This window comes from Lactuca sativa, chromosome 4 (genome assembly GCF_002870075.4).
Source record: "Lactuca sativa cultivar Salinas chromosome 4, Lsat_Salinas_v11, whole genome shotgun sequence".
Classification (NCBI taxonomy): Eukaryota; Viridiplantae; Streptophyta; class Magnoliopsida; order Asterales; family Asteraceae; genus Lactuca; species Lactuca sativa.
Genome location: NC_056626.2, coordinates 107,132,697 through 107,204,785, shown reverse-complemented (window position 1 = coordinate 107,204,785; position 72,089 = coordinate 107,132,697). Strand labels below are relative to the sequence as shown.

Below are 72,089 nucleotides of genomic sequence, written 5' to 3'. Positions count from 1 at the left end.
AAAGAGTCAAAATGCCCAGACAAACAGCTTTTCTTAACGCTTAAAGATTGGCAAGTCTAGATTCGTCCACTTAACATGTCAAGGGTAGATTATATAATGGTAGTGCTCGGTGCAATACTTAGCATGTTAAAAAGCAAGCTATCCAGGCTTAAATACTCAATGTCTTAAGCGCATGCTCAATATATCAATGCTTAAATACTTAGTGTATTGATGATTAAATACTTAGTGTATTAAGCACAAACTCTCATACTTAGTGTATTGATGATTAAATACTTAGTGTATTAAGCGCATACTCTCATACTCAGTGTATTGATGATTAAATACTTAGTGTATTAAGAGCAACAACCCTCATACTCATCATATTGAGGTTGAATACTTAGAGTATTAAACGCAAAATTCTCATACTTAGTGCAGTGGTGATTAATACTCAGTGTATTAAAACACGAAAACTTCCATACTCGATGTACTAATGCTTAGTATGTTAAGTGCGAAACTTCCGTACTCAGTGTACAAACCTTAAATCAACATGCAAACACTAAGGGGATAGTTCCATTCACAAAATTGGCATACTAAACTAAGGGCGCTTAGAGCAATACAAAAACAAAACCAACAAAACCAATGTATATCAAACAAGCATGTCCAGTGCAACACGGCCTAAGGGCCACAACAGTAATACAAAAACAAAAAAGGGCACACCAAGCCAAACCCACGAAGTGTCTAGTCAAACAACAAGAAACAAGTAAATAAAAGATTTCCACGCCCCAGAGGGGGTAGCACACGATGCAGGAGCACCTTTTCCACCAACATGTTCACCATCCTCCTCAACTCCACCAGCAGGCCCACCACCACCACCATTGCCATCTCCACCAGCAGGCTCACCACCACCACCGCAACCAACCTCACCAACAGGCTCACCACCAATATCTTCACTGCCAACATCACAACCAACCCCCTTAATAATGTTACAAATACCTCCGCCACAACCAGCGCCTCCATCATCATCATCACCAACCAACTCGTCAACATTACCTTCAGCACCAAGGTCATCTACAGCATCAACGGCCATACCCTCGGGAGTATCTTCAGAACCTGTGAAAGCACAAAGCTCTCGGACCCCTTGGATATCTAAATCGCCGAACCCTAATAAAGATGCATGATGCATACTAGCAAACGCAAGTAAGGCCTCGTTTACACTGACAACAGGACTAGAATGGGGGATACCAGCACAAGGATTAACAGATTCAGAACCCACTCCAGTAACCAAGGCAATGCGACCAGATTCCACCACAGCAACGAAAGCGGAATGACGGCTGAGACTCATAGCACTTGTAAAGTCTGGGTATTCAATCAACTTGTCCACAATTCGCACCAGATCCACACGCAATAGCCAGTCCAAATCACGCTGGGTAGCTTCATCACCTGCTTGAACAGCGGCAATCAACCTGTCGCGGTCAACCAGATCGCGCTCCAAACTCTCAACCTGAGTCATCAATCCTTCATTCACTTGAGTCAGGGGATCCACCTTTGCCTCCAGGACAGACCTGATTTTCTTCCATAGCAGCCATCTCAGCAGCAAGCAGCTGACACTTCTGCTCCATAACCTGCATGTCACTACCAAGCTCAAATATTTGGCGCTTTAACCCAGCTTCAAAACAATCACACCCTGCATGAGCAACCTCTATTTCACTGAGAAGTTGAATATGCCGAGCACCTACAACAAGGTAAGACATTGCATGTGTGGCGGAATAAGACACGTTATGAGAAAGAGTGGAACTGCCCATGGCCTCCATGTCAGCAACTGCAGTGGGAGGAAATAAGTGTCGGGCAAACCCCATTACGTTAGTATGAACTATAAGGCGGGATTCGTTGTTGAGATTCCAAGCAGGGACAAAAGTAAGAGGCCCAAAAGAACCCCCGTTAGTACCCCCAAGAGGAGTTGAGGCCCGCTCCACATTACCATAATCTTTGAGTGAGGAAGAGTCAGAAAGAACTTGAGGAATAGCTTGAACAGGAACATTGGGCTGCTCAGACGCCCCTTGGATCCCCTTGGACTATTGAACGTCGTCATGGGGGAGCACGATAATCGTCACCGGTGTTGAGGATATCGAACGCAGAAGGCGGGCAAAGCCACGCCTCATCTGAACCCGTTTAGTAGCTTTCGGTGCACCGGTAACCGCCTCACCCATAGCTAAGACGACTTTCCTCTTGGCCTGCATACAGAGAACTTCATATATATAATACCGTCTTTTCTGTCCTCTGCCACCTTAGCCGAACTGGAGTGAGTGCCACTCAAGGGTACGACGGTTGAAATTGAGCAAGCGGCCAAAACGTTCCTCCCAACCGATGACAACGTCCCGCTGACCACAGGAGGAGTAGAGGCAGCAGTAGTCAGGGAAAGTTGGTCTAGGCGTCGCGGCGGAGGAAGACGATAGACCAAGTCCACCTCTTGGTGCTCCAGCTTCCCCCGGTAGCGCTTTCTTGGCACCTCATCCATGGACAGGGAGGATTCAACACCTGTAAATGGCAAAACACGGAAAACCCATAACCAACATGTAAGGATAAAGCAGACTAAAACCCTAACCTTAAAAAGAGGAAGGTGGTGGAGATGATAAGAAGAATGAGGGGAAATAATACAAGCACTTACCATCGACAATGGTGTAGAAGACCGCCATCTTCCCATGTCGCCTCAAGGAGGGACTCATTCCCATGCCGGCCAACAGCACCTCAAAGTAGTCCTCAGGGGTGACCTGGATGTTCTTCAGGAGGTCAGCAACACCTTGGTTGTGCGGGAACAGTTTGGGAGTAGTGTCGGCAAAGGAGTTAGCACGATACAGGCTACTACCCGCCAAACTGCGATTCACCCATAGCCACTTATCTTGTCAGTTCTTCGGGATCCTCCCATCAGGAACCAGGGTGTGCCCTCCTCGCCGGACGGAGGAAGTGCACTTGTCACCAATGCAGCAGAACCTGAAGAACTGCTTAAAGACGAAGTAGTCGGGGAGAACGCCATTGGCGTGGAAGATCATCGCAAACACCACTACCTTATTCACAGGGTTGGGAGTCAGCATTTGGATGCTACAACCGTCCTTCTGCATGACCTCCTCCTGGAAATCGGTGAGGGGGAGGCATATTCCGGCATCAAGGGTCTTCAGATAGACCCCCACCTTGCCAGGAGGAGGAGACATAATGGATGAACCAGGTGATGGGAACTCGACCCCATCCGCTGAAGAGAGACCATATGTCTCCACCGGGAACTTGTATTCAGATTCATTAGGAAAGGTTCCAGAGGGATCAGTCATGGAAGAGAAGAGGGAAAAGAACCCTATAAGAAAGAAGAACAGAAGAGAGAAAGCATGAAGAAAAAGGAAAAGAACAACGATAAGTGTTCTTATATTAGAAAGGAAAATGTGGGATATTCAAAATCCCTGACAAATGACGTAACCGCTAGCCATGATGAGCGGTCACGTCATCATTAAAAATCAGAACGGCGGACGAACAAAAAACAGACACATATAGAGAAATTAAGTCCAGAACACCATAACTAGCACAACAACGCTACGTCTACCGGACTAGGGGACTTGATAACGTGCCCTAGCCAACGTGAAAGATTCGCGCCCAGCTCAGAAGGCTGGCACGCCCGGCAGACTAGGCTCGGTGGCCTTAGTGCCCGCCAGCGCCCCTAAGGGCAGGGTGCTCGGGCAAACGAATAAGCGCCCACCAAAGGTGTCCTCGTGAGAGGCTCGCACCTGCCAAGGGCGCCCTCAGCTCCAAGACAAATGATACAGTCAGGAGACAAAGCAAGGGATCATAGCATTACCGGCAGGACCAATGGCAGCGCTCTGACAGACAGAGGAGCACGACCCTCCAATCAGTGCCCCGGATCCTGTCGGCCCAGGCGATCCTGTCTCGTACGGACGAGCAGGATCGCTGAGTATAAAAGGGAAATGCTCACAACCCTGGCAGGTAAGTCATCTTCCCCAAGCAACACCCAAATACACTCACATAACTCTACTGACTTGACCGTCGGAGCATCTTTCTAGGAGCCTCCTCTCGGGAAACGGCTGACGTCCTTCTTTCTCTATGATCTTGTAAGAGCAGCTCAGGAACTGTTGCCAAAATCTAGTGAGAATCAGAGCAAGGTCGCATCAGGGCTCATGCCCTAAAAATTAGGGTTTGGTCTTGGCTTTCGTACGCCCTATGTACACCACATACGCCCAGTGTATATGGTTAAGTTCTCCGACTCCAAGCACGCATTTACACTAAGCGTATAAAAACATATGCCAGCGTACGAGGGACCATTTTTCAAAAAGAATTCAAACTTAAAGGACCCAACAAGAACATGCATAGAAACAAATGTTACAAATATCCCCCATTTGAATTAGAATTCGTCCACGAAGTCTGCAAATGCAAACAAGTCAGGGTAGTGCTCCCTCATGTCACCCTCTAGCTCCAACGTCCACTCAGAGCCCTTTTTGGTGCTACCATTGCACATTTACCAGATTCACCACCGTATTGCGCATAGTCTTACTCTTCCTGTTGAGAATCGCAATTGGCCTCTCCACGTAATTCAGGCACTCATCCACCTGAATATCATCCAACGAAATCACTATTGATTTATCAGCTACACATTTCCGCAACTGAGACACATGGAAAGTGTTATGGATCCGACTGAGCTTATCAGGCAAATCTAGTTGGTATGCAACCTTGCCCGCCCACGCAGTAATCCTAAAAGGGACAATGAACTGGGGGCCCAACTTTCCCCACTTCCGAAACCGAATGACACTTTTCCAAGGTGACACCTTTAGCAGTACTCAGTCCCCTACCTAAAACTCGAGGTCCAAACGATGTCGATCATCATAACTCTTTTGTTAGCTCTATGCGACCCACAACCTGTCGCGCACCTGTTGAATGAACTATATGGTCTTAAGCACCACCTCGGTGCTTCCCATGACCCGATGACCGACCTCGACCCAACAAACCAAGGTCCTGCACCTCTTCCCATACAACATCTTAAATGGTGGTCGATCAATACTAGCATGATAATTTTTGTTGTAAGAGAACTTGGCTAGTTGAAGGTAAGTATCCTAACTCCCTCCAAAATCCAACACATAAGCTCAAAGCATATCCTCGAGCATTTGGATCGTCTGGTCGCTCTGGCCATCGGTCTGAAGATGGTATGCTGATCGCAAATCAATCTTGGAAAACCATGATGCACCATGAAGTTGGCCGAACAAATAATCAATCATCGGGAGTGTGTAACTGTTCTTCACTGTTAGCTTATTCAACTCCTGGTAGTCAATGCACATCATGTGTGAACCATTCTTCTTATTGACAAATAGGATTAGTTCTCCCCACATAGAACTGCTCAGACAATTAAAACCTTTGTCTAGCAGCTTCTGTAGCTGCGTAGTCAACTCCTGCATCTCAGGCGGTGCCAGGCGACACGGCGCCTTGGATATAGGAGTCGCACCAAGTACCAAATCAATTTGAAACTTGACCCGCCTCTAGGGAGGCACTCCGAGAAACTCCTTAGGAAAGACATCAGGAAAATTCCACATAATGGGTACCCTGCTCAACTTCTTCGTGGCCTCAACCCGCGTGTCAGAAACATAAGCTAGAAACCCAAAACAACCCTACTATAGATATCTAGGAGACCTCAGAGCTGAACATAGAGCTAGCCCATGTGAAGCTCTCCCACCAGTAATAACCAGTTCTCCCTCACTTAGATTTCAAACCGTCACCAGCTTTTGCTCGCAATCAATCACAACCCATTGGGGCACAACCAATCCATCCCGATGATAACCTTCGATCCTCTTAAGGGAATCGACACCAAATCAATTGTAACGCCTGTGTTTTCGGGCTTGCCATTTTTAGCAATGTAATAGTCTAGGTTAACCTTTGTAACCCATTTTGAAGTAATAAGATTGTATTATTTGAGTATTTTGTGTTTTGTGCTTAATTGCTTAATTATGTGGTTTGATTAATTAAGAATAAAAATAAGCGTCAAAATTTAAGTGTAAAATAAACTTAATGTCTTTGGTTAATGTTGTAGTAATTGAAACGAGGTTTCCGAATATATATAGAACGCCCAAATCTGACTTCGTATGAGGAAGTTATGATTTATCGAAGTTCCGACTGAGCGATATACAGCCTGTTTTACTCGATTTGAGATCGAGCGGTTGTTAGCCGAAGCAATCTAAATGAGAATCAAAGATCTCATTGTTGGTATTGAAACGATAAAAAGTTAGGCGAGAACGGACGTCAAACGAAGAAGTTATGAATTTATAACGAAAGTTTCTGTCCCGGCCTATTAAAAATAAATAATAAAAATAAAGTCAAAATTAGCCGACGGAGTCTAAACGAAAGTCGTAGAGCGTAGTCTCACCTTCGCGTGGATATAAAGAACGTCGAAAACGGAGTTCGTATGAAGAAGTTATGAATTTCCGAAGTTTATTAATCATTTTATATTTGTTTTTAATTCAAAATTCGGAAGCATTATCCGAACGAGTCATTAATCTGATCCGAGGTACGCGCCGCATACTCGAGTACGCCCCGCGTACTCCGAGGGTGTCGACATTGCAGCAAGTGGCTTCGGATGATGCATGCGCTTACGATCATTGGAGCAGTACGCACTGCGTACTGCTGTACGCCCCGCGTAATTGAGGCTTCCAGCCTCTATATAAAGGATCCGAAGACAGCCTTATTTGTTGTTCATTTTCTTCTCTTCTCTCTAGTCTTTTGCATCGTTTTTCGTGCCGAAGCTATCCCGAAGCCCCGGTATCATACTCTAGCCCCGAGGCAAGTCCCGAGATCCCGAAGATCCCGAGAAGTGCGGTTCCCGAGTCGAAGCTCTGCCCGCGAGAAGTTCGATTTTCGAGGAGATCTTCTAGATCTGCTGAGGAATACTACTTTTATAAGCCGTAGTGTTGTCCGATCATCTTCTGATCAAGTGAGTGTATACTACCTTTCATAAACACAATAATAATACGAGTTTGGTTCGAGTGTATTAAGAGTATTGTTGTTTATAAGTGTGAGTGTGTAGTTATTTTCTTCCAAATACAATGATACGAAGTATTATATATAAAATACATGCTATGTGTATATATTTGGTTGTGTTATGTGTGAATGAGTATTCACTCTCTTCTATCTTATAGATCTGCTTATTTCTTTATGAGATATGTGTTATGTGTGTGTGCCTCATCTGTTATGTGATATATGTGTTGATTAAAGCATGCTATACAGGTTTTCTTTAAACTATGTATACAAATGTATATTTTTACCTACTAATGTGTTGGGTAGAACATGGGTAGACAGTTGGTGTGTAATAAACAGATGAGAGGCCTCGTTGTTGTTTGATTGAGTCATCTAGCGGAGTTTAGATGACGACCACTGGCTATTCTAGACAGTCTTGTGGAAACATTAGCAGGTTCGCCACCTGTAGGTGTTAATGAACTTGGGTGTTCATTCGCTGTACTCCATCCCCCTCATGGTTGCCTTATTTGACTTATATTGTTGAGGTACCCCCGAAGCATGTGTTGTCGCCCCGATGAAATATTCTTAGACTAGGTCCCTTATGTTAGTTGTTTTAGGGACATTAAAGTGAGAATAACGGGAATGGGTAATTGGGTTATTGTTGGTTGGTGAAAATTAAATATGATATTTATTGTGGGTTGAAAACCCTATATGCTCACCAGGCTCCCAAGCCTGACCCACTCAGTTTTAAATTGTATTACAGGTAGTGGCGGAAGGGCATGAGATGGATGAACCATCAAGTTGTTTTGTTTACAAGTCTGCATATGTTTATATTTGTTATATGACTTGTAATGTATTCGTTTATGCTTATTGGTCTGTATCGGAACATGACACCCCGAGTTTTGATTAGAATGAAAATACATTTCTTTTATGAAATGCTTCGGTAAAAATTGTTTTATCATGTTTTGTTTTTGGGAACAAATTCCGCAACTCTTTCAAATCAAAAGGATTTACTCTGAATATATTTAAAAGCATAAATGAAAAATCGGTCTTTTCTGGCCGAGATTTTGGGGATGTCACATCAATAGACAAACCTCTCGCTAAACATGTTCAAGACACAACCACAGAAAACCCTCGAAGCACCCATGATACGGTCATCTGCAGTATCCACCTCCAGAGGGGAATCCAAAGTCTCCAGAGCGTCTCGAAACTTCCAGTTGAACGCAAGAGATAAAAGGATCGGGTAGCCCCCGAATCGAACAGAACATGAGCAGGCAAACCATTGACTAGAAAGTTCCCTAAACAAGATCACAATAAACAGAAGCATAAACAAAGAAAGAAATAAAAGATAGGGTTAAAACGCATACCAGTAACCACATCTAGTGTTGTACGTGCCTCATCGGTGGTCAACTGAAAAGCCCTGCTCTTCACCACAAGAGCCTCCACCTTGCCCTGGCGGCCATCGGTAATCCTCAAGGTGGCGGGCACAAGCGTCACCACTGCTCCCCTAGAAAACCTCGGACAATCATCCTTTTATGGTCGATATGATTGCAATGAAAGCAAATTAGATCCCTCTTAGGGTAATCCATGCTCACGTGGCCCGACTAGCCGCAGCTGAAGCATCCTAAGCCTGCTGATCGGCAAGATCCACTATGCGGCTTACCGCACTTGGTGAAAAGGCCCCGACCCTGCTGTCCCCTGGAGTTGGTATCGGAGGTCTTGGGTTTCTTAGCCTGACCCACGGATGTCTGAACCTACTCCATCTTTCGCTTCGTCCGGAGCTCCAACTCTATCTCCCACTTGCGGACCTTCTCGACCATATCATTCAGGTTCTTGCACCCCAAGAAGCTTACAAACTCCCTGATATCATCCCTCGGCATATCATTATATCTCATCTTCTCATCCTCAGCATACTGTGGGACCAATGCTCTCTCCCTAAATTTGGCGATAATCTTCGTCACAGTCCCTATAGTCTGGCGAATGTCCTGGAACTCCCTAGCCAGCCGATGCACCTCGATAGCTGGTGCAAACTCCCTCTGAAACATATGAAAAAAGTCCTTCCATGTCATCATAACCATTGTTGTCATCCCTATCGCTCGGGTAACCTCCTCCCGCTAATCCCGAGCTCTCCCCCTCAGCAGGCAGGACGCAAATCCCACATTTTCCTCCCTCAAGGAAAAAGCTCGTACGCTGAGCATTCTCCATGTCAGTGATCCACTAACGGCTAGAGATGGGGTCCTTAAAACCAAATAACTCAGGCACTCCACACGCCTTGAACTCCCGGAAAAAGGGAGCTCGAGCCCCAATCTGACCCGCAACAATCTTGGCTCGAAAAGACCTGAGCCGCTCCTTCATGAGCTCCAAAATCCCCTCCCTGACGGTACCGAAAATAACGAGGGTAGCGTCAAGAATGCCACAAGTAACCTCAGCTGCAATAAGCCCATGCAGCCTCTCATCAATCGGTTCTGAGCCAGAGCCAAAACTAGTGCCTTCTGATCCCAAAAGAGTAACCACCATCCTCAAACTGAAACAAAAGATAGAAACAATCATTAAACACTCAAGGGAAACTCGCAACACACAGGCACCCTTAGAGTCCCTAGGTATGTTCTTGTCTTAGGTACAGGTCCTATTATTCCAGTAGTACGGACCCAATACTACCTTCCACACCTACATGTACCTTCCTCAAGTTCAGTCTTGATTCCTCTAAGTTACCGTACCACAACCATAAACAATGATTATGTTATACAACATACATATCCTAGACTCTTCTAGGAACTCTCAACTTTCACCCCTCTTAGTACCAAGAACCTCAATCCACCCTGTTGGTTACCTTATGCATGCAAATTTTACACAAAATAGGATCACATAGATTGTTGAATGAAGATTCTACTCTAATTCCACAACCAAACAAGGAACATGAAATGAGGCTAAATCGATCATTCTAAGGCTATACAATCCTAATCATATACAACTTTGAAATCATACACTTAGCAAATAACTGAGACGATATCAACTCCATGTAATACATGTCATCAAATTCTATTAAGCTATAAGGCATCACACAAATCAGGCTATTCTATCACATGATTCCTGAAGGTATCCTTAGCCCTAATCTAGCATGCAGTTCACATATCAAGCATACTAATCACAATACATAAGTATGGGTAACTTGGGAAACACTTACTTGATCTCGTCTGATTACACACATTGCACTCCCCTTTTTACTTAAAAGAATCTTTCTCAAAAATACACTTCTTTTTCTTTTAAAAAGATTATCATTTCCTCAGATTGAGTTCTAACATACCCAAGAGTGTGCCCAAATCCCTCAAAACAAGGCTCTAATACCAACTTGTAACAGTCCAAAAAACAGGATAAACTTTTTCATTTTTAAATAAGAGTTACAGTCATCAAATTTTTCCAAAAACCATTATATAGTAACAATGTCAAATCATCAGACTAACAATATCTATAAGTGCGGAAAATGGTGAGGGTGTACCTGAAACCATAAATATAAACTGTAAGCAAAAGCCTAGTGAGCTTCCCCAAGTACCACATACCAAACATAAATAAGTTAGTGTTATGAGACAAACCATAGTCTTGCAAGTAATTTCCTACCGAGGGCCAAATACTGGTCTTCCATATAGTTGCCACGGTTGGATCCTGGTCTTTCATACAAATGCCAGGGGCCACATCCTGGTCTTTCATACACATATCACAAACATAGCTGACATCCTATATTACAAATAATGGACTGGCCTTGGTGCCTTTGACCCATTGATACAGTGAGAAAACTTACCTCAGTCTACTAATAAATAACTAGAGGCTCGGTTGTAGAACTGGAAGATCCCACACTATCATAAACAAATAAACCTAATCAAAATTAGGTTATAAGCCATATCCGTGGGTCTAAAACCCAAACCTAACTCCTAGGATAGAAGTCTATTTTACCCTTCCCATAATGGGCCTACCCAAACTTGGCCCAACAACAAAATAATGATCTCAAGGCCTATAAAGGCCCAACTCATGCAACTTAAGGTCCTCCAAATATTTTTGAGGCCCACCTACTTTAAACAAGCCAAGGCCCAACACCTAACTAAGGCCCAAATGTCCAAAGCCCAACCGATAATCAAAAACCCACTGTAAGGCATACGCACCGCGTACATAGTGTACGCTTGGCGTACTTCGACCACCAGTACGCGCAACATACCCCTTGATACGCCCACGTTCTTTTCACGTCTCAAAAGGGGGAGAAATAGGTTTTGGTTCTTCAAAACGTTCAGTCAAATAAAAATGAGTTGTTGTGGGAAGGGTTTTATCGAAACAAATCCCTACATTCATTCCAATGAAGCCAGTTGTATCAACTTCAACAATAACCACTTCAAAAACAAATCTTTGTCAAGAGAATATTGATCAATTGGAATTTCAAAAGAAAGGTATTTTGATAAACAGATGAGTTGGAGGTTCTAGTTATACTTTTGTCAAAACAACTTTAAAAGGAAAAACATTCTAGTGGAAAAATTTGTAGAAGAGAATAAGAGATTGCAAGAGAAAGAAATAGAAAGACAAACAAAAATAAACATTATTCTTTGTCAAAGAGTGAATGATCCACCAGGCTTGAACAAGGGTGATCCTAATAAACATTGGTGTTATGAAATAATCGAGATTGCAGTACTCAGTAAGCCAGATGAGTTTATGAAAAGCCCAAGAAAAGCTATGAAATTGAAGACTCTAACTTTAATCAACTTGATTTCCTAATTAATCATCTGTTGTTCACAATTACTCAATTCAAATTAGCTGAGAATTTCAAAGACAAAGATGAATACAAGAGCTTGAAGATTCGCTTTCATGCAGCCTTCGGAAAAAGCGAAGATGAGTTTTGGTCGTTGGTAAAGATCATTAGAGTGATATCAATTAAACCTGATGTGTTGTTTGAAGGACTGTTGCAGAACTTTCATAATTCAGTTATGAGGGCGAATAATGTAGCATTCCAGTTCACTATTGCAGACTTTCTTTTGATGAGTCAAAATGATCTCATCACTGTGTCGAGAATTTTATGCAATGTTGATGCTTCAAAAGTGGCAAAGGAGAATAGAAATGTGTTTGTTCTTGGATATGCTCACATAAAGGCATTTCTTGATTGCTATTGTGAATATTTGGCAATTACTGACATAGATCTTGCCATTGCAATCAATAAGTCTTCAAAGGTGCCTTAATCATTGTTAAAAGGGAAGCTGAATATTGATAAGTTTGAAGATGGTAAAATTATTCACAAACCGTTTGGAGTGGTTTTTCAAGGAAAGAACAAGAAGGGGAAGTTGACTAAATTTCTTTTCCAAGTAAATAACATTGAGAAATACTCAAGCTCTCATTTTTTGAATATTTTGATCCGTATAAATAACTGCAAGAGGAATGACAACAAAAATAAATCAGAGATTCGAAAAATCATTCTTTGGTACATCGAGATAAGAAGGGTGTTGTTACAGACAATGAAGACTATAGCTTGAAGTTTCGACTATTCTTACTAAGGGGGGATTATAGAGCCGAAAGTTGTAATGAGTAGTCGAAAGCTATGTCGTTAGGTTTCGTGTTTGTGAATAGCAAAAGTTTTAGGACTTTCGTTATCTTCTCTATTTACAAGGCATTATCAAGTTTCGTATTGTATAGACTAATCCTTGTATTTTTTTGGTCTGGGACATACCCTATAAATAGGGTAAGTACTTAGGTGTTAGGGAAATGAACACTCTCAGAATATTTGTGTACCCGAATACCTTTGTACTCTTTTAGACAATATACTAAGCTAAACAAATCTTATTTAGATCTCGATGTTCTTTTCTGTTTTCTTTCATTCGATTGTTTTAACACATTTTCCAACACTCTTCATATATTTTACGATTAATATATTAATTAGAAATAAATATTTGATTTGTTAATTTATTATGTGATTAGTAAATTAATGTGAGATCAGTAACTAATTTTTTAATTTATATGGTTCATAAATTAATATGAAATCAATAAGAACTAATTTAGAATTAATTAGATTTAATTGGAATTAAATTATGGATTAATTAGAATTAAATAAAGGTCCAAGAGTTGAATTGTAATTGTTCTTAATTGAGCAAGGAAAGAAAATTCTAGAACCCTAATAGGGTTGGATGGTTTGGCAAGGCATTTGGATGATTTTGGAATCTTGCTTAACTAACAGGGATAATCATATTTGAATACATAAAATGGTATTATTTTATTATTCAAATCTAGGGTTTTCCTTATGTCATCCACAATATAAATAGGAGTCCAAGGCTTGTAATTTCGTTCATAACTTCCCCAAGGAGTTATATTGTTCGAAAAGGCTTTGCTCCTCTCTCCTCTTCATTCTAGGCTTTCTAGGGTTGTGGGTGTGCGCCATTAGCGGCATCATATTTTTTGCGCTTGATTTTTGAAGTTCAAGGAAGGATGCAAAAGTATTGTTTGCTATAAAAATACAAAGGTATGTAACCATGATTTTAGCAATTTTGATTATATCTATGGTTCTTGTAGTTCATTGTATGTTGCTTTCAATGTGTGAAGACATAGATCTTTATAAGTTGCATGTACCCTTAAATGTTAAGTGTTTTTCCTCAAGTATCTGATTTCTGTAACCTATAAATTCCATCATAAACATGATGTTGTTCCCTATTCTATCAATCCCTAAGTCCTTAGCCTGGAAGAGGAGATTATTTCTATAATTCAAAACCTCCAATAAATACGTCACGGACACTAAATTGACCAAACCTTCAAGATTTTTATGAAAACATGCATTGAAACCTATGTTACAAAAGCTATCAATCGAGTTAGGTGCACTAGGAACCCTAGATACGCTAATTAATATTTACCTCTCAAAACTACCCCTCAAAATCAGCACAATACGCTTGTATTTCTCTTAATTTTTGCATTGTAAACATTATATTCACTAGTCGATCGTTCAGTAATCTTCCATGACTGTGGTTTTTTTTATTTGGGTATCCTTGTAGTTCTTGGTGTGCATATCTCTAATCTTGATTGGTTTACTTATTATTAAGGATTCTTATTATATATTAGTGATCACTTTGACTTGAGGTGTTATTCAACAATTATCAAGTCACTTTAAGAATTATGATTATATGGGATATTAAACTTGATGTAGTCAGTCAATCTTGGTATACTTTGTTGAAAGTGATCTACGTAGTCAATCAATCTTGGTATACTTTTTTGAAAGTGGGTAAATTACATGAATGGTCCCTATGGTTTGGGGTAATCAGCTTAGTTAGTCCCTAAAAAGAATTTTTAACTCAGAAGGTCCCTATTGTTTGTTTTTGTTGTGTCGTTAGTCCCTATTTGACCTAAAATGACTTGTTTACCCTTATTAATTTCTTTTTTAATTTGCTTATTTATTATTTATAGTTCTAAAATATAAAAATACCCACCCACCATAGCTTCATCGATTCATACCTATCCTATTGTTCTCTCTCTCTCTCTCTCACACACACACACACACACATCAATGAAAAACGTAAAAGTCATGGAGAGAGCTTCTGGCAACCTCCACAACTCCTCCAGCAACCTCTACAGTCCTCTAGCACCTGAAAAGACAGGTAACAAACCATCATAACAAACTCGTCTTCTTCCATCTATGTTAAAAAATCTGGTGATACCTCGTCTATTTCATCACCGACAAACCTAACAACAAAAATAAAACCAAAACCAAAATTCAAACTTGAAATTAAAATCAAAACTAAAGATGATGAATATCAAAGTCAAACATGTGAAAATGAAAATCAAACCCAAAGGAAATGATAACTAAAATTGATGTTAATTAAAACTGGATTTGATGATAATTAAAACAAAATCAAATGATCAAAATGAAAATCAAAATCAAAATCTGATTCATGAGGTTGTTGAAACGATTTCCAAACAAGGTATAAAAATCAACGAAAGCTTCGATTCACATGGTTTCTAATAAAAATGTCAACGGTTGGAGTGGCTCTAGTTCACTTCAAACACCAACAATTTCAATGGGGGTTTTCAACGGTGCCTTCACCCTATGAATCACCGGTTTCAATGGAAAGAGAATGATGTTAGGGTTTTTTATATAAATTTTCGACATTAAGGGATAAATGGGCGGGGTAAGCGACGAGGGTGGGGCTAAAATAGAAGGACAACCCGTTAGACTCTCTGATTTATCTGTCATCCTCCACCTTCTCCGATCTAGTTTTTGTAAGGTTTTCCCAATCTGATTTCTCCGACGATTTTCTTCAGGTTTGATTTCCACATTTGCTTCAGATTTGTCAGTTTCTTTTCGTGGTTTCTCCGAGGTTTATTTCTAGTGGAGGTTTTACAACGGTCTTACTGAACAAGAAAAAGAGGTTGATGATGGTTGGGTGGAGGATTACCGAAAGAAGATGGTGGATGAGGGGATAAGTGAGGGGGTGGGCTGCATTGGAAAACGAGGTAATCTGATTATGTTTTTCAATAATAATAATAATAATAATAATAATAATAATAATATAAATAGTGAAAATAACAAATAATTTTTAAAATGAATGTAAAATATAAAAATATAACAAGGGCAAAAAAAGTCTTTTTAAGAGTGGTTGGGACCAAAGACGCAACAAAATCAAACAATAGAGACCGTCTAAGTTAAAAGTTTTTCTTAGAAACCAACTACATAGATTACCTCAAACCACAAGGACCATTCGTATGATTTACCATTGAAAGTGTTTGAACTAGGCTTTTCAGAAGGACTAAACAACAATCTAAATGAAGCGTGAGAGTGCAGAGTGCTCATTGCGTACAAGCATCAATGGTGAGACCGTGAGAGCTAAGCTAGTTCAAGCTAGTTATATCTTAATAATGTTTTCAACTAAATATGATGAAAATGAGAGGAATATGAATAGATATGGCCGTATATACTCTAAAGTTGGGTCTCTATAACAGTTTGCATGGCTCGATAATTTAAAACATATTTGGGCTTCAATGAATTCACAGTCATCACATTTAACAAAAATATATTAGCCCGCGTGAACATGACACCTAAACTCCTAATGTCTCAACCCTCTCTAATAAAGATTTGAATATTTAGCCCAAACCTTTATATATATATATATATATATATATATATATATATATATATATATATATATATATATATATATATAGGATTAGGTTATTTTGTTTCTAGTAATTATTGTATGCCAGAATGCACAGATCTGGACTATTGGATGGAATATAATCAAAAGTCATGGTCTGAGGGTCTATGATAGTAGAATACGATAACATGTATCATATAATCACACAAATTTGAACATAAGGGCATTTTACTCAATTAACCTATATTAAAAAAGGAAATTTTCGAATTTTTAGGGATAATTAATTCCTTTATTTTTAAAAATCTGAATGTTTTAAATTAATTTAAAATTAAAAATCCGATTTTATTCTGTCATAGTGATAGAATTTTAACCATAAACTAGTAAATATATTTTTCGATTTTATTTTGTCAGAATGATAGAATGTCAACCATAAACTAGTAAATATATTCTGAAAGAATACACAAAATCGATTCTTGAACTAATAATATACCAAATAATTACATTGTATGATTATGATTCATTGAATAACAACAAACATTCTGAAAGAATAACAAGTATAATTGTTAAAAAATAACAACATTCTTAAACAAGGAGCGTGATCATTCTTTAATTTATTCTTCAAGCCTTTCCCATCAGGTCTTCAAGTCATTCTTCAAGTCATTTCTATCATAAATTCATTGCCAAGTAATTTGTAGTGATATACTTGTGTTTGCATTCTGATCTGAAAAAAAAATAAAGAATAAATTCGAGTTCATTCTTAGAGAACAATCATTGTAAAAGAATAAAATTAAAGCTTCCCTGTCTTTTTTGGTTGTCTAGGTCTGATCAACTTGCAGGATTATATGTGAAGAATATTTCCCTTCTTCATTCTGAAAGAATAGTAGTTTTCTTCAAACTAAAGCCCTTTTTATTCTAAAAGAATATTGCCTTCATTCTGAAAGAATTTTCAGGTTAACATTCATTTGGTAAAGCAAACAAGTTATATTACTGTAGGTGAAAATCAAAAGTTATAAAGTTTGAAACCATTTAAAGCTAAGGTTTGAAAACCTTTAAGTATTACTCAATTAACTAAAAAAAAAAAAAAAAAAAAAGAGCATGGAAGGGATTTGCTGCCATATCAGCCAAGCTGATGATGATATTCACATGCAAACAAACAATAAATCATCACAAATCAAGGAATGTGAATGGAATGGAATGGAAATATGGAATGGAGTCAGTCATTACCTTGAGAAGGTGCAATAACATAATGAGCAAGACCATCAACTGGAACAGATTGACCAGAGTATTCAGATTCCTTCCATTTTCACAACATATTAACCAAGAAATTCCCACTGTACTTTTTGTGCAACAACTGAAAAGGAACAACAACATAATATATAGAATACTCAACATAGAACATAAAACATAAGTAAAAGTAGTTAGAATAACTAGTATACAACATACAATAGAATAAGTATTATAATTTGAATTGAACATTTTATAAAACCAATATACATAGAATAAATAAACGTAAACCACAATGCTTAAAATATTTAAGGTATACATAACTTACAATATCTAGAACAAATCAAAAGAAATAATTATCATATAAGAATATCTAGAATGTTTAAGGAAGAATGATGCAATGTTGGCATTATGTCGAACACCTGGTGGGTGGAAAGTTACACTTTCACATTACACATAGCAGATTAACATGTCAAGATCAACATCAGATTCAACAACAAGGTAAACATCATATGCAATTTCAAAAGGCAATTAGATTCAAGGTGAAAAATCGGAAATCAATTTCAAAACCAATCAACCGACTCAAGGTGCAAAATTAGAAAACAATTAACATCATATTCCAGACGCAAAATCGATAAGTAAGACATGGAGGAATCAACTCAGCAAAGCTTAACATCCATTAAAATAGGTTGCTTCATCAATTAGGGTTTAAGAAAAATGGGTTAACGTCAATAAATTGATGAGATAATAAGAAGAATCAACTATTATTCGAATTATATCACTAGTCTATGAATTTTTTTTTGCCCAGAATTGTAAAATTTACGTTATTGCTTACCTGGATTTGCAACTTCTCGTTAATTTCTTCAATTAGTTCTTCATCAGCAACCCTAATGGAGACGGAAGTGCTGGTGAAGGCTTTTAAACTCACTCATGTCTCGCTTTTTTTCTTTTCCGATCATTATCCTAGAAGTTTGTGGATGTTTTTCTGAGTGATTTTGATCAGGTTATAGATTAAGGCTTTTCCTAAAGAACTGTGAGAAGGTGGAGTGGATCGATACTCGATAGTACAGACAGGGGAATGGGTTAATGAATTTAGGGAGGGAGAGTAGACGAACTTGTTTGCCGGCGGCTGTGGTTCTTTAGGGTTGTTCGACGATTCAGGTGTTGGTGAACGCAGACATCGACATACCCATTTTGAGGATGAATGATAATGTAGTGAACGATGCAGGGATTTAAATGATATTTAAGGGAAATTGACCCATTATTTTAGAAATTATAATTTTGGAATATAATTAATTGTACATACATAATGACTAAACTGCCCTTTATTATTTAATTAATGATTTCTTTTTCCCTAAATTCTTATTGGTGCATTCATGCACACAATAGTTGCTAAAAAAATTTGAACCTAGCTATACATATATATATATATATATATATATATATATATATATATATATATATATATATATATATATAGAGAGAGAGAGAGAGAGAGAGAGTTAGGTTCAAATGTTCTCACTATCTATTGTGTGTCTGTATGATTGATTCTGGACCAATCATTTTAGTTATTTTAAGAAACTAATTAATGCATATTAAATGCAGAAGATGTAATTAATACCCATTATATCTTCAACATGTAATATGCATTAATTACTTTCTTAAAATAACTAAAATGATTGGTCCATAATCAATCATACATGCACACAATAGATAGTGAAAACAAAATAACTTAACCCTATATATATATATATATATATATATATATATATATATATATATATATATTATGTGTGTGTGTGTATATACCTAATAAATAAAAATGTTTTTGTCACTTATCCTATTCTTATTCAATATGCCACATGACATTTTATGTTATTTCTGAAATAAATTAAATCCACATGTCAATTTATTGTTTTTTTCAATTTTCATAAAAAATTAATTTATATATAGAATGTATCCATTGTATTAAATGTGATAATAAATGCCAAAAAAATATGCATCTTACTTTAAATATATTATTACACAATGCTAAATTATAATATTGAGATTTTTAGGAATATCCAATAAATTTATGTATTTAACTTTTTTTAAGTTACCCGTATAGTATACGGGTTTCACACCTAATATATATATATATATATATATATATATATATATATATATATATATATATATATATATATATATATATATTCTAATAAAATAATAATTTTATTCTTATTTTGACACGTGTCACCATATTAGACCTCCTAATTAATGAATATTTTATTTTCTTTTTGTCATGTGTTACCATATTATGTCTTCTAATTAATGCAAGTAATTTGTCAACATATGAATTCTCCATTTCAAATTTCAAATTTTAAATTTGTCACACTAATTATATTAAATTAATAATATTAGAATAAAAATTAAAATAAAATTAATACAAATTATAATGTGATATAATTTCACATATTTATTTAAAAATGATCAAAATTTATATAACTACAAAAAATCTTTTAATTAATAATTTATTTAAAATAATTAATTAATAAATTTGAGTTTTTACTATAAAATTTTAATTAATTAATTTATATATATATATATATATATATATATATATATATATATATATATATATATATATATATATATATATATATATATATATATATATATATATATATATATTTTCCCTTGCATGTAACATGACATACATATAAAAATGAAATAGAGATGAGAATATTGGTAATTCGGTATTCTATGTGTGTGTGATACTTAGTGAATCCAAGGTGAATAATGGTACATCTTGATTCTTTTAAGTGTAAACCGTAACAGTTTAGAATTAAACCATAGAAATACATAAACATGGAGAGTGAGAGATGAAGAAAGAGAGAGAGTGCTTGATGCATATGGCCCCATGACATCTCATCAAACCTCAGATGTCCTACTGATGTGATCGATATGTTCCACCACCCTTTTCATCATCCCTGACCTCCTCTTCTTCAGATCTTCGTTCACCGATTCATTCACAAAATTCATCAAAAGAACTCCACTGTCTTTGATGATCTAAATATGTCATATGACAGAGGAAAAGAAATTGCAGATCATGGATCATCTGGGGATCCACCATCACCTTCTCCTAGCCGCTACGAGTCCCAGAAGCGAAGAGATTGGAATACCTTCGGACAGTACCTGAGGAACCAAAGGCCTCCTGTACATATCGCCCACTGCCACAGCAACCATGTGCTCGAGTTCCTCCGATACCTGGATCAGTTCGGAAAGACTAAAGTTCACTTGCAGGGTTGTATCTTTTACGGCCAGCCTGAGCCACCGGCACCTTGTACCTGCCCACTTAGACAAGCCTGGGGAAGCCTTGATGCCCTCATCGGCCGCCTTCGTGCTGCCTACGAGGAAAATGGAGGCTCGCCCGAATCAAACCCTTTTGCTAGCAGCTCGATTCGAGTTTACCTACGAGAGGTGAAGGAATGTCAAGCCAAGGCTAGGGGAATCCCTCATAAAAAGAAAAAGAAGACAACCAAGGGAGAAGACTCTAGCTCCACACTGCATTTCTCTTGATCGATCGTAAGTTATGCTCTTCCCATCAAATATTTTTTCACTAAGCAATCCTAAATATATAGTTCATATTTATAAAAGAGATCTTGTCAGATCTAGCTAGTACTAGTAGTAACAAAAGCTTAATCCATGACGACATCTAGAACTAAGGTTTCAAAAATAAAAGCATTAATGAGTTGAAGTTAGAATTACAATAACAAACCGTGTCAGTCACTTGGTAAACATAAAACATGCATAAAATCAAGTAAGTAACAACGAGGTCTATGATATTTGCATGAACAGTATTAGTATTAGTGTAGACTGCTATTCAGGTATTTTGCAGTTTTTGTGCCCTAATGTATGGCCACTAGAATCCAACTAGCATTACCTATCTATCTATTGGTGCAAGATCTTCATATCTGATAAAAGATTTGTTTACTTCTTATCATCCAATTATTATCATTAAATATTTTTTAAAGGTTAGATACTACTAAGAAAGTTTTCACTAATTTATAAACTAATGTTACAAATTGCTATCACCTTTTATATATATATATATATATATATATATATATATATATATATATATATATATATATATATATATATATATAGAGAGAGAGAGAGAGAGAGAGAGAGAGAAAGAAAGAGAGAGAAAGAAAAACTAAGTTTAAATGTGAATTAACATCTATTGTGCGGACGTGTGGAAAATGTTATTTGTGAAATTGACAAATAAAATAAGTTGTTTGATAATGTGAATACATTCAATCTTAAATAACTATTGTTATTATCACACATTCTCACCAATTAAATCGTCTATAAGGTTATTATAGACTTTTTATTATTACTCACATTCTGTCAGAATGTTATCAGGATGTTTTGAGTCGTATTATGCAAGATTGAAAATGAGTTAAAAACAATATGTGAGAACAAAAATAAATAAGAATTAGTGAGAATAAATGGAAATGACAATAATTGTGTGAGGTTAAATGTATTCATATTACTAAACAACTTGTTATTTTAGTAATTCTCATAGAATAGCATTATTCATACGTCCGTACAGTAATTGTCCATCCACATTATGACCTATATATATATATATATATATATATATATATATATATATATATATATATATATATATATATATATATATATATATATATATATATATATATATATATATATATATATATAAAAGAAATCTGAACAAAAATAATAGCTTAAAGCTAGGAGAAAACAAAGGTTGATACAACAATTAGGTACATTTAGAGGTATGACTACAACACCAACCCCAACTCCGTTAACTGCCTTCCTTTTCTACCATGAATTCAAAGAAATGTACCGTGAACTATAAGATTCCCGAAACATGTCTACATAAATTGTAAGGAAGCTATTTGGTTATAGATTCTAATAAAAACATGTAATTGGTTTACATATCATTCATTCTTTAATTTAAAACCTAACTGAAGTTAAAAGGTTGGCAAGAATATTTGAAATAGTGGGAAATTAATTACAACACAAAATATGTGAATGGCATTATTGTTTTATACTTATTTGTTTTCTTTTGAATTAATTGCAAAATATATATATATATATATATATATATATATATATATATATATATATATATATATGTGTGTGTGTGTGTGAGTGTGTTTAATATAAATATTTTTTATTTTTTTACCTATGATGTTATTATATATAATACATATCAACAAATAGGATTAAGATATATTGTGATGATTTCATTGGCAACTTCCTCATTTCACACTTATTTGTATATTTAGATATTTTCTGTGAATACGGCGTCTTGTAATTACTATACCTTTCCCCAAACATTGGTGATAAATATAAGATTAAAACATTGTTAATTCCATGCATATTGGCAACTTCGTGTAATGTTTTTTTATAATAAAATGACTTAAAGCAATTTTTTTAAGTCAATTTATGTTCGCAAAATTTCAAAAAGTTTGTGACTAATGGGAACCTTTATGTTCGCAAAATTTCTTAACCCTATATATATATATATATATATATATATATATATATATATATATATATATATATATATATATATATATATATATATATATATATATATATATATATATATATATATATATAGTGTTCTAAAAGGCGCGTCATGGCGTGAGGCGTGGCTTCGCCGTTACGAAAAGCTTCATAACGTTGCTGTTAGGCGTAACGCATGGCAAGGCGTGATATGGCGCGCCATGGCACGTTATGGCGTGTTATGGCGCGTGTTTTTTCGTTTGAGACACAGTTTTTTTCTCTTTGTTATGTCTTTTCAAACCGGATATACAAGTATTGTGGTTTTTGTTAACTTTTTGTTATTAGTTATTGATTTAACACTTCTAAAAAGTAGTTATATTTAATATAAATTTATATTTATGTGGTAATATAATTTTAAATTAATACAAAATCGCCGCCTTACATCACGCCTTGAAAAACGCCGTGGCTCGCCATGGCTCGTTAAGCTTGAGGTTTGGCCTTGCCGCCACGCCACGCCTCACGCCATTTAGAACCTTGTATATATATATATATATATATATATATATATATATATATATATATATATATATATATATATATATATATATATTTCAAATAAAAATAGTAAATAATGTGAAAACTTAAAAATACTAGTTTTATGTTATTATCCTGCAATGAATTTTGTATTTACAGCTTTATGTCATTATTCAGCAAAAATTAATGAATAATCACAGATTAAAATTAAATTTAGAATTCACTACAAAAATGCACATACATAAGTTTCTAACAGAATAATAACATTGTAATGAATATATGACTAATCAAACGTTAATATTCATATTATAATTACTTCAACAATACATATATACAACATTAATTACAGAATAATAAAATAAATATAATGTTTTTACGTTCTCAGATTATTTACTGTTTTTATTTGAACTTACTTTTATATATATATATATATATATATATATATATATATATATATATATATATATATATATATATATATATATATATTCGTTTAAGATAGATATGAATTCGTAAGACTATAAAACTAAGTTTTTTAATGAAATATTCTAATATTCTAGTGTTTATAAATATAATATATATAATATTCTAACATTTTATACGTTTAAAATATTTCAATGTAAAATCACATGTGTTATATATATATATATATATATATATATATATATATATATATATATATATATATATATATATATATATATATATATATATATATATATATATATATATATATATAGTGGCTTAAAGATAAATAAAAAGAACTATAGTGCTCTGAAAAAATGAATTATGCGCTAATTATTAGCTAAACAAAAACTATTATTTAAATTACATAGCTACTGGTTCTTTTATGAGAATGAACTTGATTATGATTTTACCACACACATGTGAAAGTAATTTCGTATAAATATCATATGTGTAGAAGATAGAAGCTACATAAGTTCTATTTACCAACCAATATTTGATCCGTCATTTCCTTTATTTATTTGTCTCATATCGATCACATACACACAAAGTATTTGAGTTTATCAATATAAATAAAAAGTCCAAGTCCCATCTCATCCTAATTAAAGCACTATCTATAGCCATTCTTGCTCATTACTCGTTAGTGCTTTAGTTTGATTGCAGCTAGCTAGTGTTATATTTAGATTTCTAGCTATCAGATAGCAACTTAATTTTGTAAATTCTTGTTGATTTCTAAGATCATATATCTCTAGCAACTTTCTAGCTCGTTTGAATCTAAAACGACATTTGCCGTTGAAAAAAAGATTGTCGGTATTAGATAAAACTCCATTTCGTTGCATCCAATAATTTTGTTCCGCCAATTATATCAAGAACGGATGCGAAAATATGACTCTCATTTTGATGATAGACTGATAGTTTGACCAAGGAAGCATGTGTTGGAGCTTATGTGTTCCCAAAACTGGTGCCAGGCTAGCTAGTACAGAAGTCAACAGTATTTTGATAATTTTTATATTTTTATATACCTATTGTCTAACGTGCGTCCTTTGTCATACATCATTATTTATTTTAAGAGAGGAATATATATAGTTATATTAAATTAAAATAAATAATAAGAAGTAAATCAAAATGAAGTAGAAATGACTCAACTTCCAAATGAACATATTTCTTCAAGTAAAAAACATAAAAGGAAAGATAGATTAATTATAGCAAAAAGTAGCTATGAGTCATACAAAATTAACTCAAATACTGAAATACATAGAAGAATTCGTACACGAATTAGGCCAAGATAAATTACATTAATGAAACTTCCCTATGACTGCTAAACCAATGAAAGGAGATATATTTGATCTCTTTGGCAAGAAAAGTGAAAATCTCCGGGCTCTAGCACCACACCAAATCATAGGGATGGAATTGATACGGTACCACTAAACCGTGTACCGTCCCAATTATAACCGGTATAAAAAAATTAAAATTTGTATCGTACCAAGTATACTTGATACCAATTTATTTGGCTACAATAATTTTGGTTGGTACAAATTAGTAATGATATATATACCAACTTCTTTGAATTTTATATTGTAAGATTAAAAAATAAACAAAGACATCGGGATTTTAATGTTTAGTATTGAAATTAGTTACGTAGTTATTTTAATTTACAAAAGAATTCTATTGAAGTAACGTTTTAATGTTGTATTTACACGTGATAATAACTATTGACTAATACAACCAAATAACTAATATAATATTATTAAAATTATAAACACTAAACACAATTAAAAGTTGAGATATACGACTTCATATATATATATATATATATATATATATATATATATATATATATATATATATATATATATATATATATATATATATAAATGAATTGGTTGGTACGGTATTACCATGGTATTCAAACTTTTGTATCATTACCATACTAACATTAATCAATTGATACGGTACTATCAATCAAACATGTTGGCTACCAAATATATTGGCTACCAAGTTTCTTGGTTCGGTTGCTAACATATTGATTGGTTTTCCGAGGTACAATTTTACCAGACCTACCAAATCAGTCCTTCAAGTAAGGGTCGAGTAGTTAAATATGTGAATAATGATTTTATGCTAAGAATTGTTCTAGCAATTTTGAAAAGAGCGAAAAGGATTAAGTAAAGTAAGTCTTACCATCCTAACGTAATTGATATAGCTCAAAACAAATATGATATTTGTTTGACGAGAAATTAAATATCCTCCTACCTTTTGATCCTACTAATCCTCCTACCCATTTAAACGATGACATGTGTCATATTAATATCCTAAAATATCATTAAATCTTATTAAATGAACAATAAATGTTACACATGTCACAATTTCATTGGGTAGAGGATATGTAGGATCAAAAAGTAGGAGGATATTTAATTTCTCTTGTTTGACATATTGATCCTTCAAACTTTTTTTTTACTTGAAATGGCAAAAAGAATTGTAGCAAAACGCATGGCTTTGAGATAAGTATTGTGGGTACAACCGTCTCTCTCTCTCTCTCTCTCTCTCTCTCTCTATATATATATATATATATATATATATATATATATATATATAAAACTAAATTAGATTTAAAAAATTAAAAATGATCATCATCAAAGATAAGTGAAGCACAAACTCATTACCCATAACAATATGTAATAAGAGAAAAGCAACTATTAGTTGTTGAAGAACCCAAAACGATCATTGATCGTCCCCATTATTATCCTAAAACCCAAAATCACAAGTTCAGTTGGTATCAAATCCAAGAAACGCTAAAGTACCAATCAGTAATCTTATTTTAATAGTTTTATGTACTATAATTAAGAATGTGAGTGAAACACAAACAAACTTATGTACCTTGTTAGCTTCTTCAGATATTATATTCTAATCAACACAAGTTATCTTCATAGTATATATGGTTTTTGGCACTCTATAGATAGGGAGATAGATGAATAGCAGTTTTGTAGATAGTAACTTTCTTGCAACATTGCTCTTTTATATATATATATATATATATATATATATATATATATATATATATATATATATATATATATATATATATATCCCGATAAAACTAAATTAGATTTAAAAAATTAAAAATGATCATCATCAAAGATAAGTGAAGCACAAACTCATTACCCATAACAATATGTAATAAGAGAAAAGCAACTATTAGTTGTTGAAGAACCCAAAACGATCATTGATCGTCCCCATTATTATCCTAAAACCCAAAATCACAAGTTCAGTTGGTATCAAATCCAAGAAACGCTAAAGTACCAATCAGTAATCTTATTTTAATAGTTTTATGTACTATAATTAAGAATGTGAGTGAAACACAAACAAACTTATGTACCTTGTTAGCTTCTTCAGATATTATATTCTAATCAACACAAGTTATCTTCATAGTATATATGGTTTTTGGCACTCTATAGATAGGGAGATAGATGAATAGCAGTTTTGTAGATAGTAACTTTCTTGCAACATTGCTCTTTTATATATATATATATATATATATATATATATATATATATATATATATATATATATCCCGATAAAACTAAATTAGATTTAAAAAATTAAAAATGATCATCATCAAAGATAAGTGAAGCACAAACTCATTACCCATAACAATATGTAATAAGAGAAAAGCAACTATTAGTTGTTGAAGAACCCAAAACGATCATTGATCGTCCCCATTATTATCCTAAAACCCAAAATCACAAGTTCAGTTGGTATCAAATCCAAGAAACACTAAAGTACCAATCAGTAATCTTATTTCAATAGTTTTATGTACTATAATTAAGAATGTGAGTGAAACACAAACAAACTTATGTACCTTGTTAGCTTCTTCAGATATTATATTCTAATCAACACAAGTTATCTTCATAGTATATATGGTTTTTGGCACTCTATAGATAGGGAGATAGATGAATAGCAGTTTTGTAGATAGTAACTTTCTTGCAACATTGCTCTTATTTCATCTTTAAAATCTCTACAATTGACATCACTTCAACACGTAAACCATGGTTACTTGTAAGGACTCAGGAAACCATATGATACAAACATGGTCAAAATTGGTGCTCTTACCAAATAAACTATTTATATTCCAGCAGAAGGCAAAAATTCCAACAGTCAAAAGCCCCTCAAACTATTGCTCAAAAGCCCTCCAAACTACAACTCACAAGAAGAAATGAAACAATTAGCATAAAATTTATATCCACCCAAAATAGATTATGTATATGAAACAAATGAAAAATCAACATCGATGTTCCAAACTGGTGACACCAATAATCTCATTCGACGTTCACATCGCTGTGGTGGAAGTTTTTTCATTTAGGAATTTTATCGAACACTTGGTGTTCATACAAAAATAAAGAGCAAGTCCAATATTATGTACTACAACGTTGGGTAAAAAAGAAAAATATAAGAAATCAAAATCCCAAGAACGAACATTAGTTGGCATTTATAAAAATTCAGATTGTTGGTTCGAACTTGACTTCGAGCCAATTTATCCAAATTGATATTAAGAGTAGCAACTTATATATATCATCAAGGAGTAGCATCTTAGTAGCATCTTGTATTATCATCAGCATCATATAAAAAAATTTGCGATTCTTGAACAAATCTGATGGGTAGGAAGTGCTACACATAACTCTATGCTAGTTCCGCCAATGTATGTATGTGTGTGTCTATATATATATATATATATATATATATATATATATATATATATATATATATATATATATATATATATAGAGAGAGAGAGAGAGAGTATGTGTGTGTGTCGGTTCCATTGAGATTCTGAAAAAAAAAATAGAGATATTGAGATTCAACATCAATCATATATTTCCAAAAACCATAGTAAAAATTTTCATTTCTAAAGCCCTTTAATAATCCATAAACCATACCAAACATAGTTTCCTAAAAGCCATGATGTAAATCAGAGTATCCCAAAATCATAAGTCAATGAAATATCCAATGATGATGTGCACAATCACGCATTCGCCTTGCTCTGGTCATCTGATGTACTTGAAACCATAAAATCAAACTGCAAGCACGAAGCTTAGTGAGTTCCCCCAAAGTACCACACACAACCAAACAAATATACATATTGCATGTTGGGTCCACAACCTCCCGGTTGGATTAACCTGGCCCATAACTTCCCAATTGGATTGTTATATATATTGCATGTTGGGTCCACAACATCCCGATTGGATTACCCTGGCCCATAACCTCCCGGTTGGATTGCCATACATATTCCATGTTGTGTCCACAACCTCCCGGTTGGATTACCCTTGCCCACAACCTCCTAGTTGGTTTGCCATAGATATTGTATGTTGGGTCCACAACCTCCATGTTGGATTACCCTGGTTCACAACCTCCCGGTTGGATTGCCATACATATTGCATGTTGGGTCCACAACCTTCCGGTTGGATTACCCTGGCTCACAACCTCGCGGTTGGATTTCTACTCTAGCCCACAATCTCTCGATTGGATTGTCTCGGGTTTGTGGCTTACAGTACAAAGCAGTATAGTCTCAACCCAACTACACTACGTCGACTTATGTAACAGATAAACATATTACTAGCAAGTACAGGTAATCATACAAATCTACCAATCTAACATATAATCAGCATAACATCATCTTATATACCAAGATACATAACCTAGTGGGCCGGAAATGGTGCCTTCGACCCATGAGTATAGTGAGAAGAAACTCACATGAACAGCTCAACAGAAGTTCCAAAACTACCTCAGCAACAACATAGTCAACCGAAGCTTCCTAAGACCAATCTGAGACCAATCCTTAGCTAAAGATTCAATTCTACCCAAGTTTGACCAAAAGTGAAACTTCTCAAAAAGTCAAGGTCAAAATTGGCAACAACAGCTTTCTACGTCGTGGCCTTCCTTGGCCAAGTCGTGGGCACTAAATGCCAAAATAGTCGTTGATTCCACAGTCGCCACATTGTGGCAGCCTTAGGCTGCGTCGTGGGGACTAGTCTGAACAACTCAAATGAGCTTAATCCATTTTCTTGCGATTTCAAGAGCTCCAAAGCTTATATATAATCCTTTCCAATGTCTTAATGGATAAATTTTCTAACTTTATCCATTAGGAAGGTCCAAACCACCAAGATCTCGAGTTTAAGTCTCAAAGGGACCCAAAAATGCATCTTTCTCAACTTAATCCATTAATTCCAAATCTTCAACCTTCATATCTGAATCAACATGATATATAGATGGATAAAGTTTCCAACTTCATCCATAATAGTGTCTCAAGATTTCAAGATCTAAACCTTAATACCCCAAAATAACCTAAATGACCAAGATAACTTGCATGGCTGAAAGGGAAGGCAAAAGATCAAAACTTTCCTAGTCCAAGAGGTCCAAGAAAACATTCTAAACTTATCAAAAGGGTGTGGGAGTCCAGATCTAAAATATATAATACTCTTGTGACCTTGGAGCGTAATAAAGTTGCAAACTTTATTCCCAACACTCACTAAAAACTCATTAAAATGGACCAAAACACCAAATACACTTAGATCGAAGATGAATATGAAATGAATAGTGGAACTTTATAACTTACAAAGGTCTAGAAGGTAGATGAAAGTTGAGATCCCCAATTGCTAAGCATTAAGGATCAATCTTGCATGAAAACATTGCTCCAAAAACTCCAAAAATGGATAAGAGAGGAGAGGGGAGGCTCAAATCTTGAAAATGGAGGCTAGGGTTTCTCCGAAGAGGTTCCAACTATGATGGAGGCTAAGAAAATACCCTAAAACATGAATCCTTGCATTTAAATACCTTGAAACCCCTAAAAATTTCATGGGCTTCGGGCTGCACAATTCTCATGTCGTGAGAATATATTCTCACCTCGTAAGCACTCTCATGTCATGAGAATTACTTCTTACCTCGTGAGAACATGTTTTCTCCCAATTTCATTCCAACTTCAAATAGTCATAACTTCTTCGTTTCAACTCCGTTTTCGGCGATCTTTATATCCACAGAAAGGTATAGACGAGCCACATACTTATATCTAGTTAATTTTGGCTTAACACATGTCAAACTAAAAACCATAATTCATTAAAGAAGTCTAAAACATTACTTTTCCTATTTTACCCTTTGACTCCAAGACACAAACCAAGGCTTTAATCACTTATCCAATATTGTCATTATCCAATAAGGTCTAAACCATATTCCCTTGAAGACCAAGACCTTTACTTGATTCATTTATTGTCTACAATCTCGAAATAAGAAACTTCTCGAAATGGGATGTTACAACTCTCTCCCACTTAAACTTGATTTCGTCCTTGAAATCCGTCTTAGTTAGAATCTCGGAAGTTAATGTCAACATATTACACATGCTCTCTCTAACCCCTTCGAAATCAAGGCATCTATACAGAGAAGTCGAGAGATCATTCGGAAACCCATAGCTGCCAACAAACGACCCAATAACTTGAAAATACTCAACCGCAACCAGAACTGTAAGACCCAACTTCTAGAGAGAACCACTCATACCGGGAACTCTCAAAACTACAACCACATATCAACTTTATCAATATACTTCCCAGAACCGGGAACCCATTAGTCTAAACTTCAGAAACCATACCCTAAGCCTGATGGTCATCCATATGTCATACCTACCGCTAGTCCTTGACTAGGAACACCACCAAATCATGCAAAAAGAATACTTAAAAGACACCGATCGTGAATTTCCAACAAATCCTCCAATCCAGAAATTATGCCCATAACCTTAAATACACACTTGACTTTCTAACAAGTCATTACCAACCCATTCCTCCCACTATCATAATGATCATTCATCCAAGAATCTCACATTGCATCCAAATTGCTCATCAGCTCAGGTGTACATCCTCCTGACAAATCACTCGAGACGTTTACAATGAACTACATGATTCGAGATTTCAGAACTGATACCCAAGATTGGTAACTAAACTCCTAATAAACAGTCTACTAGCAGACGAGGGTTAATAATGTAAACATTCATCAAGAGACTTCTGATGCACAATTAATACTACCAACAAATTTTTATTGTCCACATGATCCAAACCGACTGGTCATTGAGTCTCCCGACTCCCAACAATGCACTAACACCCACACATGCCAATAAGACTAACGATCTGAGACCTAAGAGTCCCAATCAAATTACTACCAAGTCCCATCCATGTGAATGATACAGCCACTACCTAACGATACATTGTGACACCTTCTAACCACTAAAACAATAAGCTCTTGGTACTATGCCAATCTTGCCGTTATTCCATCATTGTCCTGAAGACTCACGACCAGCACCACAGGGGCCTAAAGGTACTCAAACATCAATCTACCGAATTGTAGGAACCCAATAAACATCCCTCATAATCATTAATTAAACACCTCATGAGTCATGCCATACTATAACGCACAATTCCCTTCATAGAACAGATTGCTACCAACATAAAATTAGAAGAAAATATGTCACACACAACCAAAAAATGAGATAGGTGGTGGTACTCTTGCTCCAAATCAAATAAGAACCATACCAATAAATTTAGACCAAGTGTTCTCATGCTATCTTACTCAGTCCACATGCACCCCAAAGGGAAACACATAACCAGCCCTAGATCTACTGTATTCCTCTTTCCTCACAACCTTACCTAAAGGGTGAGGTACCGGTAGATCTGACTGAAATGATGAACCTCAACTGCTAACAGAAACGTCCTCATGAATGGCCCAAACAAAGATCCCACACCTTAATTGAAACTGAAAAGATCCTACCAATACGTAACTAACTCGATAAAGCTTCTAAAGTTATCCAAAAATATTGTTAAAACCATGGGTCTGTTATGAACAATACTTCCATAATCAAAATTTGAAGGTACCCATACACATAAATTAAAAGGTATAATGTACATATTTTGACGATGGTTGAGGCATCCATTGACTTTTACTGATACAACTCAAAACTTCTAAATAAACTCAGCTATTGACGATGAATGAATGACCAACGATCGAGAATGCATTGACAACTAATATGACCTAATACACTACTGAACAGAACCCATGTGGGACTAAACATACCCAACTCTGAATTTGATTTATCAATCAACAACTGCCCAACCTAGACTAAAAATAGAAATTTGTACATCGAGCTGAAAAATCCCTCGACAAACGATACTAAACTTGAGCGACCCAAACACCTCTTGATCTATTCATCGGCATGTTGAAAGGAACCACTAGCTACAATGAGCTTCTTGTCTAAGAGTTTCCTACAGCGAAGACAACTCATACATTCCTGAGCACATATATCAGATGGAAACTTGCCCTACACCCCGTTTTCACCAAATCTTGAACCAAAATCTCGCATACCCGAACCACATATACCTATGTCCCATTCTTCTAAAACCATAAACTCCAACAGATCGATGATCCTCCAAGCAAAATACATAGTTCTCCCCCACATAGGGTTCGAACTACCACCAAGTGACATTGCAAACAGGCCAAATCCCAAACCGGCTCAAGTAGATACATAGCATCCCTGACCCTTGGAATGTTTAACACAACACAAGATAATCTTCCAGATAAAGACCAAGAAAACACAAAGAGATTCAGAATCTCATATGGAGACCTTGGAATCTTTCCAATCATAACCGCCTCTAACCTCAAGAATCCTATGCAGATGCACAAGCAAAAATTCTGACAGTCCCTTCATAGCATCAATTCTCTATCTAGAAACAAATGGACTACCACACACCTCGTCTACAAATCCCCAACTATCAATTCATCATGAGAATCATTTATAACTACAATTGGCATCATTCTCATAGTCGAGATACATCAGAGACAACAAAAGTCGTTGTTCCCGATTCACTTCCTTGATCACCTGAAACAAACAACTAGCACCTGACCTGGCTATATTGAAAGAAAGCAGACCCTTGATCTCATCTCAAGGCAACCATACCACAAAGATCCCCTTGTGCATTCCCATACTGCCACACTTGCTGCAAAAACAACAACTATCTAGCTCCAAGTTGGGTCTACATCCCAAATCTGAAAATCATGTGTCTGGTCTCTCTTTCCTCCTAACATGGAAAGTTATAAGAACATAACTCTCGTCGTGGATAGTGACATCCAAAAATATCTGCCAACCACTCAGCCTTCGGCCACAATCCTTGAGCTGATCATCAGAATCACTTCCATCTTGAGGCTTGTGACTCAACTGGTACTACCTCGAGCAAGGACCTCAAGACCTCAAAATCAACTAACTCACCTAGATTTGCACCATTCAAACCCAAACAGACAGGGCCACTAAGGCTCAAACAATCACTAGACCCATCCTCAGCCTGAACAACCACAACCAATAATTGATAAAGAAGGACACGCATTGCAATGAGTCATGGTGCCAAACCATGCTATCCACCCCCGACCAGCTCCTTAGAGTCCCTGAAATTTTCCTCGATTCGAGTACGAATCTTCTGCTTTCAGTAGTATGGACCCAATACTATCTTTAACACATATATGTACATTACTCAAGAATCATCCCTAATCCTCTAAATCACCTCCTCATAATAATACTCCTAATACCTGCTAAACAGCGTATCACCCGCACTAAAGCACTTCCTAGGCTCTCCTAGGATCCCCACATCACCCTACCATCAGCTGTTGAAAACCCATATTAATGTCAGCTAACCACTTCATGGATACAATTACATGCAACAAAACTTAAATAATCTTTTGACTAAAAGACCCAACCCTATAATGGTTAGAATTAGATGAGAGTTGCGTAATAGGTCCAAATCAATCATTCTAAAATTATTTAACCTTTGAATCATGTAACTTAACATATTCATTTAATAGTTAACTCACATCAAATGAGTCCCATAAAGAAGAAAGCAAGTCGTATTTGAGTAGTGAAACTGACTGGCACTAAGACACCATAAAATTAGGCAGACCCTTACACGCAATTCCTAACCACTAAGCCCAAGCATCTAGGATACACATGCATCCCATGTCTAATCTCTCAAGAGTAGCTAATCACTCCTCACGTTGGCCTATTATAAACTGTACTCACTTATGAAACTTCCACTAACCCTGCAGCCGCAACCATAAAATTAGACAGTCAAATACTTGATTCTACCCTAAGCTAACAACTAGACAAGGAACAGGAAATAAGGCTAAATCAAACATTCTCAGGCTATAAAATCTTAGTTATGTACAACTATGATGCGTACACTAAGCAACCACAATAATAATGTTAGTTCCATATAACATAACAAGAAATTATCCTAGGCTATCAGGCATCATACATCATGCAATTCTTGAAGATCCCTATCCTACAACTAACATGCAATTCTATCATAATCACCATAAGCAAATAACAGGGTGGGTATCTTAGGGAATACTTTCTTGCTCCAACTGATCGTACACATCTCATCCCTCCTTTGTTACTTTTGAAAACAGTTTTTGAAAATAATTTGAAAACTTTTGCAGATCCTTAGTTCAAGTCTAGATTCACACGAATGTTCTTCCAGTTCACTCAAACCATGGCTCTAATACCAACTTGCAACATGGCAAAAACCACAGTAAAAATTTTTCATTTTTAAAACCATTTAATAATCCATAAACCATACAAAACATAGTTTCCTAAAATCCATGATGTAAATCAGAGTATCCCAAAATCATAATTCAACGAAATATCCAAGGATGATGTGCACAATCATGCCTTCGCCTTGGCTCGATTATCTGATGTACCGGAAACCACAAAATCAATCTATAAGCATGAAGCTCAGTAAGTTTCCCCAAAGTACCGCACACAACCAACCAAATATACAAATTGCATGATAGGTCCACAACCTACCGGTTGGATTACCCTAGCCCACAACCTCCTAGTTGGATTTCCATACATATTGCATGTTGGGTTCACAACCTCCCAATTGGATTACCATATATATTGTATGTTAGGTCCACAACCTCCCGATTGGATTACCCTGGCCTACAACCTCCCGGTTCGATTGCCAAATATATTGCATGTTAGGTCTATATCCTCCCGATTGGATTACCCTGGCCCACAACCTCTCGGTTGGATTGACATACATATTGCATGTTGGGTCTACAACCTCCCGATTGGATTACCCTGGCCCACAACCTCCCGTTCGGATTGCCATACATATTACATGTTGGGTCCACAACCTCCCAGTTGGATTACCCTAGCTCACACCCTCCCGGTTGGATTGTCATATATATTGCATGTTGGGTCCACAACCTCTCGGTTGGATTACCCTGACCCATAACCACCTGGTTGGATTGCCATACATACTGCATGTTGGATCCATAACCTCCCGGTTGGATTACCCTGGCCCACAATCTCCCGGTTGGATTGCCATACATATTGCATGTTGGGTCCATAACCTCCCGGTTGGATTACCGTGGCAATCCAATCGCCCACAACCTCGCGGTTGGATTGCCACTCTGGCCCACAATCTCTCGATTGGATTACCTTGGGTTTGTTGTCTTATAGTACAAAACTATATACTAGGATACATAACCTAGTGGGAAAGCATTGGTGCCTTAGACCCACGAGTACAGTGAGAAGAAACTCACCTAAACAACTCAACAGAAGCTCCGCTGCTATCTCAACAACAACACAACAAACCCAAGCTTCCTAAGACCATGCCGAAACCAATCCTTAGCTAAATATTCAATTATACCCAAGTTTGACCAAAAGTCAAACTAGTCAAAAAGTCATCAGTGAAAAGCTAAGGTCAAAATTGCCAACAACAACTTTCTACATTGTGGCCTTCCTTGGCCATGTCGTGGCACTAAATGCCAAAATAGTCGTTGATTCCCCGGTCTCCATGTCGTGGTAGCCTATGGCCATGCCGTGGGGACTAGTCTAAACAGCTCAAACGAGCTAAATCCATTTTCTTGCGACTTTAAGAGCTCCAAAGCTCATATATAATCCTTTCCAAGATCTTAATGGATAAAGTTTCTAACTTTATCCATTAGGAAGGTCCAAACCACCAAGATCTAGACTTTAAGTCTCAAACGGACCCAAAAATGCATCTTTTTCAACTTAATAAATTAAGTCCAAGTCTCCAACCTTCAAATATGAATCAACATGATGTATATATGTCCAACTTTATCCATAATAAATTCTCAAGCTTTCAAGATCTAAAACGTAATACCCCAAAATAACCTAAGTGGCCAAGATAACTTGCATGGCTGAAAGGGAATGCAAAAGATCAAAACTTTCCTAGTCTAAGAGGTCCAAGAAAACATTATAAATTGATCAAAAGGATGTGGGAGTCCAAATCTAAAATATACAATGCTCATGGGACCTTGGAGAGTAATAAAGTTTCAAACTTTATTCCCAACTCTCACTAAAAACTCATTAAAATGGACCAAAACACCAAATACACTTAGATCCAAGATGAATATGCAATAAAGCTTGGAACTTTATAACTTACAAAGGTCTAGAAGGTAGATGAAAGTAAAGATCTCCAATTGCCAAGCTTCAAGGATTAATCTTGCATGAAAACATTGCTCCAAAACCACCAAAAACTACAAAAATAGATGAGAGGGGAGTGAGGAGGCTTAAATCTTGAAAATGGAGGCTAGGGTTTCTCCCACGAGGTTCTAGATATAATGGTGGCTAAGAAAATACCTTAAAACATGAATCATTACATTTAAATTCCTTGAAACCCCTAAAAAATTTATGGGCTTTGGGTTGCACAATTCTCATGTACTGAGAATATATAATCACCTCGTGATCACTCTCACGTGGTGAGAATTACTTCTTACCTCGTGAGAACGGGTTTTCGCCCAATTTCACTCTAACTTCAAACAGTCATACAACTTTGTTTTCGGTGATCTTTATCTCCACAGAAAGGTACTGACGAACCACATACTTCTATCTAGTTAATTTTGGCTTAACACATGTCGAAATAAAAACCATAATTCATGAAAGAAGTCTAAAACATCACTTTTCCCAAGGCTTTAATCACTTATCCAACATTGTCATCAACCAATAAGTTCTACACCCCATTCCCTTTTAGCCCAAGACCTTTACTTGATCCATTTATTGTCCATAATCCCGAAATAAGAAACATCTCGAAACAGGATATATATATATATATATATATATATATATATATATATATATATATATATATATATATATATATAGAGAGAGAGAGAGAGAGAGAGAGTGTGTGTGTGTGTTAGGTTCATATGTGGATGAACATCTACTATGCAGATAGTACAATTCTTTGAAAATGAATAAGACTAAGAGGATATATTGTTTGGTAATGTGAATACATTCAACCCCACATAAATATTGTCATTATGATGTATTTTCTCTAATTAAATTATTAATAATGGTAATATGAATTTATTTTATGATTCTCATTCACTCATAATGTTGGTCATAATATGTTCTTGTTAATCATATTATATAAAAATGAAAACGAGTGAATAACGATGCATGAGTACAAGAATAAATGAGAATTAGTAAGAATTCATGGTAATAACAATAGTTATGTGAGATTGTAACTATTCATATTACCAAACGACCTAATATATTTGTCATTCTCACAGAATAACACTGTCCACACACATCTAGACTATATATATATATATATATATATATATATATATATATATATATATATATATATATATATATATATATATATATATATATATATATATATATATAGAGAGAGAGAGAGAGAGAGAGAGAGAAAGAAAGAAAGAAAAAATGAATAATGAAAGACAAAACTATTATACCACACAACATACTCGCCTGGTGGAGTGGTGGGTGCTCGATGAGTTAGTGTGCCTCGGGAGTACGTGACTACACCACAACCTATACATAGGGTCAACGACTTTGAGAGACATGTCGTGAATGACCGTGACCACCGGTTCTTTATCTTCTCTCTCTCTCTCTCTCTCTCCATTTTTTATAACAACAACAATACTCAATACCAACCACAAGCCCAACAAGAACGAGCAAAAACAATTACATCGTTACATATTGGGAAAATCTTCTCGAGGATTATTCAACCACTTAGACCACGACATATTAGAAGAATTTCTCCTATTAACCGTAGAGAAAATGAAAAGTATACCATATAGTCAAAGATTAAACTTTGCTTGTTAGATTTAACAAGATCAAAAACATGTTTATTCATGTAGTTCCATATCGCGCCATAATAGGCCCTTACTACTACATTAAAGGCTTTGATAGCCTTTGAATTTCCTTGAAAGTTTTACGCATTATTCTTTAGACCTTCGGTGTGAACTGTAATACCCCACCAAATATAAACTTTGTGTGCCAACTAATTGGCTAATTCGTAATCTTGACATAGGTGTTGGGCAGATTTCGGGACTTTATTGCAAATAGAACAAATAAAAGTCGAGATACCCAATCCTCGATGGATCAATTCTTGTATCGTATCTTACCCCTTGTTAATCTCCTCCATAATGTTGTTCTTAATCAGCAACTAGTTATTCCACAAAGTTGTGAAAATCATGGTGTCCAAGTGATTCCATTCAATATGCTTTCTAGTAGCTTGCATAAAAAACTTGCCTAACTCATAAAGAGTAAAGCACCAACAATCTATCTGGATGGACTGGACCGCTCCTAACATGGTTTGAATCAGATTTCCAAGCTACTATTATTCTATTCTATACCTAATTACTTTTCTTCACTCATAAAATTAATTATGTAGAAAATAATTAATAAAACTATTTTTCACAATTACATTTTAATTAAACAATAAAATTATGTTTATGTTTTTATGTTTAAATTTTTAGTTTAACGTAAAAATTATGTATTATTAATGATTTTTTTATATTTATTTTATTTATATTTTAAATATTTCGAAAACAATAATTGTTATTTTATTTAAAAGAATAATAAAATTTGGCGAAAGGTTGAAAGATTGAAAGGTGAGTATTTCTTTGAACCAAAATGCATTTGGCTTAGAGGTATCTTGAGTTTGACGAATAGGGTGTCCATCACCCAAGTATTGAGGATTCAAGTCTGATTGTAGACAAAAGGTATAAGTTTAGGAAAGTAGTAGTTAGCATGTGTGTCATCCATTCTAAAAAAAAGTATTTCTCTGAAAGAGATATGAAATATCGACAAATAAAATAATGTGGTGTTGATGTGATATGAAAAGGTTAAAAGGTTGAGTATGAGTTTAAATTATTTTAAAGATGTAGATTTAGGAGTATAGTAGTAAGCATGTGTGTACAATAGCCTTTAATAACTATAGTATAATGTGAAAAGTTTTGATGCTTACAAAGTGTCGTCTTTAATTTGGATAATATATATATATATATATATATATATATATATATATATATATATATATATATATATATATATATATATATATATATATATATATATATATATATATATAAAGAAAGCTTAACATTTGAGCTGGGTGATTTGTGTTTTAATCTCCTAATTTTTGGATCTCCCTTTAATCTCTCCTAGGTTCTTGTTTAGGGGTGTTGAACGGGTAATTTTTTCGGGTTTCGGGTAATTCGGGTTTTTCATGTTAGAAAAATTACCCTTTACCCTACCCAAACTAAATTCGGGTAATTCGGGTATCGGGTCGGGTTTGGGTAATTCGGGTATTACCCGAAATATATATATTTTTTTTTAATTTCACCTAAAAATAAATTTAATGAAATAAATAAGTCGTGTTTTATTAGTCTTGTTTATATAAACAAACGAGACATAAACGAAGTTACTCAAGCTTTGAACATTGAGATTTTCTACTCAATAATACATGAGATATCAAGTAATTTTTTAACGACTTAATCTAATCTAATAAGATGTTAAAAAAACAAATACCTAAAGATCTTAATTTAAAAGTTTAAAATGTTTAAGATAAATGTAGTCATAAGTTTTGCCATATTCTAAAGTTTCGTCAAGATAATGAGTTTGTTAGTTATAATAAAAACTATAATCAAGAAAACAGTTAAATTTTAAGAACGTGATGATATATAAAAATTACTTTTAATATTGTTAGTGTCGTATTGTCATAATAAAACAAGAATTTACACAAGATGAATTTATCCATGTCTTCTTGTCGTGTATGAGTCGGACATGAATTTACACAAGATGAATTTATAAAACAAGAACTATACATGAATTGTAAAACGTGTCTTGGATGTCAAACACTAACGCAACACATAATTAATTTGTGTGACACGTGACACGACACAAATAGACATGTTTTGAAATGTGTTACACGAAAACATGATTTCCACAAATAGACATGTTTCTAGTACCATTTTTAAGCTATGGAAACATACAAATTGCTCCTTAATAAATCTTAAAACAATTTAGTTGTAAACTTGATCAAGTTTTGAAATGATATATGTACTCATAGTGAAATAGAACAACATAAAATAACATATTTACACTCGTAGTGAAATAGAATGCCACAAATAAATCGAATGACATGACATGTCATTTTTCAAATACCATATTATACTATAAATAGAGCCGGAAAAAATTGACACAACCCGTCAATCTAACCCAAACTCAACCCAAAATTAACGGGTTAGGTTGAGATTTTCAACCCATTTAAGTTAAATGAGTCAATCCGTCTAAACTCATTTAATTAAATAGGTTGTGTTGGGTAAAAATTGTCAACCCGTTTTTAACCCACCAACTCATTTAATTTTAATATATGCTTAAGTTAATATTTACTTGAATATTATAATGTATTAATCGAAGTATTAATTTATAATTAAAATGTTGTATTATTATTTGTGTTTTAAAAAAAATATAGTCTTAATTCCCATCTTTTTTCTTATCGCCGAAAATATTAGCCACTTTCCAAAAGCCCATTGAAATTAAATATTTTTTATATTATTTGATCAATTTATTCAAATTTGTAAATTGTGATTGAAATTTTATTTATGTTTGCAACTGATTTATATAGTATAATCTTCAGTTAATGTATTTAATTTTTTGATTTTAAATAAGTAACCCAAGTTTAACTCATTTATTTAATAGGTTTGATCGATAATTACATAAAGTGGTGAAACCGGTGACAACCTATTTATCTATAAAGTTTGGTTGGGTTAGAAATATCAACTCATTTAACTAAACAGGTTGGGTTGGGTTAGAAATATCAACCCATTTAACTAAACAGATTGGGTTAAGTTGATATTTTCAACTCAATTAATAAATTGATTGAACCTGAACCCAACCCAGATCGACGCATTATCAGCTCTAACTATAAATGAGATATTCTTACTATTATCATATGCATTTGAAACCTTCATAACCTTTCAATTTCCAACTTAACATAATTAATCTATTAACTTAAAGTATGTTATTTAATGTCAAATATTATATTATTAGTGATAATTATTATAATACACTTATTTGTTAAATAAAAATATTATGTTAAATCCAAAACACAAACTAAAATATAACTTAAAACTATATTCAAATACTATTTTTCGAAATATTTAAATATTGTAAATGTAAAACGTCAAGTCAAATTAAATGAAAAATATCTAAATATTTTTTTTATTATAATTTAATTTTCTTCCAAATAAGTGGTTTTCAACTAATTAACAGAAAAAATTACATTGCGTTAACTTACAACCAATGATTAATAACCATCAAGATCGAAATTAAAAAGAAAATCAATAGTTAAGTAATTTTTAAATCAATCAATCATAACATTAAAGTGTAATACTAAGTCAAAAACCATGTTTAGTTCTATTTAAACGCAAACTGCAGGAAGATATTATTGAATGATATGATTTTGATAGATGTATGTTTTATACTATAATTTAAAATAATTACAATTTTATATATCAACTTAATATAAGAGTTATTGTTTTATAGTTAATGTCTTATTATAATTCAAAATAATTATATATTTATATATCAACCTAATATAAGAGTTATTCTTTTATAGTTAATGTCTTGTTATTTTAATATGTATATGCAAAAAAATTTAACTATATAGTTTTATTTTGCATAATAGATGGAAGTTCTAATTTGATATAATATAATGACGAAATCATAATAACATATATAAAACCTAAGCATCTTTTGTTTTTAATAAAGTTACAGCAGTTGTAAAAAAACACAAAACCTATTGAAATTTTAAACACGGACTTAAGTTTATTTTCTTTTTGTTTCCTGAGGTCATGCATGTACACTATACAGTGGCATATTTGTCACCCACAACTTGCTCTATTCTTGGTGCGCTGAGAGGGCCATACTTTACTAGTTTGATGGTTTGTCTGCTACCGATTATATTGGGGTATTACTTTTATTCAATTTTGTCGTTTTACAATGTTTTAGTCAAAGATGTTTCTTGCACTTAATTTACCCTTTTCAGTAAAAGGCAATCGTACATATTTGTTGACTAAATCATGTATATTGCTCCCCTAGCTAGCTATATCTATATTTTTTAGAATAGTTCTAAGAAATAATCTTAAACCTCTTCGAATGGATCAAAAAATTATTCGTTTATGGTTCAGTAAACATGGCCATAATTGGATTTTCAAACATAAAGTACTAGGTAACATAAAGTACTAGGTGTGAGAGCCGTGTATTATACGGGTTTATTTAAAAAAATTAAATATTAAATTAAAATGTAAACATAAAATATTTTTTAATGTACAACTTTTAAAATAAGAAAGGAATAAAACATATTTATTGCAATTTAATATCATATATATGATATTTAATATTTTACATATATAAGTATATTACTTTAATTTTAAAAATTAAAACAAATCAAAAATTGATAAGTGGATAATATTTATTTCAAAAATACCACAAAATGACAAGTGTCAAAACTCATGAGATATTGACATGTAGCACAAAAAACCTTCATTTATTAAGAAGGATTAACTTTTAGCAGTCCTTTGACATTTTATTTTACTTACAAAGGCACAAATCTACATCATATTTTTCACATATCTAAATCTCTGGGTTATTTACATCTATATTTGAGATCACGAAACAGTACCAAAACTTTGTAGCATGGCTTCTTTTGACGTAGGAAACAATGTCAATAGTTAAAGAGTAGATTTACAGCATTGGTCCATGAGGTATGCACTTTTATGTAGGTTTAGTGATACTTATGAAAAAATGATACCAAACATCCTAAAAGTTTCCAAATCCATCAGATATGGTCCCTACCACAGTTACCGTCAGTGCCCTTTCGTTAAGTATGCACAAAATAATTAAAATGCCTTTGTTTTTGTTTTGTTTTTTTTTTTTTTTTTGTCTTTTTTTGATTTTATCTTTGCACAAAATAATTAAAATGCCTTTGTTTTTTTTTTTTGTCTTTTTTTGATTTTATCTTTTCATATTGTTAGATGTATTTTTATTTTTACTAAATAGATAAATTGGACCCACTTATATTACCCCCACCCTTGAATTTGTCGGTGACACCCTTTCTCCGTCACCAATCTCTATCTCCGACGAGCTATCTCCAGCTAGCTATCATCGCCGCCACATTCAAAAAAAATAACCTCCCCTTCACCCTTTTCGTCTACATCAAACTACCAAAACTTCCACAATCCTATCCCTGACCCTCTTCGTCTTTGGCGAGCTACCACCACCGCAAACACCAATCAAATAGTAAAACGAGAGAGAAAGAGAGAGATCATTGACTTAATAATGGGATGGACAGAAGATCAAGGGTGCACCCGGTTGCCAAAATAACATGCGAGAGGGAGGATGAGAGAGATGTCAGAGTTACATACGAGAAAGATAGAAGAGGGGGGGGGGGGGGGGGGGGGGGGGGGGAGGAGGAGGAGGTATGTTTGAAGTTGTCGACAATAGAGATTTGAATATGTTGATTGTGATAGACGGATACGATCAAATGAGCATTAGAGCATCTTCAACCCATCCCGAAAAACTATATTTTCCTCCATCTTTCTTCCATTATCTCCAACCATATCCCATTTATGAAGATATGATTAGGATTACCCTAAATGTGGAGTAATACTATTCATTTCTCCATAAATAGGGATAAAGTTTCACTTTTCGGTTTTATTTTTTCTTTTCATATATTTATATATTTCTAGTTTATTTTTATCTAGTAGTTATATTAATTAATTGAAAATATAAAGTTTATTTTTTATGTATAGAATTTATATAAAAATTTAAATATAAATTTAAATACATGTCAAAATTTTGGAAAATAGTAACATATTTTATAAAAGATTATAAATATAAAGTTTATTTTTTATGTATAGACTTCATATATAGTATTTATATATAAGTGTATTATATATATAATCAAATTTATTTAATATTATTGTAATGAAAAAAAATAGATTATATATTTATTAAAAACTAATTAGTAAAAGAAGTGTATTTAACAATTTATTTAAGTTGCAAAATGAAATATATATATATATATATATATATATATATATATATATATATATATATATAGAGAGAGAGAGAGAGAGAGGGAGAGAGAGATAAAAATAATGTAAAAAAATAGAATACAGTTAGAAATGAAAATAAAGATGAAATACTATTTATTCAATTTTTCTTTTTTTTTAAGAAAATAAAGATGAGTTGAAGATGGTTTTAGAGTTACTTATGGCTTTTAGCGCTTCATTTCAAATATTTATGTAACTATGCCTGAAGTTAAGAGGATTGGCAAAAACAATATACACTTTTATTGGAGAGTCGTGGAAAGTAGGGTAAATTACACGAATGGTCCCTATGATTTGGTGTAATCTGCGTGCTTGGTTCCTAACAACTTTTTTTAACTCGGAAGGTCCTTATAATATGTTTTTGTTACGCGTTTGGTCCTTGCCAAATGTAAAAAGACTACATTACCCCTGTATATTTCTTTTATTAGTTATTTTAATGTTTATTGATTATTTATTTATTAAAAAAACTTTGATAATCAAGTGGGTCCCACCACCTCCCACCACCTCATTTCTATTCCACCCAACCCACCCCTCCAGCTGGCCTCTTCTTCCTTTCCTTACCTCAACACTATCATCTTCTTCTTCGGCAATACCACAACTATAAGAATTTATTCTCTCTCACCACCCAAAAATTTATTCACTAGAGAAAACTCGAAATCCAAGTCTGTAAACACATTTCCATCAAACAACATCTACATTTAGCCACATTAATAATGGTGGAACAACATCTACCTAGGAAATTAACCTGTAACAACTACATCTAAAAAATAATCCCCTCCTAGTCACCACCATACCAATCAAACCCATCTATGATGTATTCGATGTCTGTTACTTAAACACCAACATAATTGAATCCTATGTCCAGAAGTTAAGCTAATTGGGTTTGAAATCATTGACGGCTCTGAATCGTAAAACGATGGTGGCTACAATAGGAATGGGAGGGAGGAGAAGCAGTATCTAGTGACAAACCTGTAACTTCCATAGCTTCGATTGTGGTTCAATCTAGTAAGAACAATGATTTATTCAAGAACCAAGGCTACATCAAACCAGAAGCAAAGAAAGGGATGGAATAGAGAAGAGGGATTCCCGAATCCACCCTTTCCATAATCACCGATGAGCTACATACCTCTTAATTTAGAAGTCTGAAACAAGAAAATTGATTATTTCAATGTGGTTTTCATGTTTGTTTAATTTAGCGGTGGTAGATGAGAAAAGAGACAGTTGGAGTTTGGGACCGAGGATGAAGGTGACGGTTTCGGGGATGGGAAGGCGGGGCAATAGAGGGGAAGATAACGCCGATGGCAGTAGAGGAGTTTCATGGATGTTGTTGGTCTAATAAAGAGGGAAGAATGTTAGGGTTAACAAGGTCAGGGCAATGAGGCGATGATCTCGCCGGTGACCTTCTTCCAGGTTATAGCATTGCTGGCGACAGGTGGGTGGCAGTAATTAAGGGTTACCGTCGATCGAAGAGAATAAGGAGAAAGAAAAAGATACATGACTTTGGTTTGACGGGAGAAAAAAGGTAATGGAAGGGATATGATGTTGTGTGGGACCCGCAAAGATAATGACCATTTTCTTTTAATAATAAGTAATAAATAATAATAATAGTATAAAAAACCATTAAGGGTAATATAGTCAATTCAAGTCTGTAAGGGACTAAAGACGTAACAAAAACATATAAAAGGGACCTTACGAGTTAAAAATAGTTGTTAGGGACCAAACATGTAAATTATGTCAAACCACAGGGACCATTTGTGTAATTTACCCTGGAAAGTAAATGGATCAGGCATCAAGATGGATTTTGAAACATCAATATTTCAAAAATAGAACTAAACTTACACAAAATCATAAGGGACCAAAACTGTAATTTACACTTATTTAAACATTCGAGATCACAAACACCAAAATATTGTCCTCCAATTTCTGATCTATGCAATCATTGCCGAGAGATGATATATATATATATATATATATATATATATATATATATATATATATATATATATATATATATATATATAAACTCGGTTCGGTGTCGGTATCACTTGAAGTATGAACTTGATCTTCTATGTTGATTAGTGGAGAAGAGAAAGAAGCTTGAATGAGTTGTTGTTTTGCTTTTTTGACTAACTTTTTCAACCTTTTTGCTTCTTTTTCAATTTTTGGATTATAGAGTAGTTCACCGGTTTTTGTAGACCTAGACATAAACAATCAAATAACAATAATCAATTTCTCCGGTAACGGCGCCAAAACTTGATGGGATGTCAAGTCCACCAAGCAAATTACACCCTTTGTTTGCAAATAAAACATAATATAATGGTAAAAAGAGGTATCGATCATTGGGGAAATGGTTGTATTCAATCACCAATCCAATCTAAAAGAACTAGTGTAAATAAACTAACTACAATTAAACTAAAAGGGGGGGGGTGTTATGATTACTTGAAAACTAAAAGACTTGAATAACTAGAAAACTTGAAATTAAGCAAGGTGATGAGATGCTCAACTATTGGAGAGAATTGGTTAACCAAGACAATTCAACACAATGAACATTTGTGTGTTTATCATTAGGATTCAATATGAAGTTTATCATTCATCCCAAATTGGTTATAGCAATCATGAAGTATGATATGTCAAGATTCCTCATAAGTTGTATGGAGGTTGGGGAAGCCCACAACATACCTTCTTAATCAAAATCAAGGATCCAATTGAAGCAATTGAACCCAAGAAGTTGATTAGCCTTAAGAATGAACGAATCCCCAATTCCTAGAGGATGTTAATGCTTACACATCCATAAGGGAGTTATGATTCATAAGCTAGACAGGATTTATACCATCATAAATCCCTTGTTCTAAGTAAATTCAATGACGCAATCCTAAACCAAAGAAATAAACCAACAATTGTTTATTCAAGTACTAAGCTCATGATCAAAGCATTAAACAAGCATATGAAATATGAATAGAATCATAGACATAAGATAAATGATAAATAAGCATGAATCCTTCAAAAACCCATAAACATTCAAAGGTTTTAGCCAAGGTCTACCAAAATAGAGAAAATGGCAATAGAATAACAATCACAAAAGTCTAATTGCATCAGTAAACTAACAATTACTTTGAAAGATAAGAAGAATGTGTATCCAAGCTCTCAAAATCGCATCCTATGGTCTCTAATGGCGGAAAATCGAAGTGATAGCTGAAAGGTCCAACCCCCAAGGTAAATGGTAAGCTAAATGACCAAAATGCCCAAAACTGGGCAGTTGCGCGGGTACCCACGCGCGTGAAAATCTACCCTCGCAAATATTGTTGGAATGCTATTGGCTCATTTTTCCTCCACTAACCATTCCACTACCAAAGATTCCCTTGGTCCCCTCCATATCCTACATGATTCAAATTAACCAATCATCTTCTAGCTTCAAATATGGATGCTCCAAGCTCAAAATAACAATTCATGATCCATCTTCACAAGACCACTTCATCCAAGTCTTTAGCTTTTCAAGCCCAAATCTCATTTTATGGATCCGCAAGGCCCACTTCATTACATTTCTTGTTGTCCTGACTACACATTGGAATCTTTAAATCATAAATTTTTTAAGTTTGATTTCTATAAACCTAAATTAGTTATATATATATATATATATATATATATATATATATACACACACACACACACACGAATCCCACGCATTACATTTTAAAAATTTTCAAACATATATGTTGTTGAAAATGATTATGTGATTATCAGTAAATATGCAAAAATATGTTTATGCTAATTCGTGTGTAAAAAGTGTAAGTATTTTGAATTATATGATAAGATAAACATCTATTAGAAGCACATTACTCATTGGTATCTACCTACAAATTGCATATAAATAAATTTAGATATAATTCTTAATTTGGTTTTTACTTTTAGTTATGGTTATGATTAATTAATTTATAATTTAATATGATTATCTTCTAATTTTAATTATACCAAATATTTTCTTAAGATAACCTAATGTAATTTATAAATTTATGTTACTATATATTATAATTATTATTGTTAATTAATTTTAAAAATCATTTATTTTTATTAAAGAGTTATATATAACTTTTAAAAACCATATATAATTATTAAAGAGTTATATGTATTATTATTAAAGAGTTATATATATATATATATATATATATATATATATATATATATATAAAGAGAGAGAGAGAGAGAGAGAGGTGGGTTAACCATAAAACCAAAATAACTCAAATACTATAAAACAACATGGGACTAATGTTCATTACTGAATACATATTCATTTATGAAGATATGTATGTTAAGTTATGAAATTACAAAATATTCAAAAATGTGCATAGTTATTTTTATATGGTTTGTTGATTCTATGGATTTTAATTGTTTATCTCTCTTTCTCATATATATATATATATATATATATATATATATATATATATATATATATATATATATATATATATATATATATATATATATATATATAATTCGAATCAAATAAGAAGGTAAATTTTGATAGGAAGAGTAAGAACTATATCATTTGTATGTTTTTTACGAACCAATAAATTTAATCATTAGATAATAGAAAAGTAACATGATTATCAAAATCTTCCTGAAAAATACCTCAATAATTCATTTTTTAATCGAATCTAGTTGTAATTAACTTTTAGAAAACTTCAATGAATCGTTGAAAAAATGAAGCTTCGATATTTCTTCGGGGTACTTTTGGCGAATCATATTTTTTTGCATTATCTCATTACTCATGTCAGAGGACAAAAAGTGGTGAGTTGCATCTGTTGTGATGAAAACCGATGCATATGAAAAACTCAACGAATTTGTGGAACCATGCACATATGGCATGTTTGAGGTAGTAAAGAGAACATCGAAGATGGAAAACATGGTTCAGGAAATATGGGTCCCAAAAATCATGTGGTTGGTGTAAATAAGTTATCTCCTATAGATGAAAGTGAAGAAAGACATTATTCATTAAAAGTTCATATATTGGCTAATAATGCGATATACAAAGGCTCATAATAGTACAAATAGCAGCTGATTTGATAACCAGGTTGAAAGTTTCATCACAGTCAATACCCGGGTGCTAACTTTTTCTGTTAGTAACCAGTCGTGCTTTGTAGCGAGCGAGGGATCCATTTGAATTTAATTTATGTTTGAACAATTGCATATACCTGACAATATTTACCTCATTAGGTTGAGGAACTAGCACCCAAGTTATGTTTGTGATAAGTGTATTATACTCCTCATTCATGTCCTTAAACTAATTAAGATCCTCTATAGCATGTATATATATACAAGGAATAGTTGAGAGAGTGGTGGTGTCAAGATTTAAGTTTTGTATAGATTTATAGATAGCATGTCTTGACATAGTTTTCATGTGGCGGTGGCATTGGTGTTAGGGTTTAGGTTGGGTTTATGTGGTGTGGTGACGAGACTGTTTTAGGCATGAAGAGGTGAATTAGTGAATGCATAAGGGATATTTGGATGGTTAATATAGGGTAGGGATATCGTAGAGGTAGGTGTTGGCTGGTGGAGATCGAGGTTTAAATGGTGGTGGAGTTTGTAGTAGCATGGGGTATATGTGATACAATATAGCATTTAGTGTTAGGGGAAAGTGGGAAGTCCTCGATAAAATCATAGGAGGGTGAAGAGTGGGGTGTTATGGAACCGGATTTGTCAAACATATCATGTTGAGATATAAGAATTTGTTGGTGGAAAGATCTAGAGATCGGTATCCTGATGTTGAGAATGGTGCCCAAGAAAGATAAATATCATGATTCGAGGTGATAGTTTGTGAAGGTAGAACAGCTTTTGAAAACACACAAATATATCTAATAAGCGGGACTCTAAAAGAGATGAGTAAATGGAGTGTCATGATTTATAATGAGAGACGGAAAGATATTGAGGAGGTGAGTGGCCATAAGAAGTTCTTCTACCTAAAACATGGATGGACGACGGGCTTGGAAGAGTAGGGTATGTATGATATTGTTGACAGCTCTAAGCATGCACTCGGATTTGTCTTTCTATTTGGGTGTATATGGACTTAAAAATCTAAATTGTATGTCGTGCTTGGAGAAAAGTGAGTTTAATGAGTAGTTATCATATTCACCACCATTATCTCATTGGAGAGATTTTATTTTACATCCAAAGTGATTTTGAACATAGGAATGAAAATGTTGGAATTTAAAAGAAAAAAACAAAATATTTGTGTTTAATCGGATACACCCAAACAAAATGTGAGAAATGATCAACGAACATGACATAGTAGTTAAATCCACTTTGACTCGTGATCAAGGAGTTCCAAGCATCATAATGTATTAGTTAAAAAGGATAAGAACTACTAGAAGTATAAATTGTAAAAGAGGGAAAAACATGTTTCTCGGCTTGACATGCATGACAAAAAAAACTAGACTTTTGTTTATTACAAAAGATAAATTTACGAGAAACTAAAGACTACAAAACTTGATCATCAGGGTGATCGAGACGTTGGTGCTAAAGTGAAGAATCGGAAGACATGAGAGCTCGAGCTGACAGAGAAGTGATTAGGTAGAGAATGAGATCACTAGGAGCTGTCACATTGGAGTAAAAGTTGTTTGGTTCAATAGTCTTTCATAGAGAAACCAAACTCATTAAATTTTATGGAACATTTATTAGTACGAGTGAATTGACGGACGAATATAAGATTTTTGATGATGTTAGAGGTAAAAATATATTCTGTAAATAGAAAGGTAGATATGTGTTTAGCATGTGGGTATGTCATGTCCGTGTTACATGTGTTTGAGGATAAATTCCCAACAATGACAAAATTAAAAGTACTATTTTGTAAGGCATTTTAATATACAAGCATTGGCTTGAAAATAGAAGGCGTCCCCGATATCCATGTACCGTTCATTATCCCTATGATCATTCAATGCTTGATTACAAGGTATGGGAGCCCCTTATTGAGTCGAAGATTATTGATCTGAATAGGCTTATAGCACTGAAGGAGCAGGCACAACCCAAAGAGGATACTGGTTCGGCCTTGGATGTTATTGTTGGGCCGACTAGCCATATGACTGATGTTGAAACAGAGCTAATAGAGGTCGGATGAAGGGATGCACAACCCACTAGGAAATTGTGAATAAGCCCAATGTGGTTGTTGTTGGGGTTGTTATTGGCGTCGTCCATCGCCACGACCACCCTTACGTACCCAGTGGCTATTGACATGCTAGTTACCGCAAGAGGACGAGTAATTTAGGGTGAGCATGGGACGGGTTGGGTCGGTTTTAGGGTAAAAACCAAACCCAACCCATGTACTTCGGTTTATGTGTTTTAGAACCTGTCGGGTTCAGTTTTTGGTCGATTTTAGTTTTTGGGTTCTTGGGTCGGTTTCATCGGTTTTTGGGTTCAAACCATAGGTTGATGGGTTTTGGGCTTAAACTCGTGGGTTTTGGGTTGTCACTCATTCTCAATAAATCTTTATAACTTAAAAAATGAAACAAATTTAACAACCTAGACTAAAGAAACTAAAATAACCAATTTCAACACCAACACAACATAAAAAGTATGTTGCTAAAAGTTTACAACAACCGAGTTTAACAAGTTTTTAGAAACAAAACAAGTAGCAAACAACTGGGTAATAATCTCGGTTTCACTAAAATAACAACACAATCCATATATTTGGTGTAATTTAGTACCAAAATCTATCTCCTTTTGCATTTGACGTATACATATAAAGTTAAATTATAGCATATCATTGAAAAACATATAATAAAATACTAGGTGTGAGACTCGTATATTATACGGGTTGATTTAAAAAAAGATTAAACATTAAAGTGTAAACAGAAAATATTTTTTAATGTACAACTTAAAAATAAGAAAGGAATAAATATATTTATTGCAATTTAATATCATATATATGATATTTAATACTTTACATATATAAGTATATATGACTTTAATTTTAAAAATTGAAACACACCTTAAATTGACAAGTGGATAATATTTATTTCAAAAATACTACAAAATGACAAGTGTCAAAATTCATGAGAGATTGACATGTGGCAAAAAAACCTTCATTTATTAAGGAGGATTTGGTCGTTTGAGGTACTAAAACCGAACCCAAAACCCATTTTTCGGTTTTTAAAAATTTAAACCCAAACCTGACGATTTGGGTTTCTCGGTTTCGATTTTTGTCGGTTTTCGGGTTCGGTTTTGATCACACCCCCAACGAGTATATGGTGACTAGAGTGGGTAAAGTTGAGGTCTTAAGAGGGTGTTGATTTCTCATTTCTGGTCTGGCCCATTTTTTGCTCCTTAAGGAGAAGCATGGATCGTGCCTCAAGAAAGTTTGGAATCTAATGACGAATAAGGCTAGCGATGTAATCGTATGTGGGGAAGAGAGTAAGAGACCATTGATCATACATGTGACAATATTATTTTAAGGTAACATGGCATCGATATTGTTGAGAGGATCTATGATTGATTGATGGGAGAACGATATGCAGTATCTTGGCGTCTTTGTTTTCCAGAATAACTTTTCAAGGTTGATCCGAATATGGTGAGCCATGGCATTACGTTTGAGAATCATTTGAAGCAGTGGTTACAAGAGGGTGCCATAGATCCAAAGCTTGAAAATGGATTTGATCTTCTTTAATTCAGGTTCATCGTGAGTGGCATGAGGGGTATCACACGATTCATCTGTATATGTGATCAAGAACGCCAAACCTGGTGCATAAATCTTCAAAGAACTCTCTCCTAGCATCATAGTTGAGTTGTTCAAAGTCAAGAACAAATGGAACATAGGCTTTTATATTGGTGATGTCGTAGGGTTTCTCAAATCTCAAGCGAAACGGCGTTTCTTTTGCATTTGTACCATCAGCCATGATGAAAGACGAGGGAGGAGAGTCGGCAAAGAGAAGGTGAACAAGGAGAAGATGAGGTTGGCAACGGCTAGCTTAGGTTTAGGGATTTGTTCTCTGATATCATTTAAAATAATGATTTCCTACGAAAAGATATTTTCACATTAGATTGGAATATTTACAAGAGTATAATGACTTTGATAATACCAAATACTATACTTACATGCACCAAATACAGTAGCTCTTCTTCTCTTCGGCTGGCCCTCTCGATCCCAATAAAAAGGTATAAGTAATGAAGTTCAACCAAGTTAGAGCTCGACTTCAATAGCATATGAACAGTGTGCATGAAGCTTATAATTCATGTTTAATAGGAAGTAAGAAGCGTTACACTTTGCTTATAATACTATCCAAACCTCGCTGTTTGTATAAGGTAGAAAATACGTACCTAATGCTACATGCCTACCTCAACATTTATGTATTCAAATGTATTAGGATAATTAGTGTTATCATAAGTTGTATGAGTAATAGATGAAAAATTAAGTAAGCTTGTACTAAAAATTACTCAACTGGTATAATTTGCGTTTGTTTTGGGATGATATAAAAAGCAATTTTTAGGTTTTATTTGAGGTGGTATGGAAATAACGATAGATGTCTATGTTGTGTGCTTCAAGTTTCTCAGTTCTATAGTACTTTTAATATCCATGGCATGATACCAAAATAAATCTTCACCTAACATCCAGTAACTATATGCATGATTTGCACACTGGTACATTACTGTGCTATAGTTTCTTTTTGCTACTGTAATTGTTTTTCTTCATGTAACAGGTTACATAGGGGAAGGATTCTGCATTAGGAAAGCACTGGGTTTGTAATTCAACGTCAACTTATATTAATGTCCTATTAATTTCTAGTTTCATCTGGTATCTGTAATCAAAAGCGCTTTCTTTAAATAAGCTTAAATCCTAAGACTTCGCTCCATATGTTTGTGGTCATTTCAGCAATTCAACTAAACATTGCTTTAAGTCACACTCTTTCTCTCTCTATATATGTATGTTGCTTTTTCTCTCTTGTTAATGATTTTAGTGTCACGTTTCATTAGTTTGTGTAATGAGAATTTATATGGGTGCCAAATGGGATTTAGACTGTGATCTGATACAAATCAAATGGTGGGGTGTGGACATACACCGTAACAATTGTATAAATCTAATTCGATCCTAGCTAATTGTCGGGTAATTGCTTCTAACTTCTGAAAAATCTCTATATTTATCAATTTTATGGGTAGTATGGGTGTAAATACTAATTATATATCATGTTTTTGGTCTAATGCTGTTTAGAAGCGTGTCTGAGATTTCATGCATATATTGGAATAAATCAAAATTTGACGTAAACATATCCTTATGATATGCATTTATTACGCCAAATTTGTAGTAAATTTAAATTGTCGTTCTTTTTTAACGTCAAGTCTATTAAAACAAACAAAAAACTAATACGATACAAATCCAAGGGATCTCGACCTTGAAGACTCTTTACACCTACTAGACATACATAAAATTTAAAAAAATAAAATAAAAAAGAGAATAATTTTACATTGTCAAGTAAAGTGTTGCTGCAATATCCCATTTCATCTCCGGCTACCTCCACCTCTGCTACTGCCATAGCCGCCATTAAACATCCCCACACGGCTGCTACTAAACCCACCACCATAACCACTTCCTCTTCCCAAAATACCCTTATAGCCACCACCATATCCACCTTCTCTGTGCCAGCCACCGCTTGCTCTACCAGAACCACCACCACCATAGTCATTTCCTCCACCACCATATCCACCTTCTCTACGCCAGCCACCACTTGCTCTGCCAGAACCACCACCACCATAGTCGCTTCCTCCACTACCAGAGCCACTTTCTCTATGCCAGCCACCACTGACTCTACCAGAACCACCACCGGAGCCACTTTCTCCATGCCAGCCACCACCTGGTCTACCATAGTCATTTCCTCCACCACTTTCTCTATGCCAGGCATCACTTGCTCTACTAGAACCACCACCTGAGCCACTTTCTCTACCCCAGCCACCACCGGAGCCACCACGGGCACTGCCATATCCAGATCCCTCACGACCATCGGCTCTACCTTTTTTGGCTTCCTCAACGATTATCCTGAAGCCTCCAATCTCGGATTTATCGAGTCTGAGAGCTTGACTGAATGCATTACTCTCTACAAAGTCGATAAAAGCAACCCTGAGAAAATACAATGCACCAATCCATTCATAAATAAATCCAAGAAATGGCATTCTACTTTCTTTTATTTGTCACAATTTCAACTCATTTATGTGATAATTAGCTAATGAGCATAATAGCTCAATTTAAAATTTTAGGCTAAATGCAAGAATTCCCATCATACTTTCTTTTCTTTCTATTACAGCATTGTACTTATAATTCTTTTTCTTATCAAGGCATTGCACTTTCAGTTTCTTTATTAAGACACTAAACTTGGAAAAATCGATCAATCATAGCATTGCATGTTTCTGTATTTTGCCATAATTTTAAGCATCAAAATCAAAAAGTAAAAAAAAATTACAAACCCTCTAGGAGCCCCTGACTCATACTCTTTGGGTATGGAGATACGTGAGATCTCTCCACATTTCCCAAAATGCTTTTCAAGTGTACTCCTAATCTGCAACAGATAACAAGTTAATCCCAAAACATATTCACAAGAGCAAATTATGGATAATATAGCAATGTATTTAATTCATATAAGCAATGTACTTCATCTTTTAACATAATAGCAGTATACTTACATTTCTTTACCCATAATCGCAACGTACTTTCATTTTTTTTACCAATAATTGCAATAATACCAATATGTAACCTGAAATTTGTAAAATGCTTACAAGTGTTAGATTACATATTGTTGTTAAGTATGTTGCTATAATGGGTGAAGAAATGTAAGTGTGTGGCTATTATGGGGGGTAGAAATGTAAATACATTGCTATTATGTGTAAGAAATAATGTAAATTTCATGGGTTTCATATTACATATTGCTATTACGTTGCTATTATGGACAAAGAAACAAAGTATACTTTATATGCTACATATGACATATTGCTATTATGAATTTTAATAAAAAAAAATGTAAGTATGCTATTAAGAGTGAGAAACAAAGTACATCGCCTATATAGAAAGAAAGAGTAAAGTACATTGCTATTTTCTGAAATGTGTGTATATGAGAGGAGCATAAACATACATTGTCAAAACCATGACTATAATCAAATCCCCGAACATATAAAGTTCTTCCTTGAGCATGTCCTCCACTTTGGTTAGATTTCTCAAAGCTACAATCATATTATATATAATAATATTAATTCAGAATTTATTTTTTCATCTGAAAAAATACAAAAAAAAATATTTCCAGGTCAGAATACCTGCTACCCGAAGTGGATGCACCTCGTTCCCTTGCCAAATCAAGTTTCACTTTTCGGTCTAATACTACCTTGTTATTTAGTTTAAGAGCCTGTAAATAGAAAAATACAGAAAAGCCCCTTAACTATTTTATGTAGCGACTAAAACCCTTATATTTTGTTGACCATATAAAAGACTATTGGGCAAAATACATAAAGAAAAACACAAGGTACTTCAACAATTTTATCGATTTAGCCACTGAACTATGATTATTTATAACATCAAAGTAGTTTGTGCTTCTTTTTAAAAACTATTATTTAAAGAAAGTATTGAACAACGTATGCTATAATTAAATAATACCTCTTGAGCAGCTTCTGCAGTGGTGAACTCAACATATCCATAGCCCATGAATCGATCATTCCTAATGGCAAAGCGGATTCCTGCAATTTCTCCAACATCTTTGAAGAATTCCCTCCTATAGAATCACATCCAAATAATAATCAGGAATCAGTCATTCCAGAAATGTAAAATGCTTACATGTTTCATTCTGCATATTTCCATTATTGTAAAGAAATTAGTAGGTGTAAAGATATGTAAGAATGTTGCTATTATGGATTTATTTATCACTATTACCCGTAAAAATATGTAATTAAGTTGTTATTATTGGTAAAGAAATGTAAGTGCATTATGTATATTAGTAAAAAGAGTAAAGTATAAATAAGATGCAAAAGGGTAATGTGGGGAAAGTGCATACACATCGTCTTCTTCGATTGAAAAACTTAAATTGCCAAGAAATAAAGTTTTGCATCCTGTGGCATGAGAAGTTGTCTGGTGATCACTTTCTGTTGCCAAATAAAGCTTCACTGGCTTATCTAATAATGATGTGTAGTTAAGTTTGAGAGCCTGTATACAGAAAGGTGATTATATAAATATTTTGATAAGATGTGAGTAGAGTTATGTGGATATTGAACAATAATTTCAACAAACCAATGATCAACAAAAGGGTAAATACAAAGAAGCATTACTTACACTTTGCATATAAAAGCACCCTTAAAAGAAAGGGTATCCACGAATTGGATTAAATACAAGAAATAGCAATGTACTTTCATTGATTTTTTTATTATATTTATAGCATCATACTTTCATTTCTTTCTATTATATCACTTTCCTTTGAAAAATCTATCCAATTATAGCAATGTCATCCAAATACAAAGCAATTTCCACTTCTCTAATTGGATAGAAATTTTAAAGTAAAATGTGCTAATAAGAAAAAAAAAATTGAAAGTGTAATGCTATAATTGGGTAGATTATTCAAAGTACAATGCCTTTAGTAAGAAAAAATTGTAAATTACAATGCCATAATAGAAATAAATGAGACTAGGATGCTATAATACACAAACAAATGAAATTACATTGCAATTTTTTTGAATTTAGCCCAAATGGATTTATTGAAACCATGGAAACACAAGATTATACCTCTTTAGCTGCTTCAGCAGTTGTGAATTCAACATGCCCATGACCCGTAAAATAGTCTTCTTTCATGTCAAAGTGGATTTCAGCAATTTCACCAACATTTTTGAAGAAATTTTTCCTATAAAATCAAACTACATGTCAAACATTACTAATCTTAATGGGGACAAAACTTAATCTAAGAAGCTATACATCACTTCAGTGTTTCTTTATCATTTCGATGCAGAAACAACTTAAGAGAGAAAGTCAGGAAAAAAAAGGTTTTCCCATTAAGTCCCTAACTTTTTACAAATTTGTCCTCATTTATTTTTTCCTTCCATTTCCCAAAGTATGCTGTTATATTTTCAAATACATTTGAAGAACATACAGAACTTAATAGGAAATTTGGGTGGAAAACATGGCATAATGAATATCTAAGAAGGTTGCAAAAGGTAAAGTAGAAAAAGATCATAGTCCATACACATCTTTTGCTTGAATTGAGAAACTCAAGTTGTCCATGAGCACAATTTTTGATCCTGGGGATTGAGAGCTTAATGAAGTTTGAGCCTGCAGTATTTAGCATGTGTTAGTAATGTAATCAAAGCTCCCTCAAATGAAAACAAGAAATATTGTTTCTCTTTTTTCTCATTAAGTGTTGTAATGTATGGATATGTGATGTTCAAAAATATTTGAGAAATGGGGGAAATGGAAGAAGAAATAAACGAGTGGTTAGGACTTATCAGGGAAAGCCTCCTTACTTTCTCTATTAAGTCGATATTTGTGTATTAAGTTAAAAAGAAACACTCATATATAGTTTATCAGATTAAGTCATGTCCCCATTAAGTCTACAAGAAACAAGCACCTAAGTTAAACAAAGCAGAAATGAGTATCTAGAAGCAACCGTTTTCTTAGATGATGAAGCATCAAACATTTCAACATCAATATCCTGCAATTGGAGAAATTTTTTGCAAAAGAAGTGAGTGTCATTTGTGTAAATGGCTGGAATACTCTTCTAAACTAGTATTAACTTTTAAAAACGTTTCACGAACAATAAATCAATAAAAGGGTAATTTAAATACTTTTTACAAGTATTTATAATTTACTTATAAAACAAATAATAATAATTTACAAAAATCAATAGAGCAGAAATATATCATTCATTGACATTCCAATTTCCAAATCCTTTTAACAGATTTAGAAAATGAAAGTGAATTCCATTCAACTTCCTGCCAACTAAACACATGACATACTTGATATTTCAATTCATTCAGATTCCAATTCCTTCCAAAACATTCTAAAAACTGATATACCAATAAATGGAGTGGCTTACACTTTTCTTTGGGGTTTCTAGTTGTGGTTGATCCTCCTTGGAATTATCATCTTTGTCTTCTTCCTCATGATCATTAGAGATTCTAGCTCTCTTTGCAACTGGTGTAGTTGGTGTAGACTCTATAGCAGGAGGCACCTCAACCTACAATACATGTAAATACAATCATTCAATCACCTAAACAATGCAATATCACTTAAAGGAAGGAAAAAAATCAACATTATAACAGAGAAAACTGCTTTGTGTTTGGATGATATTGCTAAAATTGGGTAGATTTTTCAATATACAAAACTATAATAGGAAGAAATGGAAGTATATTGTCATTCCTTGCATTTAACACGAGAAAAAACATTCCATCAACATTATGGAAATCTTAATCCTACTTACACTTTTCGTTGGGGTTTCTAGATGATGATGATGATCCTCCTTAGAGTTATCATCTCCATCCTCATTAGAGATGCTAGTTCTGTTTGCATCTTGTGTAGTTTCTGCTGACTTAATAGCTAGATGCATCTCAACCTACAAAACAATTAATCACAATCATTCAAACACCAAAAGAATGCAATGTCATTGAGATGAAAGAAAAAGGGCTAAATGCAAGAAATAGCAAATCAATGAAAGTGCATTACTATTTCTTGCATTTAACCCAATAAAAAAAATCATCCATCAGTTTGATGGAAATCTTAACTATCCTTACACTTCTTGTAGGGGTTTGGTGATCCTCCTTGGAATTATCATCCCTGTCTTTTTCCTCATACTTAATAGAGACTCTACCTCTCTTTGCATCTTCTGTAGTTTCTGCTGAGTTTATTGTTGGAGACACAGACACTTCAGCCTACAAAACATTTAGAATATTGACAGGTTTTAAAATTAGAAAATAAATGAAAATACAATGGAATCCCATATTTTGCTTCAATCATATCATAGTGCTTTACTGTCACATGCTACAAAAACAAAATATTTATTTGCCATTGTTATCTCTCCACTATTGAGGGGATGTTTGGGATTTCTTATTTAAGGTGCTTGGATTGATTTAAATTACAAGTGCTAGTCAAGTTAACCAATTCCAGTCTAGAAATCAACATGTAAATATATCAAATCAAAACCAAAAATCGAATAAAATGAAAAGGGATTGAAGAATTATCAGAAAAAGAGAAACAAAGAAGAAGAGAGCGAGAGGGGAGAGAACAGCATATGTTTTAGGTTTAATAGAAGGGTATTTTTGTCATTTAATCTCAACAAGTCACAACAGAATGACTTCTAAAAAATGACTTATTAGTGGTGGTGAAAAGTCATTTTAAGAGGCTATTTTCAGTTGCCAAAAACTAATTTTAACTTTTTTTAAAAAGCCAGAGTCAATAAGCTGTTTTAAAACACAATCCCAAACACCCCCTAGGCCCCTACATACTATATTTGAAATTGCCTAAAGGAAAAGATCTTCATTTATAAATTATAATGGAATACCTCATGTTAAATTACTCTTTTATGCTCACAGGAGTAACTAAGTTGAGATAAGTATGCATCTATTATTTCACTTAGTGCACATAAAAAGTGTCAAGTAGATGAATGAGGGCAAATTTGTAAGAAGTTAGGACTTAATGAACAAAGCCTACTCATTCTAACTTTCTCTAGTAAGTTATTCTTTTTGCATTAAGTGAAAAACAAACATTCATATATAGCTTACCAGATTAAGTCATGTCTCATATGATTGAAAACTTTTGATACATATTACACTTTTGTTACTCAATGATATTCATGTTTATTTGTCATTATGTAATACTACGCTAAACAATGTTTCATTTTTTTACAACTTTATGCAATAATGTTCGATCTTATTACATATTTATGCAATTGACATGAATTATGTAACCATGGTTCAACCGTTCAACCAATTAAAATCACTTATAAAGGTTACATTTTTATCAATCTATGCAACAATGTTTCAATTAATTTACCAACTTATGCAACAATGTTTCACTTCTTTACCAACTTACGCAACAATGTCTCACTTTTTTTACCAATTTATGTAATTGACACGAATAATGCAACCACATTTCAACCCGAGAAATCGATTACATATTTAGACATAAACTTTTTCACACTTTGGTCCTAGAATGACACATGATTGCATATTTCGTCTAAAAATCAGATTTGTGGCATAAACTGTAGAAAAAAAAAATGAAACTTTTTTGCATAAACAAACACTTAACCCTATAAACATACACCAGAGTTCAAATCCCAGCAGAAACTGTATCCAAAAACTAATTGATCATCAAAAAATTGAACCTTTTTCTCCTCTGAAGAATTGTGCTGTTCTTCCTTAGTGTTCTCCTCTCCCTCCATTCCAAAATTCTTTTTTTCAACAGTCTGCTCCTTGTCACCATTGTCAAGCTTCTGTTTCTTGCTACTAACAACTTGCTTCATGGCAATCTTCTCTGCAACAAACACGATAAATCTTATAAAATAAAGAAAATAGAACAATATTCTTTCCATAAGTATACCAAACACTCCCTCCTTACCAAAAAAAAAACAAATCTTTCTATCTTGGATTGTATGCAATGTTTCCTCCAATACAAACTTACCAAGAAGTTCTTTTAATATGATAGATTATAAAATAATGCATTAGTAAGTCATGATCCATTTATTTTTTAAACTGATAGAGGAATTAAAAGACAAGGGCAAAATACAGGAAAGCACAACGTATTGTTGCAATTTTATCGATTTAGCCTCTTAACTAACTTTTCAAATGACTAAACCAGTATACTTTTTTTATTGCTGAAAAAAAATGGTATGACCATGAGCGAGCAAAATACAGAGAATTATAAAGTGCTATCACAATTATAGAACTATTATTTTTCATCGATTTAGCGATGGAACAATAATTTCAATGATAAAATATCAATACTTATGTGATTAAATCGACAAAACAGTGAAAATATATTGTCATGATCTGTATTTTTGTCACTTTACAAAACTGGGTAACTGTGAAAATAGTATAGTCAAGATGTTAATTCAATAAAATGGTGATTGGTGAAGATATAAGTGTTTTTCAACTATTTTGCCCAAAAAACAAACAAAAAAAGCTAGGCTTTTGCTCTCTTGCCTCCGCCCAGAAAAACAATACAATGTATAAGGCGAAAGAAGAAACAAAGATGAAAGATATGCCACCATAATTAACAATAATGAAAGAATTAAAGTCCTAATTTTTGAGGATAAACGTCAAAGAAATTACCCATAAGACATTAGAAAAAAACATGTCGATAACAAAATTCAAGAACAGAAGAAGCTACCGTTTTCTATTGGAGTGGAGGGTGAAGCTACAACCACGGGATCCAAATCAACCTAAAATTGAATTTTCAAAAACATTGTCAGATTATCATACATACATAGATACATTTGAATATGAAGATTATAAGGATATTCTAAAAGGATTGTACTTCGGAATCGGGTTTCTTCCTTGATTTACCCATTTGAATAATCGAACAGCAAAAGATAAATCTAGGGTTCTCGAAGGAGGGAATTAGATGCGTTGCGGAGGAACAGCTTCAAACGCGCTTGAAAAATCAAGGGTTTTACAAAGCTCATAGCTTTACATGATTTTTTATTACAGTTTTTTTCTGATTAACTACGGCACTACTCAAGAAATAATTAATATATAGACTATTTTACCCCTTAATTCATTTAATTAATATATGGATAATTAATATAAGAGCTAATAATATGGTATCTTTTTCTTTTTTTCCGTGAATAAGAATCCTTAACCTAAATACCAATTTTGTTTCAAAAAACTCACACGTTTCCTTGGAAATTAGGGGTGAGCAAAAACCAAACCGCAAATCAAAAAAACCGTATAAACCGAAACCGAAATGAAAACCAATGGTGCGGTTTTTAGTTTTGCAAAAACCGAGAATACTCGGTGCGGTGCGGTTTCTAGTCTCGTAAAAACCACAAAAAACTTAACCGCACCGCATATATATATATATATATATATATATATATATATATATATTAAGTGTTGATATTTGAATATTTTTGTTTGGCATTATTTTATTGTAATTCGATATGTATTGGTTTGAAGTTGTATTTTTGTTAAATAATTTACTATACATTAGTTTTATCTAATTGATATGTTTATAACATCTATTAAAAAAAATAAATGCCATAAATTTGATTCAATGGGTTAATCTAAATTTTGAAAGTGTACAAAAATAAGAATACCTAAACAACCTTTAGTACCCAAACTTCTCCTATACAATTAAAAAATATTAATATTTAATTGAGGTATTATGGTCGTAGAATCATTTTTGAACCAGATATAGGTATACAAATTAAACTACAACCAAATTGATTTTAAAATCATTACAACCAATCTTTATCTCTCAAAAGCAGTGTCTTAAAAACCAGTTTGAACCGGTCGGTCGAACCGATTGGACCGAGAACCGGGAAAGAGAGCGGTTCAACTATCACCGGTTTTACACCAATTTCTGAATCGGATTGAACTAACCGGTTTTTAGAAAAAAAAAACGGTTGAACCGGTCAAAATAAACCGGTTGAACCGGTCAAACTAAATAAAAATACATGGAAAAAAAAAACCATTTTCAATGATAAACTTTGGTGAACTTTTTCACATCTATTTAGATTTCTCTAAATAAAAACATATGGTAAAAATTATGATGTTTTTTGATACACTTGTATTCATTTAAAACTATATTTTGTTTTGGTATTATCCTTTATTTTCTTTTTGATGTATGTGAATTGATGTAAAACTTATAGTTATGTGTCGTTTTAATGTATTTATGTTGATCTACAACTTATTTTTATGTGTATTTTTAATGTTTGAACGTGTATACGTCAAATTCATGATTTATGTATTTATGTATGTGCAGAAAAATTAGAAAAAAATGAAAATTATAGAAACCGGTTAGACCCGGCGGTCGAACCTGTTGAACCAGTCGCCATACCGGTTCAACTAAAAAACTGATTTTTAAAACATGGCTCAAAAGTTAGTGTCATTTAGTGTCATGGTGGTGTAAGGGGGTGTTTGGGGGATCTTTTCAAAGGCAAAAGAACTTTTGGGAAAAGTTCCAAAAAATCAGGGAAACATGGAAAAGTTCCGAAAAGTTCCAAAAAGTCATGTTTCCTTGACTTTTCCAAAAAGTCAGTTTTCCCTCTTTAAAAAATCCAAAAGGAGCTTTCAAGAAGCTTTTCCCAAACATCTTTTGTATGTTATCTTTTCCCAAAAGTTCTTTTCCCTCTCAAAAAGATATCTCAAACACCCCCTAAGTAATGAATAAAAACAAAATAAAAAATATAAGTATTATATTGGTTAAATACTTTTAAGGAGATACATAAATTGTGAAGGTTGTGAAAACATATATGGTAATGTTATCGGCGTTAAAGAGATTAAAAGTATGGAAATACCTTTTTCTATTTATATAATCCTAAACTGATTAAATTAAATTGAGAGGTAGAATAGTCTATATATTAATTATTCCTTGGAATTATTAAATCATTCATTGAAAAAATCACCTCTCATTAGCAAAACCATAGTTACTTAAGGCAGCGTTTGACACATGGACAGAAGTGGATAGGACTGGACAGAACAGAACAAGACAGAACATGACTAATTATTTGTTTAGCGTTTGGTAAAATTTGGACATAATAGAATGACACGTCAAAATTACCACATTATCCTTATAATATCACAAAACAATAAACGTTATTTTGAAACTAATAAAATTTTTAATAAATCGTTTAGATCGTAGAACCATATTTGGGTATGTTTATTTTCTAATTCACTTTGAGTGTTATAAATCAAAACCAAACCTCTATTTCAACAAAAAGAATTATATATCAAACAGTAATATAGACTTTTTGATTCAACAAGAAATTTGTATAATTATAAATAATGGGTAGGCAACATAAAAATATCAAAGGGTCTACTGCAGCAAGCTCCGTAAAAAAAATGATAAACTATTAAAAAACCTCAAGCACAATTCCCAAGCTGAAAACATGTTAAAGACTCGAGATCAAATCATAAAAACTGTAACGCCCGTAGATGTTCTGGAAATCAACAATGAGTTCCAGAATCTGAAGAAAGGAAAATTGAGCGTCACTAAATACGCTACGAGCTTTACGGAGAAGATGAAGCTTATTCCATACCTAATTCCAACTGAACTTTCCAAGGTCAACAAGTTTGCCAATGGATTACCAGCGGACTTTTGTCCGATAGTCAAGCAAGCAACCACTCTGAAAGCCGCCATCTGGGCAGCCAAGAATGTTGAGACCCAAATAAAAGAAAAGGGTCTGGAAAAAGCTGAAGTTGGAGAGAAAAGGAAGCGTGAAGGATCTTCAATAATCGACAAAGAAAGCAAATTCTCGAAATCGGGGGGAAGAGATGAAGCTAAGTGGTGTGAGAAGTGTAAGAAGAAACACTTCGGGAAATGTAGCGAGGAGATGACTTGCTACAAATATGGGAAGACAGGGCACTACGCCAACAAGTGCGCACCCATCAAGAAGGTGTGTTATAGATGTAACGAAGAAGGGCATATTTCTAAAGACTGCCCATAGAAAAACACACCTCCACAGCCAAGGGCATTCAACATGTTCCTCAACGAAGCAGAAAAGGATGGGAGGATTAAAAGATGAAGACTTCATATTGATATATAAAGTCTGTATCGGGAAGCATAGCCTATTAGAGGCATAGTATAGGGTGAACTTGAACTTTTGTGTAATAGTTTCAAGAATTAATATAAACCCTGGTTTTGTTATCTGATGTGTTGAATGATTATATGATTTATGTATGGTGACTTGGTTAACTGCGAGACAATGCTTGGGACGAGTATGAGTAGGTGTGAATGGTAGTAGAGATCTATACTACCGGAAGCACAGGACTCACGCTTGGGTCATGGAAAGTCACAAGGTTACCAAGAAGCTAGTAATTGATTTCGTTTTATTCAAGTTTGTCATTACCCTTGTTTCGGTAATGGCTAGTAGGATGACGGTTATTCCGACCCTAGTGGTCATATTAAATTGAGTCCGACCACGATGAGAGGTCATCGGGACACGACCCATCGGTTAGTTACAATAGATAAATGAATGTATTTATCCTTAGAAGAAGGAGTCCACAATAAGGATTTATTTTGTAACTTAAAGATGTCGATCGAAAGTCCAACGTAGTACGAAGAGCAGATGCAGGATTGAGCATCAAGGCTATTACTTAGGATGGAGAGATAACTTATGGAGTCAGTATATGAATCCTATTTCGTTGATGATTCCGGGACGTAATCATCCTAAGGGGGAGATAATTGTAACGCCCGTAGATCAGGGCTAGTCAATTTAGAGACGATAAGCGTCAAAAATGACTTTTGATAGAAGATTATTTAGGATGAATAATCCTAACTAAGTTGTAGTATATTTTACAAGGATTCCGTACATATAAAGAACGCCAAAATCCGAGTTATAACGAAGAAGTTATGACTTATTGAAGTTTCGCGACAGAACCGGCACAACGCTGAATGACGTAAAAAGTGAATTTACGTTAGAGTGATATTTAGCCTTAGCGATCTAAACGAGAATCGAAGATCTCGTTGTTAGTAGCGAAACGACGAAATGTTAGGCAAGAACGGACGTCAAACGAAGAAGTTATGAATTTATAACGAAATTTTCTGTCCCGACCTATTAAAAATAAATAATAAAAATAAAAGTCAAAATTAGCCGACGGAGTCTAAACGAAAGTCGTAGAGCGTAGTCTCACCTACGCGTGGATATAAAGAACGTCGAAAACGGAGTTCGTATGATGAAGATATGAATTTTCGAAGTTTATTAAATAATTAATAATTAAATTTAATTATTAAATCCTGGTATTATCCGAAGACGAGTCATCGAACTCATCCGAAGTACGCCCCGCGTACAGCGAAGCATGACGACCTTTGCACTCGAGTTCTACGGATGACGCATGCAGTGACGTTTCGGACGCGTACGCCCCGAGTACTCCGAGGCTCCAGCCTCCTATAAATAGGATGCGAGGGCAGCCGACTCCTTTGCTATTTTTCTCTCTTCTCTCTCCCGTTTTACATCGTTTTGCGTGCCCGAAGTGTCCCGAAGCCCCGATATCAATCCCGAGTCCCGAAGCAAGATCCGAAGCCCCGAGAATCCCAAAGAGCGTGATTCCCGAGCTGAAGCTCTGCCCGCGAGAAGTTCAATTTTTGTGAAGATCTTCCAGATCTGCGGAGATATACTACTTCTGCAAGCCGTAGTGCTGTCTGATCATCTTCTGATCAAGTGAGTGTATACTACCTTTCATAAACACGATAATAATACAAGTATGGTTTGAGTGTATTAAGTATATTGTTGTTTATATGCGTGAGTGTGTAGTTACTTTCTTCTAACACATAAGTATGAAGTATTTGCTATGAAATACGTGCTATGTGTTTATATATTATTTGTCTATTTGAGATGGGCGTGGAATTGATGTTTTATACAAGTGTTAAATGATTTAAACTGTGTAAGTATTTATATCTATGAAAATGTTGAGTAGAACTTGGGTAGATGGGATAGTTGGTGACTATGGAGTTAACGCCTATTGTATAAACCTTGGCGACGATGTGACTTCGTGCCTATTTGATGAATCTTGGCGACTATGGAGTTAGCGCACGTTGAGTAAACCTTGGCGACTATGGAGTTAGCGCTTGTTGAGTAAGCCTTGGCGACTATGGAGTTAGCGCTTGTTAAGGGAACCTTGGTGACTATGGAGTTAGCACCTGATAGCTATGGATTTAGTACTTGATAAATAAACTTTGGCAGCAATGGATTTCGTGCCAATTCCTTAGGAATAAATGAATGAAGGATAGTTGGTTCTTAGGGTAAAACCTTAAGAAGATAATGGGGATGGGTAATTGGGTTGATTGTTTGCTGATTAAATATAATAATTATATTATCGTGGGTTGAAAACCCTATATGCTCACCAGGTTCCCAAGTCTGACCCACTCAGTTTTCTTTTCATTACAGGTAATGGCACAAGGGTATAAGTTGGTGGACTTCACGAGAGATTTTGGATTATAGATCAGTAGTTATAAATAACTATTGTAAGATCTATTTTATATTGTTTATGCTTTTGGTCTGTAACGAACATGACATCCCGAGGTTTTATTATTTAATGAAAATACATTCTCTTTGAGAAATGTTTTGATAAATGGTTATCATATTTTATTTTGGGAACAAATTCCGCAACCGTTTTCTTTAAACGATCACTCTGATTTATAAAACAAAGCATAAACAAATCGGTCTTTTTTGGCCGTGAAATTGGGGATGTCACAGAAACTACAACCAAGGAGGATTCAACAGCAAATTGCACATCAACGGGAAACAGGTGACTGTAAAAACATATTCACCCTTCCCTTTCTTCTAAATCGATTATCGTGTAAAATGTAATCGCCCTCTATTACAACCTAAATCGATTTTTAAAATTTCATCTTCCGTTAGATATGATTTCAGTAAACTGTTTGATTTGTTGAATGATAAAGCGCATGAAAGCACACGACCAATTGCTTTGAGGGTTTCTGGAAAGATATTGATGCGCTTATCAGCTCTATCGTATCAGGTGAACTCATGTATGAGGTATGTCCTGAGAAGATACTGGAGTACGACCAAAATAGACGTATCAGAGAGGCAATAGATAAAAAAATTGTTGCATAATGATACGAGACGATAGCAGAGAAGACGAAGGTATTTTAGTCTCGGTAAAGATGGATTTATTTAGTCATACTCGGTTCCGCCCTTTTGGGTGGGACTAAATTTACAAATTTTAGTCCCATTGACCACATTTTGGTCCCATTGACTTTTTGTTCCATCAATGCCAAACACCTTTTTAAATGGTTCTGTTATGTCCAGTCCAGTTCTTTTCCGCGTGCCAAACGCTACCTAAAAGTTAAAACCCGGTAAGCTCAAGTACGAGAAACGAGTAGGTGTTCACTAAATTGAGTGTATCGGGTACGGAGGGTTAGGCTCATTTCAGTTTGTGTTCCAATGAACCCAATTGATTAAGCCAAAACCAGTAAAGATACTAGATTAAAACAAAAAACACTTAAACAGTAAAGATACTTTATTTAATACAAACACAGAAAACATAATGACATAATACATAGTCAAAGTGCAAGACATAAAATTGGACACAAAGTAACAAACAGGAAATAAAAACAGAAAACATAATCACCATCTATACTCAACTCGCTGCATTTTCCTCTCTCATTCTCCAAGCATTCACCATCAAGATCCCCCCACAATATTTCCTCTAAACGAGCATTTGAACGTTCAATGTAATCGCTTTTCGGATTCATGTCCCATTTTTTGTTGGGGCCGGATTTATAAGATTCTGAAAAATGGTATATAAATCTAATGTTGGAGTGGATAAACACAAGTTTATCCGCTCTTTGGTCATTCAAACGATTCCGCTTTATATTATGGATATGAGAGTATGTTCCGCCGAAGAGCCACTAATTGGTTGAGAGGGTACTCTTTTTGCTACATCCGCCAAAACCGGAGTCTCCACTCCATATGTCGCCCACCCAATCAATCTCGTCCAGAGTCACGGCATCGGCTTGCGTTCCGGGCAAGGAATAAATTCCTTTCTTCATGTGAAATATTGCAAATTCTTCTCTCAACTGCTTTTCTTCTTCATCACTCTCCAAAATTCTTTCAAATGCTTTCAAAACACCAAGTATAACTTCTTTGTCTTCATTGAGAGGTCTTCTTTCCATGCCTCCCGGTGCCAACTTCTCGAGATAGTTTTTGTCATAATATTTAGGACTTAAAGCAAATCCTAAACAATGAAGAGGGATAGTCATTTTATCCCACCTTGTGACAATAATATCTCTAACTTGAGGGAAATATGATGAGAATTTATTTTCCCTCATAGTCATAGCCTCTTTGATTTGACCCATCATATTGTCCATTCGTTCATATATTTCTCTCATTTTGGGACCTTCACCATCACAAAACTTTATCATGTAAAAGATGGGTTTTGTAATCGCCAAAACATGATCAATATCATCTTATAAGTCATCATTTTTAATTATATCACCAATAGTAGTAGCAAGCGCCTTTGTTGATTACTAAGTAAACAAGTGTGCCCATCCCCTTTGTTGATCCATTCCCGCCACGAGTTTAAGACAATAGTAGTAGCAAGTGTCTCCCTACACTCGGTTAATCTTTTCAACAATATGTAATGGGATGCAAAACGTGTTTTTGCAACCTTCAATAATTGTAATTTTGAGTTTTCTCTAAAGAAAGATAAGGCATGTGTGTGGTTTAAAAAAAACTTGACAATACACTTGCCTATTTTATATGTTTCGGAAAACGAAGTAAATGTCCTCGTCATGTCTTTAAAAATCAGATTTAACGTATGTACACAATAAGGGGACCAAAATATGTGTTTATATACCTTTTCGATTGCCTGTCCAACCAACTTGCAATTAGTTGTGTATCAATTACGACTTGAAGAACACTACTTGGCCAGATCTCTTCAATAGCTCCTTATAGAAACTTAGAAATCTCCTCCCCCGACTTCACAGTCCCCGAAAAGTCCTCTGCATGCATAAAAGTTACACCACGCGAATTTTGTGCAACAAAATTTATAAGTGGCATATTTTTTACATTCGACCAACCATCCGAGACAATGGATACTCCTTGCGTTGACCACGGGTCTTTCACTGCTGTAAGTTCCTTCTCCACTTCT

General features: G+C 34.3%; 2 protein-coding genes across 4 annotated transcripts; one reads left to right on the top strand and one right to left on the bottom strand.

The window, feature by feature from the left end:
* The first annotated feature begins 20,051 nt into the window (after positions 1-20,051).
* LOC111886221 (protein LIGHT-DEPENDENT SHORT HYPOCOTYLS 10) lies at positions 20,052-55,249 on the top strand. Its single transcript, XM_023882457.3, has 2 exons — positions 20,052-20,864; positions 55,007-55,249. The coding sequence occupies exon 1, from the start codon at positions 20,355-20,357 to the stop codon at positions 20,856-20,858; it is 504 nt and encodes a 167-aa protein (XP_023738225.1). The 5' UTR covers positions 20,052-20,354; the 3' UTR covers positions 20,859-20,864; positions 55,007-55,249.
* Positions 55,250-55,524: 275 nt separating this feature from the next.
* On the bottom strand, positions 55,525-63,966 carry LOC111886220 (nucleolin 2). 3 transcript variants are annotated; one of them, XM_023882454.3, is made up of 15 exons: positions 63,793-63,966; positions 63,646-63,697; positions 62,642-62,790; positions 61,053-61,190; positions 60,743-60,874; positions 60,359-60,499; positions 59,930-59,974; positions 59,510-59,595; positions 59,056-59,170; positions 58,334-58,482; positions 57,940-58,054; positions 57,603-57,691; positions 57,425-57,512; positions 56,763-56,854; positions 55,525-56,418 (listed from the first exon to the last, which is right to left on the bottom strand). In XM_023882454.3, the coding sequence occupies exons 1-15, from the start codon at positions 63,823-63,825 to the stop codon at positions 55,803-55,805; spliced, it is 2,040 nt and encodes a 679-aa protein (XP_023738222.1). In that variant the 5' UTR covers positions 63,826-63,966; the 3' UTR covers positions 55,525-55,802. The 3 variants fall into 3 exon arrangements, with proteins under 3 accessions (XP_023738222.1, XP_023738224.1, XP_023738223.1); XM_023882456.3 differs by having other exon boundaries at positions 62,642-62,785; positions 63,793-63,895; XM_023882455.3 differs by lacking the exon at positions 59,930-59,974.
* Between the last annotated feature and the right edge of the window lie 8,123 nt (positions 63,967-72,089).

Bases quoted from the DNA above. Each gene is read 5' to 3' on its own strand.
- LOC111886220 (XM_023882454.3), bottom strand. From the start codon at position 63,825: ATGGGTAAATCAAGGAAGAAACCCGATTCCGAA. The intron at 59,975-60,358 runs GTAAGCCACTCC...CTCCAATTGCAG, and splicing joins TAGAAACCCCAAAGAAAAGT to GATATTGATGTTGAAATGTT. The intron at 56,855-57,424 runs GTATGTTTATGC...TATCTGTTGCAG, and splicing joins ATAGTCATGGTTTTGACAAT to ATTAGGAGTACACTTGAAAA.
- LOC111886221 (XM_023882457.3), top strand. From the start codon at position 20,355: ATGTCATATGACAGAGGAAAAGAAATTGCAGATCATGGATCATCTGGG.